The following is a 71384-nucleotide window of genomic DNA, read 5'->3' on the forward strand; positions in this document are numbered from 1 at the left end:
ATTTTCCTGCCTTTTGATTTAGAAAGACCTAAATACTTTTAGATCTAAAGATAGAAGAGGAAGGTTACAACAATAATTTGCAATATGTACTCCTTCAGCTATTAATTCATTTATGCAATGGGCTTTATTTAGTGCCTGCTGTATACCAAGTACTCTGCTAGGTGCTTGAGATTCAAAGATAGGGGCTGAGCTCAGTTTCTCACACCTGTATTCCCAACATTTTGGGAGGCCAATGAGTTTGAGAGCAGCCTGAGTAACATGGACAAACCCTGTGTCTACAAAAAAAAAATAGCCAGGACCAGGCACGGTGGTTCATACCTGTCATCCCAGCATTTTGGGAGGCCAAAGTGGGAAGATCACTTGAGCCCACGAGTTTGAGACCAGCTTGGGCAACATGGAGAGACCCTTGTCTCTACAAAAAATAAAAATAAAAATAAATTAGCCGGGGCTGGGCACGGTGGCTCATGCCTGTAATCCCAGCACGTAGGGAGGCCGAAGTGGGTGGATCACAAGGTCAAGAGATCAAGACCATCTTGGCCAACATGGTGAAACCCCATCTCCACTAAAAATACAAAAATTAGCTGGGCGTGGTGGCGCACACCTGTAGTCACAGCTGTTCAGGAGGCTGAGGCAGGGGAATCGCTTGAACCCAGGAGGTGGAGGTTGCAGTGAGCCAAGATCATGCCACTGCACTCCAGCCTGGTGAGAGAGGGAGACTCCATCTCGATAAATAAATAAATAAATAAATAAGCCAGGCATGGTGGCTCTCACCTGTAGTCCCAGCTTCCTAGGAAGCTGAGGTGGGAGGATGGCTTCAGCCCCAGAAAGTCAAGGCTGCTGTAAGCCGTGATCGTGCCACTGCACTGCACTCCAGCCTGGGCAATACAGCAATACCCTGTCTCAGGAAAAAATAGAGTTCTTGCCTTTAAGGTGTACAGTGCAGTGGGACAAGCAGATTCAACTGGAGAACCACAATTGTGATTGCAGTAATTAATATACAGAATATTACAGGATTACAGAAAAGAGGTACTACCCCTATCCTAGAGGGGATGGAGGAAGGGCATAAAGTATATTAATGACAATCTGTAATTCAGTTGGTTAAACTGAGCATGGGAGAGGGTGTTCAGGGCTTTTCAACTGGATGACTTTGTAATTTGGGATAAAACACCCAATAGCTTGGCCAGATACCGTGTAATTCCAGCACTTTGGAAGGCCGAGGCGAACAGATTACTTGAGGTCAGGAGTTCAAGACCAGCCTGGCCAACATGGTGAAACCCTGTCTCTATCAAAAATACAAAATTACCTGGGCATGGTGGTGCATGCCTGTAGTCCCAGCTACTCAGGAGGCTGAGGCATGAGAATTGCTTGAACCTGGGAGGTGGAGGTTGCAGTGAGCTCAGATCTTGCCACTGCACTCCAGCCTGGGCAACAGAGCGAGACCCTGTCTCAAAAAAACAAAAGCAATAACAATAAAAACCCAGTAACTGTAAAGTAAAATATGTCAACTTGTGACTAAGGATTCACGTGGAAGAAGAAAAGGGTCTAATATCATAAGCGAACATCAAGGTTGTGGGGTTAGAGCTAGAAGATGTAGGTTTTATTTTAAAATTTCTTTCTTTTTTATGTCCTTCCCTGCCTATATCACAGAAAATCAAATATAAGAAATGAAGTGCCTGCAAGTGATGGTTGTTAAACTCTTCTCTCTGACATAGCCTCTGTTAAACTTGGGAATAAATAAAGGTACCATCACCAGACTAGGGGAAGATTAACATTGTTTGAGGTTAACATTTTAAAAAAACAAAACAAGGCCAGGTGCGGTGGCTCACGCCTGTAATCTCAGCACTTTGGGAGGCCGAGGCGGGTGGATTACCTGAGGTTAGGAGTTCAAGACCAGCCTGACCAACATGGTGAAACCCCCATCTCTACTAAAAATAAAAAATTAGGCGTGTTGGCACGTGCCTGTATTCCCAGCTACTCGGGAGGATGAGGCAGGAGAATCGATTGAACTGGGAGGTATAGGTTGCACTGAGCCGAGATCGCGCAATTGCACTCCAGCCTGGGCAACAAGAGCGAAACTCCGTCTCAAACAACAACAACAACAAAAAACAAATTTCACTAGATTTGCAATCACTGCCTTCATATAAGATCAAAATACGAAGAAAAACTCAAGGTTAACTGCACTTGAGGTTTTCTCAATTATGGGATTGAGGGGGTCTATATAATTTTAAACCGGAAAAAAAGTGTAATCTTTACAACCCTGTGGTCCCCTCCACGTTATAGCTGAGAGAATTGAAGCATGGAGGTTTAAAAACTTGCCCAGGATCATACTGCTAGTAAGTAGCAGAGCTGGGATTTGCACCCAAGTCTATTCAATTCCAGTGCCTATTACTCACCGTATCATCCTGTCAAAATAGAATCCTTGTGTGGGTCCACTGCTCTCAAGATGTCCTGTGGCCATAAATGCACCCTGGCAGGAGCAAGCTGGTATAGACAACCAGTAAAGTGGATGGCCGTGCCAGTACAAAGCCAACACTGATCCTGGAAAATACTGAGAGTGCCATATTCAACTAATCATCAAATTTTAATATCATGGATGCCATTGAAAGTATCTTAATCATTCTCATGAATATTTTGTAATATGAGACATTGAGAAGATAAGACAGTATTGAAATATATATCTAGATTTAAATGAAATATAAAATTTGAATGATTAGTAGAGGGAAGCAGATAGTAAATATGTGTGAAAATAACATAAAAGTTCACTTTAGATCTATTCTCTTTAAACACTGCATGTGCAGTATAGCAATTTATATCCTCTTTATTTTTTTTTTTTTTTTTTTTTTTTTTTTTTTTTTTTTTTTTTTTTTTTTGTTGAGACGGAGTCTCGCTCTGCCGCCCAGGCTGGAGTGCAGTGGCCGGATCTCAGCTCACTGCAAGCTCCGCCTCCTGGGTTCACGCCATTCTCCTGCCTCAGCCTCCCGAGTAGCTGGGACCACAGGCGCCCGCCACCTCGCCCGGCTAATTTTTTGTATTTTTAGTAGATACGGGGTTTCACCAGGTTAGCCAGGATGGTCTCGATCTCCTGACCTCGTGATCCGCCCGTCTCGGCCTCCCAAAGTGCTGGGATTACAGGCTTGAGCCACCGCACCCGGCCATCCTCTTTAATATTATAGTCTGTTTCATGTGCGTGTGTGACATACTGTCCATTCACCGAGACTATAATCCCTGAGGCCAATAGCATATTTTCTTTTAAAAAAGAAATCAACATTAAAACAGGAAAGGTTATCTAAGCTTACTCTCAAGTAGTTTAATACATTTGAGGAAATCAATTAGGTTATGGATGCCTATAAGCAATACAGAAAATCAAATGAACACGATGTAGGTGATTTATTCCAACTTTGATCTGTTACATTTGGAGGAATTGGCTGTTGGATTTAGAAGTGTACAAAATACCATTAGAGAGTGAAAAAAAGGGAAGTCTGTTATAACTGAATAGGGGCGTGGTCTGCTCAGGCTAAAAGGAGTAGATAGTAGTTTCATAAAGGACTGATATAACTGTAGAGTCTTCAGAACTGGCCACTACAGCCAGTACATTTTCTCTACAGACGTAAGTATGTCTATTAATACCAGTCAGCTTGGTGAGTTAGAGAAACCATAGCCTGTGGATTTGGGCACATGCACTCTCTGCCTGCATCTAATCCTTCGGGTAACCGTATACCTACAACTCCTGTAATCCTAGAGCAGTTACATGGATGCACTAAGTGGTGTGATGGGAGGGAAAGATATCATCACAAGGATTCGTTTGATTATAACAGTAATCCACACCAAGCCAAATAAAATAGCCAAACAGTTTAGAATGTGGTCTCTAATGAATTTGCTAATTCTACCAGGGCCTCACAAACATTTCCTGCTAGAGTACCCCATATCAAAACGAAGTGGCTGTTCTTTAATTACATGGAATAATTATTTGATTTCCAGGAAGTTAAGACAGTGCTTTGTATTTAAATAAAAAGTTCTAGACATGCTGTGAAACTCGATCAAACCAAGAAAAAGGGTGAAACTGAATGCCTGCTCAGTGACTCAAGATTTCAGCTGCTCAGCGAGCCTGACGTGACGGCTTATGAGCCCAGAAAAGGGGTATTTTAAACCCGGCTGGTTGGATCATGTCACTTTCTTATAGAAACCCTGCCTTTCCACAGACCTAAAGTGTAACGCAATCAGAGACCTTTGAGGGGCTAGAGGCTCGGCGGCTTCCGCCCTCGGCACCAGCGGTGACCCCCGTTTTCAGGGGACAGGATCCCATAGTGTCCCCCTCACTTTTTAAGGGCCATTAAAAGTCTGGGGCCTCTTATCTCAACGGCTTTGGGCGTGAATGTGGGGCAAGGTGGGGGGGGGAGACCTGTGGGTGTCTCTTTTGCCTGAGGAGCTGGAGACACTTGTGGAAAAGTCAGGCCCTTTTCGCTCCGGCGGCCGCTCCGGTGTGGGGCTGGCTTGGGTTAGACACATGCACACATACACCATAGAGCTCTGCTTTCCCGTAGCAGCTGCTGCCTCTGCCTCTGCCTCTCCCGCCTCAGCCTCTTTGCCCGGCATACACACACATTCAGATTTGCGCGCTGTTTCAATCCTTGATGACGTGTCCCCGGAGACAGCCAATAGCAAACGGGCTCTGGTCAGGACAATGGGAGGTATCGGGCCAATGAGCGAGCCCCGTGAGTTGGCGGTAGCCAATAGGAGCCGCGCTGGCTGGAGAGTAATGTTACAGAGCGGAGAGAGTGAGGAGGCTGCGTCTGGCTCCCGCTCTCACAGCCATTGCAGTACATTGAGCTCCATAGAGACAGCGCCGGGGCAAGTAAGAGCCGGACGGGCACTGGGCGACTCTGTGCCTCGCTGAGGGTGAGTCTGGGGCAGCGCCGCGGCGGGGAGAGCGCCTCCGGCAGCTCCCCAGCCCGCACGGCGGCCGGATCCCCGCGGCCGGGAGCCGGCGGGTCAGGATCCACACAAAGGCAAATGAGGGGGGACCGTGGGGGGAACTGCGCACGGAGCGAGCCTCTGCCCGGGCGCCGGGAACGCTGCCCCGCGCCGGAGCCCCGGCCCTCAGGCAGCCTGAGGCGCCGGGAGCCCCGCGCCCCGCGAGTTTCCACCCCCGGCGGCGTCCGCGCTGACTGGCGCAAAAAAAAAATTTTTTTTTTAATTAAAAAATTTTTGAACGTGTTTTGGGCCCTCGGGCCGGGCGTTCGGGCGGGCGGCGTGCGCGGAGCGCGGCCGGGGCGGCGGGGCCGGCGCGGCTCGGCGGCGGGAGGGCAGCGGCGGCGCTTCCCCGGGCTGCATTGGCCGCCGCCGCAGCGAGCCAAGCGCCAGCGGGGAGCGCGGCCGGGCGGGCGGCGGGGCGGGCGGGGCGCCGCGGCGGGCGAGGGCGGCGCGGGGGCCCGGGGGCGGCAGTGCGGGCCCGGCCGGCCTCGGCCCGGGCGCGGCGGCGGCGGCGGCCGGGCGGCGGGGGGAGCGGCGCCGCTGCGCTCGCTGGAACATGGCTGACTCGGGCCCGGCGCTGCTGGCTGGAGAGAAAACAAGGCGGGCGGGCGGGGGAGCTGGGCGCAGCAGTTCCGAGGCAACTTTTTTTTTCCTCTCTCTTTTCACAGCCCCGCGTTCCCCGTGCGGGGGCGGCGGGGCGCGCGGCCCGCGCGGAGGGAGACGGGGAGTGGCGGGCGGGTGGGCCCTCGGGCAGCCCCCACCGCGGCGGGGGGAGGGGAGCGGCGCGGAGGGGAGGGCCCGGCCGCGCGCCCCCCGCCCCTCCCCCGGCCGTAATGGCCGAGTGTGTGCGCCAGAGCGCGGCGCGCACCCCGCCCGCCCGCCGCCGCCGCCGCGCCCGCACCCTCGCACTCACACTCACACACTCACACACACACACACACACAAAGGGAAGGAGCCATATTCTCGCTCGCGCTCGCCCTCGCGGCGGCGGCGGCGGCGGCGGCGCAGGCGGGGAAGACGCGCAGCGGCCATTCCGTGCGCGCCGGCCCCGGCGGCCGCGGGCGGAGCCAGCCCCCATTTCGAGCGGGGCTTCTCCCTGCGCGGAGCCTGACAAAATGGGGGCGGCGGCGGCGCGGGCCTGCGGGGCCTGCCGGGTGCACGTGGCGGCCTCGGGCCTGGGAGCCGGGCCGCGTCGGCCGCGCGGCCACCGGTGAAGTTCTGGGGGCGGGGGCTCGCCCCGCGCGGGAGGCACCCCAACTTTCACGGCTCCGAAAAATACTCCCCGAGTTGGGGGAGGGGGCCACCGAGCCACGAGCAGGAGTGGCTTTTGTCCCTCATCCTTGTTTACTCTGAGAAACTTCAGACCGGACGTGTTTAGTCAGAACAGAAATACATCTCAGGGCCAAACCGATAGGAAACGAGGCTGCCTCGCGGTGGCACCGCCACCCTCCAGCCGGGTTCCGAGCACCGGAGCTGGCTGCAGCTCCCTCTTCGGAGCAAAGTTTTATGCAAAGAGGGTGTTTTTGAAAACTTTCGGTGCACGGTGATTTTTTGTTTTAAAGGTCCTTAATTAGGAAGAGTCGACTCGCTTAGGCCCTTGTTTGTTCCCTACCTAGTAGTGCAAATCCACGAATTGGCAGCATGTTTTCTGACCTTTGGTTTGGTTGGTTTAAAATGGTGTTCTAGATTTTAAAATCGTTTAAGTGACCAGTTACTCATTCAGAGCAGACTCAGGCGGATAGATAGGGAATACTGTATGGGTATATCTTTGTGTCTAGACTTCTTAAGATCGCCCTGAAGGACCGTTTTTGTTTTGTTTTTACTTGGCATAGCCCCTTCAAGGAATTTAATCTCTCGGCCATATTCTTGTCTGATTTCACGGAGGTTGATGTTACTGCTGTGTTAAATAACCAGTATTTGGTTTTCATTCCCTTCCTAAGTACTTTAAGCCCTTATGTGTCATAATTTTATTGCTAACATCAAATAATTTTTTTTTTTTTTAGAAAAATAACTAAACATGGGCAAAGGAGATCCTAAGAAGCCGAGAGGCAAAATGTCATCATATGCATTTTTTGTGCAAACTTGTCGGGAGGAGCATAAGAAGAAGCACCCAGATGCTTCAGTCAACTTCTCAGAGTTTTCTAAGAAGTGCTCAGAGAGGTGGAAGGTAAGGGGGCTTAAAACATGCTAACAAGGTAATTAAAAGACAATTTCCAATTGAGGATGCAAAAAAAAAGTTTAGTTGGCGCTCTCATAGTGTCGCACTATTACATGGCAACAGACATTGGTTTTGAGAATAATTTACTTAAATTTTACAACTTAAACTTACAAATAATTATTTTGTAGACCATGTCTGCTAAAGAGAAAGGAAAATTTGAAGATATGGCAAAGGCCGACAAGGCCCGTTATGAAAGAGAAATGAAAACCTATATCCCTCCCAAAGGGGAGACAAAAAAGAAGTTCAAGGATCCCAATGCACCCAAGAGGCCTCCGTGAGTATCTTGCCTGCTTTTACTTCCCAGACACGTTTTACAATAGAATCTGAGAGAAATTTATTTAGCAAGCTACTTTGTCAGTTTAGGGTGTAAGTGTACAAAGTTTTTTAGCTAATACTTGTTCATACTGGTTATATTTAAATAGTATAAAATTCCTGTTGGGTGGGAGTGTTACCAGAGCATTTGAATTAGACACTTGGTCTCCTTTGCCCAGTGTATCTCCTTTGGTCCTTTTATTTCTTGAAAAATACTATCTCTGAAATAGTGTAATTGTAGAATGTTCATCTGGGGCTCTAGCTAGTATAAACTAAATAGTTGTAAATTAAGCTTTGGTTGTGAAGGATATTAGCATGTTACAGTATTTGCACCCTGTCCAGTGCATCACAGAAATTCACAGGCAGCTTTAAATAGCAGTGCAGTGTACGCTTGATGCTATTTGTTTTCGTGGTCTGTTAACTTAAAATCCTAAATTTAATTTCTTTTTTTTTTTTTTAGTTCGGCCTTCTTCCTGTTCTGCTCTGAGTATCGCCCAAAAATCAAAGGAGAACATCCTGGCCTGTCCATTGGTGATGTTGCGAAGAAACTGGGAGAGATGTGGAATAACACTGCTGCAGATGACAAGCAGCCTTATGAAAAGAAGGCTGCGAAGCTGAAGGAAAAATACGAAAAGGTAAGAAGTGTGGGTTTGCTTGGTAAAATGATGACGAGTATGCCAGATGTTGTATGATTGTACTTAGTTTGAGGCGTAATAAGTTTTTAGTGTAACAGCTGCATTAAGTATGCTGTTGATATAAGTCTTTTCTCATCCTTCAGAGAATACAGAGGACCAAATAAATTGGTTTTTTTTGACTAAATATAATAAGACTCAGACAAAGGCTGTGTACATTTAAGTTGGTTTTGTTATTCCCCAGTATCTTGAAGTTTATGAAAATGTTGATAGTCACTTCAGGTCAAAAATGAGTATTTTCAAATGGCTTGGCATACAGTACAAAAATAAGCTAGACAAAGTAATATAGGCGATGTTTTTCTTAATCATATCCTGAAACATTTATGTTCCTTTCCTTTAGATATTCAAAAAACCACAACATCACTAAGTTAAATTTTAAGTCTGCTGCTCTGTCCAATAAATTAGTAAGATTAAGGAAATCTGTAACTTAAGTAAATTGAAATATTAAATACTTAATTTTCAGCTTCTTTAGTCATTCTGAAAAGTGTTTATTTCTAGATGTTTCTTAACCTCCTAATTGCATGGTTATTGACAAATTACTTTTTTTTCCCTAAGACAACATTTTCTACTAAGGATTAGGGTCTGACAGTGTAAACCTGTAGAGTGCTTTTTTGCATTCAGAAGGTGGCAGTGTCTACCCTTTAATCAAAGTCTCTACATTCTGGTTTTAATAGAGTTAGGATGTGGTACATAATTGCACCTCAATGAGGCATAACTTTGCAAATATTAGACTATGCCATTTTATGAGTTATAGATTGTTACAATCTCGTATTTTTATGTTCGTTTATTGAAGTTCTACTTATTTCTGAAGTTGCAGTGGATCTACAGATACGTGATATTTTGGTATAACTAGAATCTTGATTTCTTTCATAAAGTTCTGCCATGTTCTATTTCTTCCCTTAATGTTTTTTTCTTCCCTACTGTTTTGTCCTCCCTTTGCTTTGGAAGGATATTGCTGCATATCGAGCTAAAGGAAAGCCTGATGCAGCAAAAAAGGGAGTTGTCAAGGCTGAAAAAAGCAAGAAAAAGAAGGAAGAGGAGGAAGATGAGGAAGATGAAGAGGATGAGGAGGAGGAGGAAGATGAAGAAGATGAAGATGAAGAAGAAGATGATGATGATGAATAAGTTGGTTCTAGCGCAGTTTTTTTTTCTTGTCTATAAAGCATTTAACCCCCCTGTACACAACTCACTCCTTTTAAAGAAAAAAATTGAAATGTAAGGCTGTGTAAGATTTGTTTTTAAACTGTACAGTGTCTTTTTTTGTATAGTTAACACACTACCGAATGTGTCTTTAGATAGCCCTGTCCTGGTGGTATTTTCAATAGCCACTAACCTTGCCTGGTACAGTATGGGGGTTGTAAATTGGCATGGAAATTTAAAGCAGGTTCTTGTTGGTGCACAGCACAAATTAGTTATATATGGGGATGGTAGTTTTTTCATCTTCAGTTGTCTCTGATGCAGCTTATACGAAATAATTGTTGTTCTGTTAACTGAATACCACTCTGTAATTGCAAAAAAAAAAAAAAAGTTGCAGCTGTTTTGTTGACATTCTGGATGCTTCTAAGTAAATACAGTTTTTTTATTAGTATTGTTGTCCTTTTCATAGGTCTGAAATTTTTCTTCTTGAGGGGAAGCTAGTCTTTTGCTTTTGCCCATTTTGAATCACATGAATTATTACAGTGTTGATCCTTTCATATAGTTAGCTAATAAAAAGCTTTTGTCTACACACCCTGCATACCGTAATGGGGGTAAAGTTAAGTTGAGATAGTTTTCATCCATAACTGAACATCAAAAGTCTTGATCAGTTAAGAAATTTCACATAGCCCACTTATATTTACAAACTGAAGAGTAATCAGTCTACTCAAAGCATGGGATTATTAGAATCAAACATTTTGAAAGTCTGTCCTTGAAGGACTAATAGAAAAGTATGTTCTAACCTTTACATGAGGACTCTATTCTTTAACTCCCATTACCATGTAATGGCAGTTATATTTTGCAGTTCCCACATTAAAGAAGACCCGAGAATGTATCCCCAAAAGCGTGAGCTTAAAATACAAGACTGCCATATTAAATTTTTTGTTGACATTAGTCTCAGTGAAGACTACGAAAATGCTGGCTATAGATGTCTTTTCCCATTTATCTCAATATGGACTGCTCAGGAAATGAGACTTTCCATTACAAGTATTTTTAATTAATTGGGCCAGCTTTTAAAATGAAGATGCCACATTCAAAATAGGGTATATTTTCCTATATTATGGTTTGCCCCTTTATAAATCCAAGTAGGAGGAAAGAAGACACTTAAACTTTGCATCTCAGTATGAATTATTCAATTTATTTGAATGATTTTTCTTTACAAAAACTCAGTCATTATCTGCTTAGCAGTTTAGGGAACAATTTGGCAATTTTGTGGTTTTCGAGATTATCGTTTTCTTAAAGTGCCAGTATTTTAAAATAGCGTTCTTGTAATTTTACACGCTTTTGTGATGGAGTGCTGTTTTGTTATATAATTTTGACTTGGATTATTTCCATTTGCATTTGTTTATGTAATTTCAGGAAGAATACTGAACATCTGAGTCCTGGATGATACTAATAAACTAATAATTGCAGAGGTTTTAAATATTAGTTAAATGGCTTTCACTTAAGAATTTAAGATTTTGTTACATATTTTTAAATCTTGTTTCTAATAATACCTCTTAGTATCTTTTAAATAAGTATAAGGGATGGCAAAGTTTCCCTTTAAAAATACTCACTTTATGCTTATAAATAGGTTAATGGGCTGATAAAAAGTTTTGTCAAACATTGCAAGTACTCGGTGCTATATATAAATGAGGAAAAACTAGTTTTACTTTCAGAATGATTTAAACAAGATTTTTAAAAAGATACATGCAAGTGAAAAGCAGGGTTAGTGATAGGCTGCAATTGTGTCAACATCAGATTTTTTTGTTAAGAGGAACAAATGACTCAATCTGATTTAAATGGAAGTTTCTACTGTATAGAAATAACCATTGTCAACATTAGTAATTCTGATCAGTTTAAAATGAATTCTGGCTCCAGGAGACTTTGTAACTTTAGTAGGTATGTCATGACAACTACCATTTTTTTGATGTTGAGAACGGGAACAGTTTTTTAAGGTTTATTCTTGACCACAGATCTTAAGAAAATGGACAAAAACCCTCGTCAATCTGAAGATTAGTATACTTTGGTTTGGTGTTCCAACAGTATCCCCTGGAAGTTGGATGTCTAAAACTCAAGTAAATGGAAATAGGAGGCAATTTGGATAATTAAGTGTGAAACCCTGTAACTGAAGATAATTTTTTTTAGAAAGTGTATAGAAACTATTTTAATGCCAAGATAGTTACAGTGCTGTGGGGTTTAAAGACTTTGTTGACATTAAGAAAAGACTAAACAATCTATAATTAATTGGGCCAACTTTTAAAAGGAAGATGCTTTTTAAAACTAATGAACTAAGACGTATAAATCTTAGTTTTTTTGCATTTTAAAGAGGCATATGGCATATTGATTAACGAGTCAAATTTCCTAACTTTGCTGTGCAAAGGTTGAGAGCTATTGCTGATTAGTTATCATTAGTTCTGATGATCGTCCCATCACAGTGTTGTTAATGTTTGCTGTATTTATTAATAATTTTCTTAAAGTGAAATCTGAAAAATGAAATTTGTGTGTCCTGTGTACCCCAGGAGTAATGGTTAAATGATAAAGATAGGAAAAGCGCCCATGTAACACAAAAACTGCCATTCAACAGGTATTTCCCTTACTACCTAAGGAATTGTAACCATTGCTCAGACATTGTAGGATTTAACTGTTGAAAACCACAGGAGAGACAACAGTGGTTTTTGAATGAAATACATGGGTACTACCTTGCTTGACATCACATAGTCCTTGGGGAAAGTTCACATTTAGTTCTGCTTGGTACAATATGCCTCCTGAAAGGGTTCTTGATGAAAGTTCACATTTAAGTCTGCTTGGTACAACACGCCTCCTGAAAGGGTCTGATAGCTTTCAGTACCAGTAAGACACTTGAATATGATGGTAAGGTATCTGCAAATTTGCACACACTGTACACAGCTTAAGTCTTAGAATTAACTTGCTAAAGTGATTAGGCTATTTTATTAGAGAGTGTGATATTTGAATTTCTTTTTCATATTTGTGCTTTGTGTCACTTTCAAATGGCCCTTGAAATGCCTATTAAAACTAGATTAAAGCCAGAAAGTGATTTCATTTGGCTATCCAGCAAAAGATGGAAGGTGGTTCGTTTTTTTGTCCTCTTTTAATATCAAGGCAGTGCTAACACTTGCCATAACTTGGGAAATTCCCTGGGTCTGCGCCACGGTGCTCCCAGATTAATGAGGCAAAATGTTGCTCTGTTCTAGAATTGCTTGTTTCACAATACATCATGAAGGAAATGCCATACAACATGGAATGACAAAAACTAATATGCCACATTCCAGAAAATGTAATGCTCGTCTTCCAGGGGGTTTCAGTCTAAGACAAATAATCTCTACCAGGAAGAAATGCTAGATGACTTTAGGCATGTCGATTGGTTTGGACCTTCTAATTAGTTGAATTTTTACTTATTTTGACATGAGAGATTACATAGAATTTCTATGTTGTCCAGGTTGGTCTCCGAATCTGCTCAAATAATCCTGCCTCAGCTTCTCAAGTAGCTGGGATTACAGGGACACACCACTGTGCCTAGTTTAAATAGTTAAATTTATTGGGCATCCACTGAAAAGGAAGTAGGAATAAAATCTGCAAGTGAGCATGAGCAATGGTGGGCAAGGGTATGCAGACTCTGGAATCCACAAATAGAAAAATCAGTGGAAAGCCAGGCATAGTGGCTTACACTTACAATCCCAGCACTTTGGGAGGCCGAGGTGGGAGGATCACGAGGCCAGGAGTTTGACACTAGCCTGGGCAACATAGTGAGACCTTGTCTACTAAAAATACATAATTTTGTGAATATACTAAATACCATTTTAAAAAGTGGAAAAGGGATTAGAGAGATCCCTGTAAATTATGTACTCACGTTGATTGTTCTCTTTAGTCACATAATTCAGTCACGTGACATTCCACAGTATGGTGCTCCGTAATATATATTTTTTCTTTTTTCGATCTCACTTGTATATGATCCGTAATACTTTTTCTCATTCCCTTACTGATGGACATTTAGATTGTTTCCTATTTTTCGCTGTTTAACAGTACTGCACTGAACATCTGTCCATTTCTCTCAGGCATGTGTGGGTCTTCAGATACCTCAAAAGTAGAACTGCTGAGTCAAAAGACATTTGCATTTAACATTTTGGAAGATGTTGATAAATTGGCCCCCGCCCACAAAAGCTGTATTTATGCTGTGAAACATTTTAACAATGATTTTGCAATTAATCAAGATTTTTACTGGTTTTTCTTTGGCTCTATGACTCAATTTTTAAAAACGAGAAATTAAAATACTGAAATACTGTCATTTGTCCAGAGCTACCTGACCAGAAGAAGAAACACAGGCAGAGTCAACTGAGAGACTCTTAGGACAAGCCACTGCTTTATTTAAACTGCTAAACTATTTCTCAAACTCCCGGCCTCAAACTATCCTCCCTCCCTCCCTCCCTCAGCCCTGTTGCTGAGATTAGAAGCGTGAGCCACAGTGCCCGGCCTAAACTGCTAAACTATTTCTCTCAAGTTACTGCAGTAACTAAATAAGTAATCCACTGTGTGAAAATGAGGAGGTTCTTTCCCATTTTGATAATACTCTTTCCTAAATGGAAGTATGTGATAGTTTTTTGGTTTGTTTTATCCTGGGGAGGGTCTTTTCTATCAAAGATTGTATATCAATCTTACAGAAGCTGCAGCCAACAGTTTTGGAAAAGCAAGTCGTTCAATAAGGTGTAGCGAAAGGCAAAATGTGTGGCCCGGATACTAGCCATTGGGAAACAGGTATTTGGAAAGGCAGAATGGATTCTGAGGATTTGCCTTAAATGGAATAAAGTTCACCAGTTCCTTGCTGGAGATGATACTTTATGGCAAAGGACATACTCTGAATGTGCTTATAAACGAAATTGTATTTATATGCTTAAAGTGAAATTAAGCTTAGGTCTTTAGAATTACATAGAATCTCTCAATAGAGGCTTTACCATATTTTGTTTGTTAGCTTTTGCTTTCTGGGTTTTTTTTCTCTTCACAGGTGTTGACTGTACACTAGTTTTGTTTATTGAGTTTCAGTTAGAGCTTATTTTATAAAGTGATCTGAACATAACCAAGTAAGAGAATAAAAAGCCCTAAAATAAAATAAGGATCTGTTGAGTGTGAGAGAGTGCTCCTAAAGATAAAGAAAAACAAGATGCTCAGTTGCCACAGCCTCAGGTGCCACTGTAATCCGTGGAAGAGATGAAGAGTAAAAACTTGGAGGCTACTCAGAGCAAAGATATTGCAGCTTCCCCACCCCTACACCCCAAGCCCCACTTCCCCAGGCCTCGCTCTGCCATCTGGAATCAGCCTGGCTGGGGTTTGGACACAGGGAATGGGGCTAGGCACACTTAGGCTCAGAAGCAGAGAGGCTGACCAGAGAGCCTCTTTTCAGGGAGGGACAGAATAAGGCATAGCACTAGTGTGGGGTCCTAGCACATTAGAGGCAAAGGGGCTCTAAGGGCTACTGTAGTCTAATCTGTGCATTTTTACAGAGTAGTGGACAGAGGCCCGTAGGGATTCGGAGGCTTGCTCAAGGACAAATGGCAGTATCAAAACACTCTAGCAGTGCCAGGCTCACAGTAGGTGCAAAAAAGATGTGAGCTCTTTCCCCTTCCCTTAAGGACAGCAACAAAGAGGCTAGAAAGCTTCCTCGTTGCCCCTCACTTCCAGGCCTGGGTTCTCCTGCTATGGCTACAATTTTTGCTATGCGGGGATATCCAGTACATTCTGCCATCACTGAGGTTCTTCTCTGGCTTTCTCCTTTGATTTACTTAGACAGAACATTTACCAAACAAAAATGTTCCCAGTCATGTAGAAAGTTGTAGACCATCTGATTCTAAAGGGCTGGTAATCACTGAAATAATAGATGCTGCTTAGGATGGTAGCCTGATCTTCCGGAAGGAGAAGCAAGATGCAATATGCTACACACGACTATAACTTCTGAAAAATCGGTTGCCCTTATTATGAATGAAACTTATAGTATTGAAACAAAATAAATAAGAAAACAAAAATCTATAATTCTACCAGTCAGCAAGACTATTACCATATTATGTGCCCTAAGGCCAGTTTCTACATATAACATGTAATATATATAGATATAGATATATAGAGATATATTTTAAAAATTGAGGTGAGATTCATATAACAAAATTAACCTTTTAAAGTGAACAGTTCAGTGGCATTTAGTACATTCAAAATGTTCTGCGCCCATCACCTCTATCTAGTTCCAACATGATTTCATCACCCAAAAAGCCATCCCTGTACCCATTCTTTTCTTCTCCACTGGCCCTTGGCAACCACCAATCTACATTGTCTCTATGGATTTATCTATTCTAGATATTTCATGTAAATGGAGTCATACAATATGTGACATTTTGTGTCTGGCTTCTTTTACTTCATGTAATATTTTCACAGTTCATTCACATTTATCATGTATCAGTACTTCAATCTTTTTTTTTTTTTGTAAACAGATTCTCACTGTGTCACCCAGGTTGGAGTACAGTGGCACAATCAGAGTTCACTGCAGCCTTGAACTCCTGGGCTCAAATGATCCTCCTACCTCAGCCTCCCCAGTAGCTCAGACTATAAGTGCATGCCACCATGTGTGACTAATTTTTAAATTTTTGGTAAAGATGAGGTCTTTCCATGTTGCCCAGGCTGGTCTCAAATTCCTCCCCTCAAGCCATCCTTCTGCTTCAGCCTCCCAAAGTGCTGGGATTACAGGTGTGAGCCTCCACACCTAGCCATTCATTCCTTTTTTGTTGTTTTGTTTTTTGTTTTTTGAAGACAGTTTCACTCTTGTCACCCAAGCTGGAGTGCAGGGGTGCAATCTCGGCTCACTGCAACCTCCGCCTCCCAGGTTCAAGCGATTCTCCTGTCTCAGCCTCCTGAGTAGCTGGGATTACAGGCACCCACCACCATGCCCGGCTAATTTTCTGTATTTTTAGTAGAGACAGGGGTTCTCCATGTTGGCCAGGCTGGTCTTGAACTCCTGACCTGAGGTGATCCGCCCGCCTCAGCCTCCCAAAGTGCTGGGATTATAGGCCCGAGCCACCGCTCCCGGCCCATTCATTCCTTTTTCAGGTTGAATAATATTCTATTGTGTATATATACCATAATTCCTTATTCATGCATCCAGTGATAAGGTCTTAGGCTGTTTCTACCTTGTGGTTATTGTGAATAGTGCTGCTATGAACATGCGGGTACGTGTATTTGTTTGAGTTCTTATTTTCAATTCTTTGAGTATATATCTAGGAGTGGAATTGTCAGGTCATATAGTAATTTTATGTCTAAATTTTTGAGGAACTGCCAAACTGTTCTCCACAGCTGCACCACTTCACATTCCCACCAATGATGTATGAGGGTTTCAATTTCTCTACAACCTTGCCGGCACTTCCCATTTTCTATTTTTTAAAATTATAGCCATCCTAGTAGGTGTGAAGTGGAATCTCATTGTGGTTTTGACTTGTGTCTCCCTAATGACTGATGATACTGAGTGTCTTTTCATGTGTTTATTGGCCATTTGTATTCTTTGGAGAACTAATTCAAGTTCTTCACCCATATTTAAATTGAGTTGTCTTTTTGTAGTGTTGTGTGCATATACATATACATACATATATATATGTTTTTAAAAATGGTAATAATTTACAAATACTGCATTTGTAAGCTACTTTTTCTACTTCACAGTCTATCTTGAACAAAAGTCTATGTCAGCTGGGCACAGTGGTGCACACCTGTAATCCTAGTACTTTGGGAGGCCAAGGCAGGCGCATCACTTCAGGCCAGGAGTTTGAGACCAGCCTAGCCAACATGGTGAAACCTTGTCTTTACTATAAATATAAAAATTAGCCGGGTATGGTGGCATGCGCCTATAGTCCCAGCTACTCGGGTGACTGAAGCACAAGAATCGCTTGAACCCAGGAGGTGAACAGGAGTTCACCCAGTGAACTGAGATGGTGCCACTACACTTCAGCCTGGGCAACAGAGCAAGACTCTGTCTTTAAAAAAATAAAAAAAAGTCGGCCGGACGCAGTGGCTTACGCCTATAATCCCAACGCTTTGGGAGGCCGAGGTGGGTGGATCACCTGAGGTCAGGAGTTCGAGACCAGCCTGGCCAACATGGTGAAACCCTGTCTCTACTAAAATACAAAAATAAACTGGGCATGGGGGTGGGCGCCTGTAAGCTACTCGGTAGCCTGAGGCAGGAGAAAGCTTGAACCCAGGAGTCGGAGGTTGCAGTGAGCCTAGATCGCACCATTGCACTCTAGTCTGGACGACAAGAGCAAAACTCCATCTCAAAATAAATAAATAAATAAATATAAATATTAAAAAAGTCTATGTCATCATATATTCATATTCTGCTGGGCATTATTTTTAGTGCCTGAATGTAAAATACCATAAATTATTAAATCAATTCCATATTATTAGACATTTAGTTTATAATTTTTTACTGTTACATATAAGGTAAACATGACTACCCTTTCTTTATGCTCACACCTTTGCCCGTAATTATTTCATTAGGCTATAAATATATTCCTCAAAGTGAAATCACTGAATCAAAAGATGAGCCAAATTTGGTGAATTTTACCAAGCCACCTTTAGAAAGTTTTCACCCAAATGTAACAACTTTTTAAAAGGCTATTCAGACAATTTTACATATAAGGGATACAAAATAGGGTCATGGTTTCTAAGATTTTATAAAGGTTCGAGCCTACAACAGTGGGGGGAATTGTGAAAGGAGTAAACCTTCAAAAGCAAGCAGATAAAAAGCCTGAAAAACCTGGAAAACCATTGGATTGAAATGTCCATTCCCCTTTATACTTCTGTTACCTTACTACTTTTCAGGTTGGAGATTAACAGAAAGAGCTTTTATATTCAGGTAATTGCAGAACTGCAAAAAGTGAATGCCTAGATCAATTGGAGTGGGTAGAAAAACTTTGAAAATTTTGCAAGAGCATTAGAGCTTTTTTGCTTTTCACTTCATTGCGTCACTGTACCTTGTAAAAACCTACATAATCTCCAAAGCTTACTAATTAGTAACTATCGGATTTTTTTCTTTAAATAAGATTAAATAACAACATTTTCACATACTGTTTTAAAACCAAGACGTAAATGAAACGTGTATGCCTTGAAAGACATTCTTTTTTTTTTTTTTTTGAGACGGAGTCTCGCTCTGTCGCCCAGGCTGGAGTACAGTGGCCGGATCTCAGCTCACTGCAAGCTCCGCCTCCCGGGTTTACGCCATTCTCCTGCCTCAGCCTCCCGAGTAGCTGGGACTACAGGCGTCCGCCACCTCGCCCGGCTAGTTTTTTGTATTTTTTAGTAGAGACGGGGTTTCACTGTGTTAGCCAGGATGGTCTCGATCTCCTGACCTCGTGATCCGCCCGTCTCGGCCTCCCAAAGTGCTGGGATTACAGGCTTGAGCCACCGCGCCCGGCTGAAAGACATTCTTTCAAGGCATACACGTTTCATTTAACAGTGGCCAGTAGGCCAACATGAAACTGAATTAATTATATATAATTTATCCTCTAGACAACCCCATAGGAATCTTTTTCATACATTGATGAATATTGGATTTTACCCTACACAGGTCACTGAAAAGTAGTGTAAATTTCACGTTTTTTTGTCTTTTTTTTTTTTTTTTTTTAAGATGGAGTCCCGCTCTGTTGCCCAGGCTGGAGAGCAGTGGGACAATCTCAGCTCACTGCACCTAGGTTCAAGCGATTCTCCTGTCTCAGTCTCCTGATTAGCTGGGATTACAGGCACCTGCCACCACTCCCGGCTAATTTTTGTATCTTTTAGTAGAGATGGGGTTTCACCGTCTTGGCCAGGCTGGTCTCAACCTCCTGACCTCAAGTGATCCGTCCTCCTCGGCCTCCCAGAGTGCTGGGATTATGGGCGTGAGCCACCGTGCCTGGCCTCATGTTTCTTTTAAGAACTTAACTTTTAGAAGGCAGCATTGCAAACTTTCATGTCTGAATTTATATATATTGAGCTTCTATAGATAATTACAATGTACCATTAGAAATAATATTGATTTTGGCCAGGCATGGTGGCTCACACCTGTAATCCTAGCACTTGAGGAGGCCGAGGCAGACAGATCACGAGATCAAGAGATCGAGACCGGGCCAGGCGCGGTGGCTCAAGCCTGTAATCCCAGCACTTTGGGAGGCCGAGAGGGGCGGATCACGAGGTCGGGAGATCGAGACCATCCTGGCTAACACGGTGAAACCCCGTCTCTACTAAAAATATAAAAATTAGCCGGGCATGGTGGTAGGCGCCTGTAGTCCCAGCTACTCGGGAGGCTGAGGCAGGAGAATCGCTTGAACATGGCAGGCGGAGGTTGCAGTGAGCCAAGATTACACCACTACACTCCAGCCTGGGCGAACTCTGTCTCAAAAATAAATGAATGAATGAATGAATGAATGAATGAATGAATGAATGAATAAATAAATAAATAAATAAATAAATAAAACTTGGGAGTTTTTAAAAAAACTGTTAAGGTCCTAAAGGTTTTTAAATAACTCTACTTAAGAATCAACTGACCCAGGCCAGGCGAGGTGGCTCATCCATCTCTCTCGTCTCTACTAAAAAATCAAAATGTTGACTTTGGCTGGGCACGGTGACTCACGCCTGTAATCCCAGCACTTTGGGAGGCTGAGGCAGGCAGATCACTTGAGGCCAGGTGTCTGAGACCAGCCTGGCCAACGTGGTGAAACCCTGTCTCTAATACTAAAAATTAGCAGTGCATGGTGGTGCATGCCTGTGATCCCAGCTACTCGGGAGGCTGAGGCAGGAGAACTGCTTGAACCCAGGAGGCAGAGGCTGCAGTGAGCTGGGATCAAGCCACTGCACTCCAGCCTGGGCAACAGAGCAAGATTCTGTCTGAAAAAAAAAAAAAAAGAATCACTGGCCTGGAAAAAAAAAACAGAGATGCCATTTTTTCTTTATTATTTTTTGCTACATCTTCATTTTTAGGCCAAATCTAATTTGTTCTTACCTCTAGGTCTCAGTAGGCTATTAATTCTTAAAATCTTACTAAGAAATCATCAAAATACTTCCATTTATTATGAATATCTCTTTTTTTATGTTATTTATTTATTTTTTTATGAGACAGAGTCTTGCTCTGTCACCCAGGCTGAAGTTCAGTGGCACAATCATGGCTCACTATAGTCTAAATAAACTTCCTGGGTTCAAGCAATCCTCCTATCTCAGCCTCTCAAGTAGGTAAGACTACAGGCATGCACCACCACGCCTGACTAATTTTTTTAAATTATTTTTTGTAGAGACAGAGTCTTGCTATGTTGTCCAGGCTGGTCTTAAATTCCTGACCTTAAGCAATCCTCCCTCCTTGGCCTCCCAAGGCGTAATTCCACCCCCACACCATTTTTTTTCCAGAGATGGGCTGTCCTGCTGCTAAATGAGCTATGTTGTGATCTCACAGCAACAGACTTACAAGGAGTAGCTTCTACTGTCAGATATCCAAAGGAATTCCTAAAATGTATTCTCTACCCAAGGGCCCTGGAACCTGGGTCTCCATAGTTTTTTGTTTGTTTTGTTCCCGTTTTTTTTTTTTTTTTTTTTTTTTTTTCCTGAGATGGAGTTTCACTCTTGTTGCCCAGGCTGGAGTGCAATGGCATGATCTCGGCTCACTGCAACCTCTGCCTCCCAGGTTCAAGTGTTTCTCCTGCCTCAGCCTCCTGAGTAGCTAGAATTACAGGCACCTACCACCACGCCCAGCTAGTTTTTTTTGTATTCTTAGTAGAGACGGGATTTCACCATGTTGGTCAGGCTGGTCTTGAACTCCTGACCTTAGGCGATCCACCCACCTCGGCCTCCCAAAGTGCTGAGATTACAGGCGTGAGCCACTGCGTCCGGCCTCCATAGTTTCTTCTCTCTTTAATTCCAGGAAAGACAGCAGTTAGGTGAGTAATGGAAATTATCAGACGAAAATAATCTTCTTGTCATCTAATCTAGATTCCTTTCTGGGACCCAATTTTAGCTATTATAAAAACCAGAATAAAACCCATCTGCCATCACTTCAGAAAGTGCCAGGGAAAAAGCCTAAGGAAGGCTTTTATTATTTATTTATTTATTTATTTATTTATTTTTCTTTTTTGAGACAAAGTCTCACTCTGTCACCCAGGCTGGAGTGCAATGACTCAGTCATGGCTCACTGTAGCCTCAACCCTCTGAGTTCAAGTGATCCTCCCTCCTCAGCCTCTTGAGTAGCTGGGACTACAGGTGCACACCACCACACCCAGCTAATTTCTGATTTTTTGTAGAGACAGGCTCTCTCCATGTTGCCGGGGCTGGTCTCGAACTCCTGGGATCAAGTGATCCTCCCATCTCAGCCTCCCAAAGGCCTGGGATTACAGGCATGAGCCACTGCACCCGGCCCTAAGGAAGAGTTTTAAACAATAAACTAGCAAGAGGCCCAGTGAGGTGGCTCGCACCTGTAATCAATCCCAGCATTTTGGAAGGCCAAGTTGGGAAGCTTGCTCCAGCCCAGGAGTTCAAGGTTGCAGTGAGCTATGATTGTACCACTGCACTCCAGCTTAGGTGATATAGCAAGACCATGACTCTGAAAGAAAGAAAACAAAAAAGATAATAAATTAATAAGATACATAGTCATGATAAAGCTGTTCAAAATTATGTTTGCAAGCTAAGTTTACATAGGAAAGAAACATTTGTTGCCTGATAGAAAGAAGTCCCTTAATTTTTAAAAAAGAGATTTTAAAAGAAATTTTATTCATCAAAATGTGGCTGCTACAAGAACTATGATATTGTACCATTCGGTATATGGTCCTGTTTACCATATGTATGTGTCCTCTTACTAGCTTAAAACTTGATGGCATGACTTTGCAAGTGCAAAAATGGTAAAACAAAAACAAAACCAGGGCAAATGCTCAGCTGTTTTTTCTTTCAGAGAAACTCCAAGGCATGAAGGAACCCCTCAGGTCACAAGTTTGTCCCCCTCATCTGTAAATTCTGCAATGAGGCAACCAACCCATTTCTCCTTTGCTTTCAAGTAGGCTCTGCTGATCCCCTCTCCTCTGTCACTGCCCATGGCTCAGACTGACTCGATGCTTTCTCAGTGGCCACAGCCAATGAAACTGGGTGCCTGGGCCACCCCGAAGAGTGCGGTAGGAAGCTGGTCAGCTCTGGCCACCTTTAGGGTCTGTGCATATCCCCCAGGCCTGTCCAATGAGGCCAATAGCTATGGCAGCCTTTTTTGTTTTTTTTCTCTCCTGGATTCTTTCTCTTTTAGTCTCCAAAGATCTGTAAGCAATGGTGTTGGATTCCAGTTCCCTATCTCTAGGCACGTTGTCTTCAAACCAAAGGCCTTGTGTAGAAGATTTCTATTTTCCACTTTCTATTAAGACAGCAAGGCGGGGCTGGGTGCAGTGGCTCACACCTGTAATCCCAGCAATTTGGGAGGCTGAGGCAGGCAGATCACCTGAGGTCAGGAGTTTGAGACCAGCCTGACTTACATGGTGAAACCCCATCTCTACTAAAAATACAAAAAATTAGCCGGGCTTGATGGCACATGCCTGTAATCCCAGCTACTCAGGAGGCTGGAGCAGGAGAATCACTTGAACCCGGGAGGCAGAGGTTTCAGTGAGCTGAGAACGTGCCATTACACTCCAGCCCAGGTGACAAAAGCAAAACTCCGTTCCCCGCAACATCTCTGGCATAAAAAATAAAAATAAAAATAAAAATAAATAAATAAATAAAAACAAAGTAGCAGTGAGGGAGTCAAAACACAACTCAAATTGCATAGTTGTTTGTACCTTTGTTCGAGTGATGTGGTGACATTTATTTTTCTAGTAAGACTGTCAGTTCCAGAAGGTTCAGAACTCCTATCATTTGACTGTTGTGTCACCTGTGCAGGTCCTCATACATAAGTGCTTCTTGAGTGAACTCGTTTTCTACTCTGTGACAAATCACAAATTCTAACATGTTGGTTCTAATAGTGAACGGGATACAAGTAATCTCTGAAAACCTAGGTTGGCATACCCTACTGCCCAGTGGCCTAGAGGGATTTGGTATAAAGCTAGCAAGAAATGGTGATATTTCATTACAATTATAGAAGAAAACATTCTGAACTCAGATCTTGGAAAGAACGACACTAATATGCCCAATGAATATAATTTTCACAGTATTTCCAGGTGTGGATGTCTGTATTAGAAATGATTGTCACTTTTGCTGAGCGTGGTGGTGTGTGTCTGTAGTCCTAGCTACTTGGGAGGCTGAGGCAGGAGGACTGCTTGAGCCCATTAGTTCCAGGATGTAGTGCACAATGATTGTGCCTGTGAATAGCCACTGTACTCCATCCTGGGTAACATAGTGAGACCCCGTCTCTAAAAAAAGAAAAGAAATGAAATGACTGTCACTTTTGACAAGCTTTTAAATTTTCAACTCATTTTCTTCTTAAAATATTTAGGTTTAGAGAACACTTGCTTTCAGAGTGAAGTCCTTCAGTTCCATTAACACATAAATTTCATTAACGCCATGAAACCTTCCTTATAAAGGTCTGAATTCTTTATAAATACAACAGACTACATTGGATCTGTCCAAAAGTCAAATGTGTTGAATTGAACTGAGTCTCAAACTTATCTTAACCACGTTATAGGTGAAAATCTTCTAAATGATTATGCTTGTTATACTACTGTAACTTTCCAGTTACCCTATAATTTTACTTTCTTTTTTTTTTTCTTCTTCTTTTTTTCTTTTTGAGATAGAGTTTCACTCTTGTTGCCCAGGCTGAGTGCAATGGCAGTCTCGGCTCACTGCAACCTCCGCCTCCCGAGTTCAAGCGATTCTCCTGCCTCAGCCTCCCGAGTAGCTGGGACTGCAGGTGCCCGTCACCATACCTGGCTAATTTTTGTATTTTTAGTAGGGACGGGGTTTCACCATGTTGGCCAGGCTGGTCTCGAACTCCTGACCTCAGGTGATCCGCCCGCCTCGGCCTCCCAAAGTGCTGGGATTACAGGCATAAGCCACTGCGCCCAGCCCCTAATTTTACTTTCTTTAAATGACATGAGATTACAATAAATAGTGACAAGTGGCAGACATCATCAAAAGAAACAGTGAAGACCATTAATATTTTGTCAGACTCTATGCAATGGGTTGGAAAACACATAAACCCAGGGAGGATGAATTTCCTTACCCTCAAACAGATCCAATTCCTCCCCATAGGTCGAAGACAACATCTCCAAAGGTAAAAGTGAGAAATCCGACAGCGACTTGATTGATGAGTAGGCAGCCTGCTAGTAGGGGACTCCTTCACTCATTTACTTACGAGCTGGGCATTGTACTCCGCCCTGGAGATGCAGAGGTAACAAAGCAGACCCATTGCCTCCCTCACAAAGTTTCTAGGAGCTTAGATTTTCACGGAGAAGACAAAACAATGAACAAGCACACACATACCTAAGCCAGATCATTTCAGGTGCTGCGCAGGCCCACAGAGATAACACAACAGGGTAATGTGACAGGGGTGAGTTCGAGAGGCTGGAAAGGCCTTTCCAAGGAGAGAATAGGACGAAGTTCGTTCCCTTTCAAACTGTCTTCGTCATTCCGCCTGCTGACTCTATTTCGGTTGGCTTGGACGAGGACTGGTGGCTGATTAATGTTCAATGACCCACGGAGGCAGCCCAGGCCGACAGTTCCTCAGGACCCTGCAGGTCAACGTTTCGCAACTTCCCAGGCCTCTCCCTGCTCCAGAACAAGCCTGACTCCGCTCCCAGTTTTTCCGGTAATCTCCTCCTCACCGCTCCGCTGCTGCATTTTACTCACGCCCTCCAGGGAGCCGTCCTAGGCGTCCAGCTCTCAGGATGTGGAGAGCTGCAAATAGCACCGACAGCTGCAGCTGGAGGTAGCCGCCCGGGAAGCCAGCCAGCTGCTGCCACCACAGGGGCCAGGGCCGGCCGCGGGCCTCCGCACGCCCTTGTGAGCAGCTCAGCGGAACCCTCGACGAGGCGGGCCGACTCGCCAGTGCAAATCACGGCTTTTATTTCCTTCTGGGTGCACACGTGGGGAGGGAGGGCGGGTGGGGAAGGAGAGTGTGCGCCCTTCAATGTTTACCACTTCTCTTCAAAACTGCCTGGGAAGTAGGTCGGCACCAATAATCACCTCATTTGCACAAACAGGGACACTGAGGTGAAGGAAGTGACTGCACCGCCTGAACACAGCGGAGTCACAGGGAAGCAGGAATCCATCCAGCCTCTGTGCTCCTGGAGCCTGGCCTTTTCCCTCTGGTTTTCTTAGTCCTTTTACGGTATCTCCGGACCATTTTTTCCCTCCTGTGCTCTCTGCTACGTACACAAGACTCACCTCCTCTGGCCACACTCCTCAACGCGAAAAGATGAGGATTACTTACAGACCCCCACTGGAAACTGGTCTTTAAAGAAGGAAGCCTAGGCCAGGTGTGGTGGCTCACGCCTGTAATCCCAGCACTTTGAGAGGCGGAGGTGGGCGGATCTCCTGCGGTCAGGAATTGGAGACGGGCCTGGCCAACATGGTGAAACCCTGTCTCTACTAAAAATACATAAATTAGCCGCTTGTGGTGGCGCACACCTGTAATCCCAGTTACTCGGGAGGCTGAGGCAAGAGAATCACATGAACTGGTGGGGGCAGTGGTTGCAGTGAGCCGAGATACCGCCCCACTGCACTCCAGCCTGGGGCACAGAGCCAGACTGTCTCGGAGAAAAAAAAAAAAAAAAAAAAAAAAGGCCATGCGCAGTCAGTGGCTCACGCCTGTAATCCCAGCACTTTGGGAGGCTGAGGTGGGCAGATCACCTGAGGTCAGGCGTTCGAGACCAGCCTGGCCAACATGGTGAAACCTGGTCTCTACTAAAAATACAAAAATTAGCTGGGCATGGTGGTGGGCGCCTGTAATGCCAGCTGCTCGGGAGGCTGAGACAAACAGTGAGACTCTGTCTTAAAAAAAGAAAAAAAAGATTCAGACATGAGACTGTGAAACTGACTAGACTCACTATTGCATTGTTTATAGATGTTGCCAGACCGAAAGCCCCAAAGCAGCACAGTACCTTCCTAACACCTGGATTGGGAAATCTAGATTTTAGTAAAATAAATGGTGATACTTACAGAAGAAACGTTGGAGTTAGAGTATGCCAAAAAAAAAAAAAAAAAAAAAAAAAAAAAAAAAAAAAAAAAAAGGAAGCATAGCCTGAAAGGTATTTAAAATGCATCTCCTTGCCCTGCCACACACAGGGGGGCACAGGGATGGGGCCCCGGTCTACGTGCAATCCCAGGCACATCTTCTTCCTTGGGGTTCCTTGGGGTTCAGCCTGGTGTAGAAAGGAGTACTGGACCCGCTCAATGCCCCAGAAACTGGAACCCTGAGCACACACCCTAGGTCGTCTCCCATGGGAAACGGTCTGACGGGGTATGGGATAGAGCGGCCACTGCTTCCTCTGGGCAAGAAGAACTGCTCTCCTGAGGCAGGAGGGCTGAATGAAGAAACTAGACTGCTGAGGTAGGCCCCATTCCTCTCATGGCCAGCCAGGGTCCTGCGGGAGCTTCTCAGGGCAGTTTTAGCTCCTCTCTCAGCTTTTAATGTGAAAAAGAGAGATAAAACCTGATTAAGAAATGAGTGTACAGCAGCAGAGCTGTACACAGGAAACTGGTGCAAATGACCATGACGTTGTACTGTATTTTCATCTTTCTTCTTTTCAGTTTTGCTCTGCAGCAAAAAATTGTAATGTTTATAATTTAAATATTAATAATGTAGCTGGTGGGCCAGATGCAATGGCTCACACCTATCATCTCAGAACCCTGGGAGGCTGAGGTGGGAGGACTGCTTGAGGCTAGGAGTTTGAGACCAACCTGGGCAACAAAGTGAGATCTCCATCTCTACAAAAAATTTTTTTGAAAAATAGCTGGGCATAATGGTGCACGCCTGTAGTCCCAGCTACTCAGGAGGCTGAAGTGGGAGGATCGTTTGAGCTCAGGAGGTCGAGGTTGCAGTGAACCATGATCAGGCCCCTGCACTCCAGCCTGGGCAACAGAGCAAGACTGTCTCGAAACAACAACAAAATAATTCAGCTGGTATTCAGTAATACATGATACTTAAGTGGTCTGCCTTAAAAAAAAAAAAATACAACTTTTTAAACAACCCATACAGGTTGACAGGTCAACACTGAAGACTTTATGAAATAACAAGATTTGCGGTGAATGAGAAGCACAATTATATTCTTCTTCTTTTTCAATTAAATTTGAAACACGCTTCAGCAAATATGTATGTGTCTTCCAGGTGGATGTTGCGTTTCAGGTTTCCTTTCTGTTGCCTACAGTGCTTTAAGTCTGCCAGAAATTCCCTTGAGAGAGAAGGAGACCTTAATGCAGAATATTAAGTCCTCTGCCTATCATATCCATAAAGCCACACCTACCTCTCTCCCAGGGGCGTGAGAAATTGCTTTTGTGTGCTATTTGGAGAGGCGCTGGCATCCAGAAACAAAAGTGAAACAAACCAATGCCCTCAAGAGATAAGATAAAGAAGTACAAAGACCTAAAGAAGCACTGAGTTTTAAGTCACTGGTTTTAAGAAATAATTCAAGTTAAAGCTTTGGAGTCACTGCATTTGTGACGACTCTCACTTGACCACTTGCTAGTATGGGTATCCTTGGGCAAGTACCCAACCTCCTGTGCCTTAATTTCTCCATTTGTCAAATGGGCACAATCATACTGACTTTATAAGTTTTCACTGATGTGTGAGAATTTAATAAAATAATCAATGGAAAATGCCTGCCATTTTGCTTGGCATTTGGTAACAGCTTAATACATTGTTAGCTGTTGCTTTTTTTTTTTGAGATGGGATCTCGCTATGTTGCCCAGGCTGGTCTTGAATTCCTGATCTCAAGGAATTTCTTGAATTCTGAACATTGGAATCATCCAGGGGATTGATGCCTGGGTTCACCCAAGGGATTCTGATGGACTTGGTCTGGGTGTGGCTTGTGCTTTGGAAGTTTTAAAAGCATTCCTGGTGATTCTTAATGCTCAGCTAAGTTTGGAAACTAATGCTTTCTGGTGTTGTCCTAACCAAAAAGGCAAAGCAGATGTTTATAGTTGAGATCAAATTAAGGCAGTATGTATTTTGAGCTAATAATTTGACTTACTTTGCTGCATTAGCCACTCAAATTAGCCAAGCAACTATTTTTTTCACTGAATTTATAAGTTTTGGCTGATTTGACTAATTAAGCAAAAAGTTTGATTCCTTAAAATCATATGGCCACAAGCTCAAGTAAATTAAATTCACTGGGAACCAGCTATGATTGTGGGTATTTTGAACCATTATGATACATTAGGCATGCATTATTTATTTATTTATTTTTATTTTTGAAATGGAGTCTCACTCTATTGCCTAGGCTGGAGTGCAATGGTGTGATCTCAACTTACTACAGCCTCTGCCTCCCAGGTTCAAGTGATTCTCACTGCCCCAGCTTCCTGAGTAGCTGGGATTACAGATGCGCACCACCTTGCCTGGCTAATTTTTCTACTTTTAGTAGAGACGGTGTTTCACCTTATTGGCCAGGTTGATCTCGAACTCCTGACCTCGTGATCCGCCCACCTGGGCCTCCCAAAGTGCTGAGATTACAGGTGTGAGCCACCATGTCCGGTCTTAGGTAATGGATATTCCATTAAAATGCTGATACTTTTAGATGTATTTGATCGGTTCATCCAGTAAAAACTTGATTCTTCAAACTAATACAGCTACAGTCTAAAGGAAATAGAATTTGTTGGACACCAACTAGGCTTTTCAGTGTAATTTAGGATATAAATTACTATAGGAATACACATCATTTAATTCCTGCACATTTGCCAACAAAGTAGATGTTAAATCAAAATGCTATTGTTGGAATGAAACGGATGCTGCCTTGTCCTTTGATCTCATTCTGGGGACTTTTGAAGGTGTGTAGGTTGCTCTTGGATTTGTACACCACTGTTGGTTTATTACTAACCACCTCTTTTAAAAACTAATGAGCCTGTTGGTTAACTTAGTGCTTCAGGTCACACTGATCCATCAGATGAATCACAAGTGAGGTAGCACTCTCAGGCTCTATCAACTTCCTGTCAACATTTTCCATTGGAGGCATGAAATGCTAGATTAGAAAAAGGCCCTGGCCCTTGTTGCCCAGAGTTCTGCATCTGGCCATGGACGTGGGGCATCAGGTGCTACTTTAACTAGTTGAGCAGAGCAAACCTTTCTGCTATGTATCCATAGTTGGACAAAACAGAAACAACCACTTGTCTCCAGACTCTAAAATATAAAATAGTAATCAGGCAATTATATGTGTACGGTTTATTTTCTCCACTGCAGAATAAGTTATTTGTTTATTAAGTATGTATTTATAAGGGGCAAAAAAATGACATCGTTAGAACATGGGGAGCATGCAAAAGTTATTTTAATTTAATTTCCTCTTTTATTTATTTATTTATTTATTTTTGAAACAGAGTCTTTCTGTCACCCAGACTGGAGTGCAGTGGTGTGATCTCAGCTCACTGTAACCTCCGCCTCCTAGGTTCAAGAGATTCTTGTGCCTCAGCCTTCAGCTGGGACTACAGGTGCGTGCCACCGCACATGGCTAATTTTTTTGTATTAGTCAAGAGGCAGAGGTGGGAAGACTGCCTGAGACCGGGAGGTCAAGGATGTAGTGAGCTGAGTTCATACCACTGCACTCTAGCATGGGCAACAGAGCAAGACCCTGTCTCGGGAAAAAAAAAAACTGGGTGCTGTGGCTCATGTCTATAGTCCCAGAACTTTGGGAGGCCAAGGAGGGTTGATCACTTGAGCCCACGAGTTCAAGACCATCCTGAGAAACACGCCAAAACCTCATCTCTACAAAACATAAAAAAAAAATTAGCCAGGCATGGTGGTGTGCCTATAGTCCCAGCTACTCAGGAGGCTTAGGTGGGAGAATCCTTTGAGCCTGAGAGGTCAAGGTTGCAGTGAACTGAGATCGTGACACTGCACTCCAGCCTGGGCAACAGAGTGACACCCTGTCTCAAACAATAAAAAAAAAAAATGGTGCTTTAGGCAGCGTGTTCTGTGGTGTCCCGGCCATTGGAGGTAAAACACTCACTGGGGCTGGGTCAGCGTGGGGCAGACAAAATGGACCATAAGGGCAGGGTCCAAGAAGATTCCACAGGAATCAAGAGGATGATGGTAGTGTCACCAATTCCAGAACAATTGAAAAGATGCAGTGCTCATTTGAGAAAACGGTTCGCATCTTTAGCCTCTGCACATGTGATTTTAGGCTAATTTTCACAAGGCCATCGAGAGACTTGAAAACCTTTAGGTATTTTCATGCATCCTAGGTGAGGATGCTTTATGGGTGGGTAGAGGTGGGTTATCTGTGTGGGTTTTATGCACTCCTCTTTACAGAGAGGTGGTAGCTGAACCAGGCAAGGAGCTTCCTGTCCTTTCTGACATATATTTGCTTAATGATCTCTGCCTGCATCCTGTAGTTTGAAGAGCAACGTACTAGAACCACGTTTCTTCTGACATACTCTGGCTGTATGATGCACACACTTTCCGACAATATCCACATCAGACACCTCTCTTCTGATTCTGGGCTCCCAGATTGTGGCTTTTGCGTTATCCTGTGAATTACCTGAATTGCCAGCTCTGGCTAGGCTGGCTTCTGAGCACAGCTTCCATCACTCAGGCTATTGCTCTGTCCTGGCTCAGTCTGTCTTGTCCATACCACACTGGTTGTCGAACAGTTGATTGGTAAGGTTGCACTTGACTTATGAGAACCAGCTCAAACTGCTTATGACCCTAAAAGAGATTTGCTAAAAGAAGGTGTTACGACAATTAAGAATACATCAACACACACTTAGATTAAATATTTAGATAATGCATGCATTAAGCAAAGCACTGTTTTAGTTTGATGATAAAATCAGGATCAGCTAGTCACCTGATAACATTTCATAGCTGCTTAATTTATCAATGAAACTCACTGACTTCAATTTTCTAACCTTATACTTGTAAGAAAGACATTAATATTAAAGATTATAGTGATATCCAGTAGAGGAGAAGACAGTAATAAATAATTAGCTTCTTTATGCTTCAGTTGCTTTCCTAAATTACTTATGAAACAGCAACAAATGCTACTAGTGCCATTGGGAAAGCTGACATTATCCATTTCTTATTTAACAATGGAGTCATTTAAAAAGGAAAAGAGAGAAAAAGGAGGCTGGGAGTGAGAAACTCATTATTGTATTTAATACAGACCTGGTATCTTTTTTTTGGAGACGGAGTCTCACTCTGTCGCCCAGGCTGGAGTGCAGTGGCGCAATATCGGCTCACTGCAAGTTCTGCTTCCAGGGTTCACACCATTCTCCTGCCCCAGTCTCCCGAGTAGCTGGGACTACAGGCACCCGCTACCATGCCCAGCTAATTTTTTGTATTTTTAGTCAAGATGGGGTTTCACCGTGTTAGCCAGGATGCTCTCAATCTCCTGACCTCGTGATCCACCTGCCTCGGCCTCCCAAAGTGCTGGGATTACAGGCGTGAGCCACCGCGCCCAGCCTTTTTTTTTTTTTTTTTTGAGACAAAGTCTCACTCAGTTGCCCAGGTTGGAGTGCAATGGTGCAATCTCTGCTCACTGCAACCTCTACTTCCCAGGTTCAAGCCATTCTCCTGCCTCAGCCTCCCAAGCAGCTGGGATTACAAGTGCCCACCACCATGCCTGGCTAATTTTTGTATTTTCTTAGAAGAGATGGGGTTTCAGCATGTCGGCCAGACTGGTCTGGAACTCCTGACCTCAGGTGATCTGCCCGCCTTGGCTTCCCAAAGTGCTGGGACTACAGGCGTGTGCCACCGTGCCCGGCCAGATTCTGGTATCTTGAGAGGCTGCATGTTTGGCTGAAGGATATCAAAAGCCACTAAGCAAGAGAATGGCATTTGTTGTCACCAAAGTAAACAATTTTTATTTCTGCTTTCCATATGCAGGCATATGAGTAGAGAAAACGTGGCATATTGTATTTGTACATTTTGGGAAAACATGTAGCCTTATAATCATCATAATACGAAACACATCCCTTATGCTATTAAGTGTTTCATCACTGCTCTGGGAGTTCTGCATTAGCAAAGGAGATGGAAATTATTGGTTCTAAGACATTTCAGCTCCAGTATGAATTCGGATATGGTCCAGATTGAAAGAACCACACCTAAATTGTCTCAGTTACGTGAAAATTTATTTTATAACTGTTTCCAGAGCATGTAGTTCAAATATCACAACTTATCAAATATAAACCTCATTGCCAGGAAATTTTCCTTGAGGCTGACTGAGATTTTTAAAATTTTCTGATCTCTCTAGGGATGGCAATGTCTCCCGTCCTCCATAATCGCCAAGATTTTTTTCTCTCTGTCCAAAAGAGGAAAGTTTTGGTGGAGACAAAATCCGTGTCCCCAGATAAACATGCTCAAATGAATACATTTCTAGAAAGTTCATTAGCAAAAGTTCAGATAAATTGAGAGTATTTTTTAGGAATTGTCATTTCCTTACACTCTGATAACATTTGTGCCTGCTAGATAAAATGTTTACAATAAACTTTGTAAATCTCCATATTTTGAGAAATCATTTGTGGCATTAAGACTGGAAATAGAAGAAATAAATGAAAATAAGAAATCATTGATAATGTCTATGAAGTCCTCAACAGTATGTGCTCAACAAATATTATAGGCTTTAGCATCATAATATTATTTGGGAATATTTGCATTTAATGAAAAATGGTACATATATATTTATAAATGTGAACACATATTTATATACAGCATAGGTATATATAAACAGAAAAGAGTCTGTCTTTCCTAATTGCCAGAAATAATCTTTGCTTGGGAATTAATTCATTGCTGTTTACTATTATTTCTTCTCCTGTACAGAGTTGGAAAGGAGAGCATACCAGTAGAGGTGTGAAATGGCTCATTTATTTGCATTAATTATTAACTTTGAAGCCTCACCAAAATTGTTCTAATCTTAGCATTGAAGCAACTTTGGTCCTTGATGAAATACCTAATCAACGAATTAAAATCACAAAACATGCTAAGAATGCCACTGTTACCATGTAATAATGGAATGTGAGTAGGGACTTCAGACATCATCCGGCGTAATGCCTTCATTTCACAAGTGAGTAACCTGGGGCCCGAACAAGTAAGGGGACATGTCAGATGGGTCATTCCAAAACTGAAATTTTGCCTCCATATCCAGGCTCTGGCCAGCCGTATTATCTGTAAGGCTTTTTACCCTTCTATAAAAACTAAGTCTGGCCGGGTATGGGGGCTCACGTCTGTAGTCTCAGCGCTTTGGGAGGCCGAGGCAGGCAGATCATTGAGGTCAGGAGATTGAGACCAGCCTGGCCAACATGGTGAAACTCTGTCTCTACTAAAAATAGAAAAATTAGCTGGGCGTGGTGGCTCACGCCTGCAATCCCATCTACTCAGGAGGCTGAGGCAAGAGAATTGCTTGAACTCGGGAGGTGGAGGTTGCAGTGAGCCAAGATCATGCCACTGCACTCCAGCCTGGGTGACAGAGCGAGACTCGGTCCTGAGAAAACAAACAAACAACAACAACAAAAACCCAAAAAATACAACAAAACCAAGTCTATCTGATTATGTGAGTCTCTGTGACTCCATTACAGTTGGATTGGCCTCTTTGGCCTCTTAGGGGTGATGGCCTCGAATACTTCTCAAATACAGAGAAAACAAGTTGGTTCTAAAATGATGGAAAAGAACAGGCCCCAACAAGCATCTCTCCTTAACCTCACCTTTTCTGCTCTGCTGTTGTGGATATCCAAAAATATGTGGGGGTTCAGGAATATTACCTCCCTTTAGGATAAAAAAAGTCCATTGTTTTACTTTTGTTTTCTGAGTTTGTTGTTGTTGGTGGTGGTGGTGGTGGTTTTGTTTTTGTTTTTTTCCAAAGACAAGGTCTGTCTCTTTTGCCTAGGCTGGAGTGCAGTGGTGTCATCATAGTTCAATGCAGCCTCAAATTCCTGGGTTCCAGTGATGCTCCTGCCTTAGCCTCCTGAGTAGCTGGGACTATAGGCATGCACCACTAGGCCTCGCTAACTTTTTTTTTTTTTTCCAGTGTTTTTAGAGATGGAGTTTTGCTATGTTGTCCAGGCTGGTCTTGAACTCCTGGCCTCAAGTGGTCCTCCCACCTCAGCCTCCCAAAGTGCTGGGATTACAGGTGTGAGTCACTGCACCTGGCCACCAAGTATATTTTTAGATGAGGTTTTTGAAATAGGTCACAGAATACTCTCATATCTAGGCATAGAATTTTTAGTGATAATTGGTTATTGATGAGTTCAAGAAACCACTTCTCTCTGATTCTCATGTTCCAAATAGGTGGTCCAGTTGTGCAAATTAGCCTGAAACTACATATGCAGAGCCTAAAATGGGGTAAGGGTTGGAGGCTCCTCAAAGGCAGGGTGTGGGTCCCCTTTATAGTTTTCTCTCCAGGGCCAAGTGCAGCTTTTGGTCATTGGAGATGTTCAATGAAGTTTGCTGCACAGCTTAATGAAAAAGTAAACAAATTAAATTTCTAGTTCTCCGAGCTTTTCTTTTTTTTTTTTTTTTAGATGGAGTCTTGCTCTGTCACCCAGGCTAGAGTGCAGTGGCATGATCTCGGCTCACTGCAACCTCCGCCTCCCCAGTTCAAGTGATTCTCCTGCTTCAGCCTCACAAATAGCTGGGACTACAAGTGCCTGCCACCGCGCCCAGCTAATTATTGTATTTTTAGTAGAGACGGGGTTTCACCATCTTGGCCAGGCTGGTCTTGAACTGCTGACCTCGTGATCCACCCGCCTCAGACCCCCAAAGTGGTGGGATTACAGGCATGAGCCACCATGCCTGGCCTCTCCAAGCTTTTCATGGGAATAGAAGAGTATCTTAAACACACAAGCAGGCATTTGTGTTTTCTTTTTTCTTCTTCTTTTTTTTTTTCTTTTGAGATGAGGTCTTGCTCTGTCATCCAGGCTAGGATATAGTGGCATAATCACGGTTCACTGCAGCCTCAACCTCCCAGGCTCAAGTGATCTTCTCACCTCAGCCTCTCAAGCAGTTGGGACCACAGGCATGTGCCACCACAGCTGGCAAACTTTTTTTTGTATTTTTTATAGAGATGAGGGTCTCACTATGTTGCCCAGGCTGGTCTTGACCTCCTACACTCAAGTGATCCATCCACCTTGGCTTCTCAAAGTGCTGGGATTACAGACATTTGTGTTTTATGAAGTTGTGTCTCGCAAACTTGATGGTCTAGTGGCTACTTTGGTGAGTCCGAAAAATCAACCAAACAAAAAAACAGAAAACAAAAAACCCTTTTAAACTTTTCTATCCTTTTCTAATAGTCACTGCATAGCATCTTCCCACGTGTAAAGGTGTATCCTTTGAACTTTAGCAGGTGACGTGGGCATGAGTCTCTGCACCTCATGAATGCCTCAGAATTCTATGTCATTCTGAAATGTTGACCTATTTCTCTTGCTTACTGCTGAGGCCAGTAAACTAACTGTCTTAGCGCCTCACCTCTTGTGGAATATCTCTGGCAAAGCCCGTTTCCAAGTGTCTTGCATTAGTGGAGATGTGTGTTGTATGGTGTCCTCATCAAGAAAAAACACACGTTTGCTTGCTGAAATTTTAGACAATTTCCTTCTAACAAAAGCCCTTGCCTGCCTATCTTTAGAATCCCAGCCTGGGGTGAGCACGGTGGCTCACATCTGTAATCCTAGTGCTTTGGGAGGCTGAGGCAGATGATCACTTGAGGCCGGAAGTTCGAGACCAGCCTGGACAATATAGTGAGACCCTGTCTCCACAAAAAATGTTTAAAATAAATTAGCAGGCATGGTGGCACGTGCCTGTAGTTCCAGCTGCTCTGGAGGCTGAGGCAGAAGGATCGTTTGAACCCAGGAGCTCAAGGTTACAGTGAACTATGATCGTGCCACTGCACTGCACTCCAGCCTGTGCAACAGAGACCCTGTCTGTAAAATAAGTAAATACATAATTAAAAAATTAGAACCCCAGCCTAACTTGTGACTAAATTCGTTCACTAAGTGGTGAGAGATGCTAACATTAAGTGCTGGTCTATATGCTGCTTCATAGATGGCCCTTCTGACAACCATATGTTGTGAAACCATTTGATGCATGTGGCCCACCAGTAGGAAAAGGCATTGTAGTCAGCACTGTCAAGAGATCAGACAGAAGTGTGACATATGTATATTTTAAAGAAGGAGCAACAGTTGGGAATGGACAAAAGACACAGCCAGGGTACCCTCAGAAGCCTGTAATTATACTAGTAACCAAACCTTCCCATAGGAGAGCTCATTTTCAGAGAAGTGAAACTGAATCTGAAGACACGTTTCTGAGACATGAATACTGAGATTGCTTTACCTAGGCATCGGCAATAAAACATCTTTATGTTGATCACATCCTTCCCAGAGACATCAGAAAAGAACATGACTCACCTCACTGGTGTAAAAAGGACACTCTGCGTCCCTTCCATGGTGTTGTTCCGCTTTTGGTTTTGAATTATAGAAAGATGAATATTTTTGTCCCTGAGCCAGGAAGGCTGTGTGCCACGTGTCTTTTACACAGCAGCTACATTTCACAAAAAAGTGTTTTTTACCTGATTTTTCCTGTGGCATTTTAGAAATTTGTTCTGGACTTTCTAACATTCATTTCTTCTGTCCCCAAGGCACCATCACGAGTCAGTGGGAGGAAAAACATTAACTTCACTTAAGCCTGGAGAAAGGTTGAATGGCATGTCCAGAATCACATAGTGACTCAGAATACCGCCTGGGCAGCTTCTTCATCTGTTAGAAGGTTCACTTTTCAAACAGCAAGAGATATTTATTCATTTTGGAAACCTCTTCTACTGTGTTTCTAAATGGTCAACCTCTAGATGAGGGGAGGAAATCACCCAGTTTTCACTAGCTACCAGAAGCCAACACAGTGAACATAAAAGCTGGTAGAAAGATTATTCCCTCAGGATAAATCTATAGTTGGTTATCATCATGCTTGAGAAGTGTTTTTGGAAGTGAGCTCAAGCTTTGGAAATTGATTTCATAGAGCAGGTCTGTGTCCTCATGACCACCCCACCTGCACCCCAACACTGTCCCTGCAAGATGAATGCCTTGGAGGAGCAAGACCAACACCATTGCCCACCTGACGTTTAAAAATTTTCTCATATTTGGGCAAAAGCAGACTTCAAATATCTGGGTTACCACTTTTTCAGTCTTTTCTTAGATGCTTGCATTGTAGAAAAATGTTAGGTAGAGAATTAAGGCAATTTAACAATCACTTTCCACACTCCAGAAGTTTAGGATACCACCTTTAGGCCAGCTCATGTTTTTAATCAACTCATGATAACTATTGGTTCTAAATGAAAAGTTTCCCTTTTTATTGTTTAGCTGTGGCTGAAATTTGCATTTTTCTCTGAATCAATAAAATAATCTTAGAAGTTGGTTGGCATCTTCTCAGATTTCCCTGCTCCTGTTGGGGCACAAAAATTCTTTTTGGTTCTACTTTACCCCTTGCATGTTAAGCAATCCTAGTTCCCTTACCTCTCCTGATCCTTTCCCCTCTCCCTCCAGCTGATGGCTCCTCTCTGATCCTGCTGGGAGGTTCCTGACTACATTCTCCGGGGTAGTTCAGAAATTTACCCTCACCAGTAGCCCTCACTCTCCAAAACAAAAACCAGACAACTCTTTGTTTGGTACTTTATTAAAAATGCTAAAAATAAAATAAAAGAAAGAAAAAAAGAAGCACAAAATGACTCATACACATTCCCCCAGACTAACAGGAGGAGTGACTCACCTTCCCTCCTCAGCTTGTATCACTCATGTCTTATGGATTAGGACATGGAATCATGTGTAGGTTTCTCTGCCACTTTCTAGAGCCAGTTAAATTCTAAGATCCTCAAAAGTTTAGTAGTCATAAACGATTATTAAATACCTGGGCATCAAATATGGTAATGAAATGAAAATATGTCTTCCATGAAGACACTGGCTATGACAATGACCAGAGACGAAAATCCCTAGAATCTTAACATGGTGATTTCTCATTGCTCACCAAGATGTGTGGGTTTCCCTTCACTGATGATACTCACACGAGCTACTCCTACTGCACATGACAAAAAAGAACTCAAGAAGGCAAACTTTCTTTACAAGTTGAAGGTAAAAGAAGCTAGATTGATAATAGTTTCTATAGATTGATTTATCTCTTTGACAAGTTTAAAATATATACTTAAAATATAATTTATCAAATGCTTAATCTGCTGACTCCAGAGCCTGAAGTGCAGGGTGGGGTGGGGGTGGACAGCTGCCCACTACCCCAGCAGAGCAAGACTGCACGGGTGCGGCTCTCCCTCCCACACCCTTCTCTTCAGACACCCAAGGGGTCCCATGCACCCCTGGAATCACACAACTAGTTTCTACAGATTTTAGATATGAGAAATTATAGACACTGGCTTCAGTTATTCAAAAGCAAGAGCTTGGGTTTTTTGATCCTTTAATTAAAGTTCTTGTTCCAAAAAAATGTGTTCAAACACAACCTTTAACAGCTCAATTTCTAAAAATTATTTCATAAAAGGAGGACAGTGAACAATCCTCTATGTATATGTTCTACAGGACAAATCTTATCACCAATTACTAAAGCAGGGAAGTGCAGCTTGTCAAAAAGGCCTTACTGGAGAGGTGGTGGTTGGGTGGAGAAGATGGAGAAGATGAAAATGTCATTAAGGATGAGAGCCTAGACACCACAAAAGATGCAGCACTTCAGAGCAGCCCAGCCAAAATGAGACGTGGCAAAGTTACTTTTTTGTCTGCAATTTGCGTTTGTTTCATTTCCTTTACAATGCCATCTGAATCCCTCCAAGCCACCTCACTTTCTGTTGTCTCCATTTCAGCCTAAAGACACCCCAATTATGGTGTGCATTCCAGGCATTTCAGTCAGTTTTCTTGGGATGGGGTGGAGAGACAGTTTTGCTCTTGTTGCCCAGGCTGGAGTGCAATGGCGATATCTGGGCTCACTGCAGCCTCTTGCCTCCAGGGTTCAAATGATTCTCCTGCCTCAGCCTCCTGAGTAGCTGGGATTACAGGAGCCTGCCACCACACCCGACTCATTTTATTTATTTATCTATTTATATTATTTTTAGTAGAGATGGGGTTTCACCACATTGGCCAGGCTGGTCTCAAACTCCTGACCTCAGGTGATCCACCCACCTCAGCTTCCCAAAGTGATGGGATTACAGGTGTGAGCCACCGAACCCGGCTCGCAGGTATTTCAATCTAAACGTCAGTTCAACAGGAAACATCAAATAAAACAAAAATGGATTTCCCACGACCAATACGAATTCCTGTGGCCACTCTCATCCCATTTCCTATCTACATCCACCAAAAAAAAAAAAGCAATGAATACAGCATACAATCTCTTTTATGTTCTCTAAGTAAACCCTGGGTTCTGGTAGGACCCTGTGTCAACATCCTGCTGTCTGCTTATCCTGTTAGGGCAGCCAGATTTTATGCTTTTAAAACATCAACTAGTCCAATGTATAGTTCCGTCTATTAATGGCCACTTTTTTTTTTTTTTTTTTAGAACATCTTAAATTTTTAATCCTTTCTTTACAGCTTACTTAGACCACTTTTAATTAAGAAAACTGTAGAAAGTCAGTAACTGCTGCAAGCGAACGCCAGGCAGTGGCATGTTAATTTCCAGAGTCCTTCTTTGCGCGGTGTCTGAATGTACTACGGGGGTCTCTGCTCACACTTGCTGGAACCAATCGTGGCAGATTTTAGTCCACAGGTCGCTTTTCCCCATATTTCTTTGTAAACTCTTCAGCATTCTTACAGAATTTTTTACGGTCTTTAGAGTATTCTTCAGCTAGGTCAGCCCGAAGCGGGTGCTCGGGCTGCGGGTCATTCACCAGTGCTATGAGGGACTGGATTACTTGGTCGGTTTTGGTTGCTGGCTTCCAGTTTTCAGCACTAATTACTGGCAGACAGACTTGCCCCTTTTCGTCGATGTTCGGGTGATAGATCTTTGTTTTAAATGTAATCCTCGGTGGTTTGAATGGGTACTCTGCTGGAAAGTTGATTTCGATTCTGAAGGCCCCCTTATTATACGGAGGGTTGTCAGGAACAATAAGCCCTTGCCAAGTCAATAAATTAGCTTCATCAACCTGGATGTTACGGAAGTTTTCCATTCCACATTTGCGGATTTCTTCAAGCTCCTTCATCAGCCTCCTGCTGGCCGCCATCTTGGATTTGGTGCTGCTCCTTTCCCAGAATGCATCGTGGTAACGGCCACTTTTAATGGTTGCATATGTATACACTCAAATAACGTTCTGATGTGGCAGTTTGAACTTACGCTGAGCAAAGCAACTTGCCCACTGGTTGATTAGAGTGATCATCCACAATCCTACACATTATAAAGCTTTTTTTTTTTTTTCTAGAGCCAGAGTCTCGCTCTGTTGCCCCGGCTGGATTGCAGTGGCGCCCTCTCGGCTCACTGCAACCTCTGCCTCCTGGGTTCAAGCCATTCTCTTGCCTGGGCCTCCCAAGTGGCTGGGATTACAGGCACGTGCCACCATGTCCAGCTAACTTTTTTTGTATTTTTAGCAGAGACGAGGTTTCACCATGTTGGCCTGGCTAGTCTTGAACTCCTGACCTCAAGTGATCCGTCTGCGTTGGTCTTCCAAAGTGCTCTACTGCGCCCGGCCTTACACATTATAATTCTACCTGCATATTCACCTGCTGCCTGACTGAAGACTGATATTATATCCAGATCAGATTGCTCACCTTGTATTTCACAGCACAAAGTGAGATCCTTGGTGTTTGAATTTTTTTTCCTGAGGAATTTCTATTAATCCAGTTCATGTTCTCAACAGGAAGTAATTCAGACATGGGAAATGATAAAATGTATCAACTGAGAGCCAAAGAAGATAATGAATAGAGGTCAAATATACTCATGCAAAGGGATAGAAATAATATATTTTGGGGCATTTTCACAAAAAGTTATCACTTTAGAGTACGAATGTAAACTATACTTGTTTACCTGAATTTTCAGATGTAACTCACTTTATAGAATACTTAATATATTGAAACCTATCATTTTAATTATAAAATTGGACTTGAATTTCTGTAGAACAAGTATTACACCCAGAACGACATGAAAACCTCAGTAAGAAGGCAGCAAAACTTATTTAAAAATCACATACTTAAAGGTAAGATTATCTTTTACAATAAATTATTAATGGCACTGCTCAAAATAAGTTATGGAATATGAATGCAAAGTAGTCAAGAGTTATTTTTATATTTGCCATAAGAGCTAAGGAGCTTAAAAAGAAAAGTAGTATTAGAACAACAAAAAATGGGACAGCAGTCACTTGGCTTCAATAAGCCTTCTCTGCAATATTCTGTAAGAAAAGAATATACAAGTTGCATTTTTAAAAGTTACCTTGTTGTGGAAGCTTCTGAATTTTGGAAAGGAATGGTTGATTTTGATCAAAGCCTGGAAGAAACACAGACATTTTGAATCAAAATGTAACAGTATATGCAGAGAGCTCTCTAGCTATAGATAATAAAATCACCACCTAAGCACAGGCTGTGTAGACCAGGACTAGGAAAGAAGTCCATCTGGCAGGAAAATAAGTTAGGATTCAGAGAGCAAATAAGATTGCAGCAGATGTCAGGGTACAGAAAACGATTGAATAAGTAAGAATTCAAAATAGTATGTTTATATGACCTGTCTTCCCCAACTAAAAGCTTCATATGGGCAGGGATTGTAATTTTGTCCATTGCTGTATCCCCAGCTTCTGCGCCAGTGTCTGGCTAATAGAAGGTGCTCCATACATTCCCCCTCCCGACCCCTCACTTTTGTGTAAGCCCTGACTCGCATCCATAGTTTTTTTTTTTTTTTTTTTGAGAAGGAGTTTCACTCTTGTCTCCCAAGCTAGAGTTCAATGGCGTGATCTCAGCTCACTGCAACCTGCACCTCCCAGGTTCAAATGATTCTCCTGCCTCAACCTCCCGAGTAGCTGGGATTATAGGCGCCCACCACCACGCCTGGCTAATTTTTGTATTTTTAGTAGATATGGGGTTTCGCCATGTTGGCCACGCTGTTCTCAAACTCCTGACCTCAGGTGACCCACCAGCCTTGGCTTCCCAAAGTACTGGGATTACAGGCATGAGCCACTGTGCCTGGCCCTTTCTTTCCTTTCCTTTCTTTTCTTTTCTTTCTTTCCTTCTTTCCTTCATTCCTTCCTTTCCTTTTTTTTTTTTTTTTGACAGAGTTTCGTTCTTATCACCCAGGCTGGAGTGCAATGGCGCAATCTTGGCTCACTGCAACATCTGCCTCCTAGGTTCAAGCGATTCTCCTGCCTCGGCCTCTGGAGTAGCTGGGATTCCAGGCACGCCCGGCTAATTTTTGTCATTTTTAGCAGAGACGGGGTTTCACCATGTTGGCCAGGCTGGTCTCAAACTCCTGACCTCAGGTGATCTGCCCACCTTGGCCTCCCAAAGTGTTGGGATTACAGGCGTGAAAACCCTGCCCGGCCCATAAATATTTGGTAAGTGAATAAACATAAGCTGAAGTTTCAGAAGACAGATTTGTCCAAGGAAATTAAGTCCCACAAGTATGTGATGAACACTTAAACAGTACTATGTTAAGTGTCTGCATGTAATGCAAAAGTAACTGTTATCCAAGACTCAGTAATATGGTATGAGAATGCATGGCACTGGGTGGGGAGGAGTGACTGTCTTTGGGAAGAAGGCATTAGAGATGGTATTGAATGGTGAGTGGTAGGAAAGGGAGGGACTGGAGCCCAATGCCAGACCCTGGGCTTTGTATTTCATTCCCAATCTCCCTGAGAACAGGAACCACTTCAAGTGCCTGCCTCACTATATTTCTAGTAGGTGCTCAATAAATATCCATGAACTGATAAGTAGACAATTGGGAGCCAAGCAGTGCATCCAATGGCGCTGCAGGATCAGCATGCTGGCCGGGACCAGCCAGGGAATCAGCCAGGGCCTATCTCTTTGTTCTCTGACTCATCTAATTGAACAACTGTGGCCAATCCAGGATGGGCACTGTCAGAGTGTGGTCTGAGAACTCCTCCCCCAGGATTAAACGTTAAAATGTTAACCCTCAGGCCCCATTGAGACTTCCTGAATCAAAATCCTGAGAGAGAGAACAGAAACTGGAATGTAAAGCAGGTATCCAAGAACTGGGCACTGTGGCTCATGCCTGTAATCCTAGCACTTTGGGAGGCTAAGGTAGGAGGATTGCTTGAGGCCAGGAGTTCAAGACCAGCCTAGGCAACATAGTGAGACCTGGTATCTACAAATTAAAAATTAAAAATTAGGTGAGCATGGTAGCACACACACCTGTAATCCTAGCTACTCAGGAGGCGGGACTGGGAAGATCACTGAGCCCAGGAGGTTGACGCTGCAGTGAGCTATGATTGACTGCACTCCAGAAACTGAAATCCCAAGAGCAAGAGAAACAACTATTTTGGATGGTCACTGTGGGCCAGGTACTGTTCAAGATGCTTTCACATATAGTAATTTTATTGATTTATTTAATTTTAAATTTACTGTAAACTCTTGAGCAGACATACATATAGTAATTTAATATGCAATAATCCACAGAGGTATTTTGATTATAACTATGTTTGAGGAAACAAGCTCAGGGATAGTATATAACTTGCTTTACACTGAATGGCAAGTAACTATTGGGGATCCAAATTCCTGAGCTTAATTTCAGAGACCACACACTCTCCTACATCTCACGGCACCTTAGGGGAATGCGGAATCCAGGAAACCAGGACATCATGTTGTGCCTGCCTTCAGGAAATGTACATTCAGCCTCTGTTTGGTTGAATCTGCCTAAATGAATCTCCAGAAATCGAGATTTGAGGTTTTAACATTACATAATTCTAGATCTTAGAGTGTCAAAGTCATCTATGACTTCAATAATCCTAGTAAGATGTCAAAGCACTGGGTGCAGTGGTTTGTCTGAACCAGGACGAATTTTTAGAAAATTCACATGTGCAGAGTGGACAAGTGCCTTAACAGAGTGAAGGCAGAGGTGGGGGAAGACAGCTGGAGAGGTGCAGACTGTCACCCTCACACCTAACACTGCTGTTGGCTCCTGCCAACAGTCCCACCCAGGGTGGCCGGGTCTTCTCGTGTTTCAGAGAAGCCCAAAGTCCAGCTTTCCATGTGAAACATAACAATTTCAAAATATCCATAACTAGTTCAAAAGTTTAAACTACACCCTGCAGGCCAAACAAACAGGTCTGGAAGACAAGTTCAGGCCCATGGAGCTCCAGCATGCACCCTCTGGTTGGGTGCATCCAAGGTCGTTAAGCTACATAAAGTAACTGGGACATGGTTTAGTGAAAACGGTTTCCATCAGAACCTGTCTGTGCATCTGCTGGCATGAAGGTATATCCCTACCACTATTTCTGGTTTAATTTAGAAAAACATGCATTGCATCATCTTTTGATTTTATGCAAGTGTATCAGATGTGGCCTGAAGGCCAGATTTTTGTAAATTGGGATTGCGTCTTTGTATTACCCTACCTTCCCACCGTAAGGATGCCTAATGCTGGTTTTTGAGTGATCTTTAATGAGCACTGGCCAATTTTCAATGTATGATTCCCTGGCCTTTCAGTTTATTTCATTTTTTTGAGACAAGGTCTGGCTGGAGTGCAGTGGTGCTATCTCGGCTCACTGCAACCTCCACTTCCCAGGCTCAAGCCGTCCTCCCGTCTCAGCCTCCCTAATAGCTGAGACTACAGGTGTGCACCACCATGCCCGGCTAATATTGTAATTTTTTAGAGACGGAGTTTCGCTATGTTACCCAGGCTGCTCTTGAACTCCTGGACTCAAATGATCCCCCTGCCTCAGCCTCCCAAAGTGCTGGGATTACAGACATTGAGCCACCACACCCGGCCCTAGTTTATTTTAAAGGAAGATAGAGTAAACTTTCTGGGGGAAGAACCTCCAGTTTAATAACACTCTGTATTGTATCTCCTTTATTGTAATTGTATTTGGAGATTTTCCACATGCAACTTCTCTGTACTGAAGCCTTAAACCTGCTGTGTTTCAGAGCAGAAGTTATCCACGTCTGTCTGTCTCTCTCTGACACACATGCACAAAAACTAGATACGTGATTTACTATATATGACACGATAAACATTCTAAAACAGTAAGTTTAGAACAACAAATTGAGTTTTGTCATTGCTATTATTTAATGATTTTATCATGTTACTTTACGTAGAATGGCTATGAATAATTAATTAGGTTTTGTTGTTTTTAATATCTCCACAGTCTAAATAATAAACCATTTTCCCAATATTGGCATCGCTTTAGAAGAGATTTTCTTATCTATTTTATGGCAGAGTTAAAAAGGTGCCTCTCCCTGTGTCGTAATTTTTGCAACGTGTGTGCATTTATTACGTGTCATCAAGCGAGGCAATGCTAACCTGGCAAAGCAGAAATCGCCACCAGAGCAAATTAATGCAATGTCACCCGCTGACCGATGTTAAACGCGGCAGAGACGCACAAGCATCCGTGTGAATGGATTAAAAAGGCACTTACAGGGATGACCCGCAAAGATCCTAGTTTCAAGACAACAAAAAGCCTCCAGGAAGTGAAGCCGGCAGGTTCTAATCTCATTTATTTTCATGGCTATGTTTTTTAAATTGTAGTTTTCCACTGTAAAACCAAAGAGCATCAAAGGAGGAGAACAGCCTTTCCCCTCTCCCGGAAGCCTCACGGAGCTGAGTTCCCTGAGCTGCGCGGCCGCCGGTCACGGGGAAGCTGCCCCGCGCGCGGAGCTCCCCGAGCGCCCAGCCCTGCCTGCGGCGCTGCCGCCACCGCAGCCACCACAGCCGCCGCGGCCAGGGAGCTGGGCTGAGCCGAGCCGGGCTGGGCTGAGCTGGGCTGAGCCGAGCTGGGCAGGGCTGGCCGGGACTGGGCTGGGCGGGGATGGGCGGGCCGGGGCGGGGCGAGCGTCCGTAGTTATTTATTTATTTAGCGGCTGCAGGAAAGCTCTGTGGCGCTCGCGAAACCCGAAGACGCCTTCCAGGTAGCCGGGCGCTCCCCCCCGTCCAACAGTTCCCGGGCTTGGGAGAAACTAAGGAACTTGCTTCGCCCGCCCGCCGCTCCCTGGGGCCGCGTGCCCACCCGCGGCGCTCGCCCTCCCCGCTCCTCCCCACTTTCTGCCCCCACCTCCGCCCGCCCCACCTTCCCCTTCCCCCGCTTTCCCCTCTCCCACCTCCTCCTTCCCGCCCCCACCTCCACATTCTCTCCCCTCCCACATCCCCCGTCTCCCACTTCCCCCTCCTTGCCGCCCCACCTCTCCCTGCTCCTCTCCCTCCTCCTCCCCTCCGCTCCTGTGGTTTCCACCACCTCCGCCCTCCCCCACCTGCTCCCCGCTCCCCTCTCCACCCTCTCTTTCCCCACTCCGCTCCCCCGGCGGCGGGCGGCTCCCTGGCTCCGGCGTGTACAGATTTGGGCAGAATGTGGTTCCAAGGCTCTCGGTCAAGAATTCAGAGGAGGAAAGTTTGCTGGCGGCGCCGCGGCTCACACCACTCCCCGCCCCGGTGACTGTCCTCGAGGCCGGGCCGCGCCGCCGGTGCTTCCCTTCCCGGAGCCTTCGCTCTTCCCCGGGAAGGCCCGGCCTTACATGAGGGCCCATGCGCCCGCCCCAGCCCTGGGGGCAGCGCGCTCTGCTCTGCTCAGTTTAACGAAGATTCTGGTCCTGAAACTTAGTACAGATAAAAAGGGCAGCGTTCCGTTTTATTTTAGACAGAAAAATGAGGGCGTAAAAGGGGACTGAGAGGGAGAGGGGCCAGAGAACAAGACAGCAGGTTCGTGTTGGTGGCAGGTGGATGGATAGAAGGTTCCTTGAGAGCGGAATTTCCTATTTGGATGCCTGTGCAGAGGGAGGTGGCTGTAAAGATCGAGTAGCCTTGATAACGCCAAGGTGGCCTGGACAACAGCAGCCCACGGAAGGAAAGGGGGCGGGACTTCTGCTGCCAGAAAGGATGATCACTATCCGCATCCGTAGCGGGACACGCGCCTCAGCGAGGGCGCGTGTAGCGGGGATGTAGGTATGGGTCATGTGCAGGGAGCATAATGCCTGCGTCTCCAGCGGCAGGCCTGGCGTACAGCAGGCACACCATAAACAGCTAACACGTGGGTACTGAGCTAAAACTTTGCCAGCTTGGTTGCATTTAATCCTTAGAACAATTGAGCCCTCCTTACTCCCATTTTACACACAGGGAGACTGAGACCTGGATGGGCTAAGTGACTCGGCCATGACCACACAGCTCTTTGCAGCTGATGAGGACTCAAACCTCAGACTCCAAAACTCATGCTATGGGACAACTTCGTATTTGGGAGGCGTAATACAAAAGGGTTCAGCTTTGGGGCAGAGTGAAGGGACACCGCGTTTGGAGGATAGGCAGGTAGGCTTGCAGCAGGTGGATATGTATGTCCCTACCGCTCTCTCACACTCACATTTCACCATGGACACAGCGGATCTTTACCCCTCAGGACGTTACTGAGGCGGTTCATTAGCCCGAGTTTCTGAAATCCTCTACTTCCTCCACAGTGGGTACTTGAAGAGCTGTTGTCTCTGGTTAACCCAAGTCTCTTTGTGGCTCTTTAGGGAAATTCCCTGTGCCCAAACAAGACTGGTATCCATGTGCAGAGTTACTGGACTCTCCAACGGGATTAAAAACAAATCCCCAAATTCCCATTCTTCTGGGAATTCGTGGGATTCCTGGCCCACACAATATTTTATAAGGGGCCTAACCTGGAGCCTAAGGATGTGGGTGTCCAGGAGTAATGATGATGGGACATTCTTCGTCTAGCGTGAACGTATGTCCCTTTGCTGCTTCTCCCCAGCAACTATGAAACACACCTGATACTGTTAGGCCCCTCCAATAGTTTCTTTTTAAACGGTTTCGAGATCCCACTAAGGATGGTTTTTTTTTTTTTTTTTTTTTTTGCTTCAGTTGCTATTTTTACTACCACTTAACATCTACACACTCATACGAACCCAGAAGACACCCTAATCCTCCCCAAAAGTGAGCAAGATTTGACATCCCAGCCTGCTAAGGAAGTCAGTGGGAAGCCTGGTTCTCAAATCAAATGTCTACACATGTTCCAATAGAGCACAGAGAAATCGGTGTTTAAGAGGCCATGTGGTGGGATAATACCTTAGGGTGCTATCTGATAGTTCATGTATTTCTAAACTAGTGTAGCCGCCATATTGATAATTAAATATCCCGTAGGAGCTCTGGGAGGGTCTCCTTGTGTTATCCCTTCTCCATTTGTTTAAGGGTAAGAACTGAAGCCACCAAAAGGCTTACTATACCACACGACACCCAAGCCTTGTTTTGGGGCATGGGAACAGTGGATCTATGGCTCCTCAGGGTGCCAACCAAGCGAAGAAGGAAGCCAGCTCTACTCAACAGCTCCTACAAAGGAAGGACCACAGGGGAGGGGCTTCGGTGGTTCCAGGCAGCTGCTTCATTCACAACAGAATGACCATTTTCTCCAGCATGGCCAACTATCCCTAGTCTTTTTCTCATGACAGCCTAGAAGGCAGAAGCTAGAGCCAAGGCTGCTGCTAAGGCATTCCTACCCTTACTGGGGCCTAATGTCAGGTTTTCCTTATATTGTGGAGGGGGCCCTGGAGGATAGTTAGAGACTCTCTTCCTGCTGGGCACTCTGAAGAGGAGCAAGAGGATCTGGTGAGCAAAATGAAGCAAAGCTTAGTGCAGTGCCTGGAGCTGACAGCCCAATTCCCTACTGCATGCCGTTGGCTCAGGGCTGTCCCCCCACCTTGGAGCTTCTTGCCACTCACGGGCTACCCTGCACACACTACTTACTGCCCAGACCTGTCTGCTGCCACAGTACCCTATGCCAGAGACCTTTCCTGGCCTCTGCTGGATCCTAGGCCTAGTATCATTCCTAGGGACCCCAGAGGCAAGTCCAGGCTAATGTGTTCTGGGAAAACAATGGACAGTGTACATGTTTGCCTTTTGACATAGATAAATGATACCTGGATCCCAAGTCGGGCTCTGGGGCAGGGGAGCTTCAGGCCTGGCTATGGCAGAACACTGAAGGAGGTACTCTGGGTTTTCACCACCTCTTAAATCATCTGGGAGAGAGAGAGAGAGCCACTTACTTTCACATGCACAAGCTGCCGCTGGCTCTGTCACAAGAAGATGAACTACAAGTAATAAAATCAAGATGAAGTTCTGTGTAAATCTTTCCAGCTTACAAAAATTGTAGAAAGTTGAAGATGAAAGGGATATTAAAGAGCATCTCATTCTACCTCCTCATTTTGCAGCTGTAAGAACCCAGGCCCAGGGAGGGGGACTGGGGAAGCCATCATCACACAGCTGCTCTGTGGCAGGGGTTGTGCTGACTTTCTGTGGCTCTTGCCATTACACCCAGCATCTTTTGACTTTTGAAAACAGTGAAGGAGAAATCAGTCCTCCCAGCATCTTCATCTCCCACGACGTTTATTGTTTCCAGCTGTTAAAAATTGGCCCTTTAAAAATGAGTCACCCTGCCAGTCACAGAGGGTCACCGCGATGGGCAGTGCTGATTTAGAGGGTGGCAGAACAGGGAGGTGATTGGAGGCATAATTACCAGTCTGCTCCCTGGCACCTGGGGATTTCTGTCATTCAAGTCCCTGGGTGTGTGCCCTCAGCAAATACTAACCCACAGAGTCAATTGCTAACTGCAGTCATCTGTGCATTTGCCCTCTGGGGATGGAAAGCCAGAAGAAATGCCATTTCCTAGTCTAGTTGGCCTTGGATGAGAATATATTTTTGCCTAATGGAAGCCTTCGGAGAGTGAATAATGTGTATTTAGGACCTACAATGCTCCCCAGGATGCTGTAAGGGACCTGGTTATAAAGAAAAAAACCTCACGGATAACCATCTTGGCTTTGTCTTTGTCTGAGTTAAGTCCTTTTGGTTGGAAGTAATCAACTTGAGCTGACTTAAGCATTAAGGGACATACAAGAGTACAGCAGTATCTCATGAAGTACAAGGGCAGATGGCCTCAAGGTAGCCCGAGAAGCTGCTAGGAACCTAGGCAGTCCACCTTCTCCAGCTTTCTTCTCTGCTTCATGTCTCTGCAATCTACCTTCTTCTCTGTGAGTAGCTGGGCGGAGGATAATCCCTCAACAACTATCACATCTACATCTTCTCTCCTCAAGAGATTAGCCAAAGGTGAGTGGCTGTTCTCAGTCCAATACCAGATTCCTGGGAGAGGGAATTTGGTTGTCCAGCCTGGGTCAGGTGCACAGCTTGATCCAATCAGGTGTGCTCGGGAGAGGGTTCCCTGAGACAGGCACATCTGGGGACACTCATCCTCATGAACGACCGAATGGACAGTTCTCCAGGAAAGAAGAGAGAAGAGTGGAGGTCAAACATTTCAAATGTGTATTATAGGCAACACATTAGTTACTGATACAGAAAAATGGCAATGTCTAAGTAGGGGGCTTGAGAAACAGTTCAAACACTGTAGAGATTTTGATTATTTGCCTAATTTCCGGGATGATAAATTGTCTATTATGGAGCTGTATCTTTGTTTTGTTTTGTATTTTTTTGAGACAGAGTCTTGCTCTATTGGCAAGGCTGGAGTGCCGTGGTGTGATCTCAGCTCACCGCAACCTCCGCCTCCCAGGTTCAAGCAATTCTCCTGCCTCAGCTTCCTGAGTAGCTGGGATTATAGGCGCCCACCACCACCCCTGGCTAATTTTTGTATTTTTAGTAGAGATGGGGTTTCACCATGTTGGCCACGGTGGTCTGGAACTCCTGACCTCAAGTGATCCGCCCTTCTCAGCCTTCCAAAGTGCCAGGATTACAGGCGTGAGCCACCATGCCCTGCCAGAGCTGAGCTGAATCTTATTTGTGTGTGTGGAGGGGGATGGAGTTTCGCTTTTTCGCCCAGGCTGGAGTGCAATGGCACAATCGTGGCTCATTGCAACCTCCGCCTCCCAGGTCCAAGCGATTCTCCTGCCTCAGCCTCCCCAGTAGCTGGGATTACAGGCATGTGCCACCACGCCTGGGTAATTTTTGTATTTTTAGTAGAGACAAGGTTTCACCATGTTGGCCAGGACATCAAGCGATCCACCCACTTCAGCTTCCCAAAGTGCTGGAATTACAGGCATGAGCCACCGCGCCCAGCCTACTATCTTTTCACGTAGTAGATTTCTTGCAATGTAACCCCTATCCTCTGGGCTTTGTGTAAAAAGTGCATTCAGACAATCTGAGGAGTGTCTTAATTTTTTATGTGACTATCATATATATTTTCATCATGTTGAGGTGTGTTTGCTAGGTGGATATTGAACTTGAAATCAAAGTATAATTTTAAATTTGTGTTGAAATATATGTGTATAAGCATATGTGCACAATTACCTATATTGTTAAACACCCAACCTGCTTTCCAAAGGATTTGAAGCAACGTCTAATAAAAACACAGAAGAAGTATGGCCAAGAGCTGTTAACACCAAAAAAAGTAGTACAGGGCAAGTCGCAAACAGATTGCAGTTGAGCAAAGCTGCAAAGGACTATAATGCCAGGCCTGAAGTGATTGCTAAATGTAGCTCTGAACTTTCTGACATTCAAAGCCAAAAATAGATATATTTTATTATTTAAACAGTGTCTACTCTGAGGTCCTCAAAACGCTTTCAGGGGGTCCACAGATCAAAACCATTTTCATAATAACACCAAGACATTGTTTGCAACTTTCATTGTCATTCTCTCAGGAGTGTACAGTGGAGTTTTCCAGAAGGTACATGCCGTGTTCATCACCACAGATTAAATGCAGAAACAGACATGAGGATCCAGCTGTCTCCTACTAAGCCAGACATTCAGGACATTTAAAAGTGTAAAACAATGCCACTCTTCTCACTAACTTTTTTGTTTTGGAAAATATATCTTTCATAAAATATTAATTATTTTGATATGGGTTTGTTGTTATTTTAAATGAATAAATAATTTTCTGATTTAATTTCTATGACTGTAAATATTGATGGATATATCCTGTATAAGCAAAAAGTCTTTGGGGTTCTCAACTATTTTTAAGAGTGTAAAGGGGTCGTTAGAGAACTGTTCCTCAAGAATATTAGTGTTATTTAAAGAGCTTCTGCACATAAAAAGAAACTATCAACAGAGTAAACAAACTACAGAATGGGAGAAAATATTTGCAAACTGTGCATCTGACAGGGGGCTAATATCCAGACTCTATAAGGAACTTAAAAATTCAATGAGTAAAAAATAATTAACCCCATTAAAAAGTGGGCAAAGGACATGAACAGACACTTCTCAAAAGAAGACATACAAGCAGCCAACAAACACAAAAAAATGCTCAACATCACTAATCATCAGAGAAATGCAAATTAAAACCACAGGGAGATACCATCTCACTGTAGTCAGAATGGCTATTATTAAAAAGTAAAATAAAAAAACCAGATTCTGTTGAGGCTGTAGAGAAAATGTAATGCTTATACATTGTTGATGAGAACGTAAATTAGTCCAGCCACTGTGGAAAGCAGTTTGGAGATTCCTCAGAGAACTTAGAACTACCATTTGACCCAGCAGTCCCATTACTGGGCACATACCCAAAAGAAAACAAATCTTTCCACCAAAAAGACACATGTGCTCGTATGTTCACTGCAGCACTATTCACAATAGCAAAGCCATGGAATCAATCTAGGAGTTCATCAATGATGGACTGGATAAAGGAAATGTGGTACACATACATCATGAAATACTGCCCAGCCATAAAAAAGAACGAAATCATGTCCGTTGCAGCAACATGGATGCAGCTGCAAGCTGTTAGCCCAAGTGAATTAATGCAGGAACAGAAAACCAAATCCTGCATTTTCTCACTTATAAGTGGGGACTAAACATTGAGTACACATGGACATAAAGATGGAAACAACAGACACTGGAGACTACTAGAGGGAGGAGAAAGGGAGGGAGGAGAAAGGGAGGGAGGAGAAAGGGAGGGAGTCAAGGGCTGAAAAACTACCTATTAGGTACCATGCTCACAACCTCGGTAATGGGATTAACTGAATCCCAAACCTCAGCGTCACATAATATACTCATGTAACAAACCCGCGTATGTACCCTCTGAATCTAAAATAAAGGTTGAAATTATTTTTTTAAAAAAGAATATTACTATTATTTAATCATCTGTATCAGTCCATTCTCACAATGCTATATATTAATAAAACTACCCGAGACTGGGTAATTTTTTTTTTTTTTTTGAGACGGAGTCTCGCTCTGCTGCCCAGGCTGGAGTGCAGTGGCCGGATCTCAGCTCACTGCAAGCTCCGCCTCCCGGGTTCACGCCATTCTCCTGCCTTAGCCTCCCGAGTAGCTGGGACTACAGGCGCCCGCCAGGTCGCCCGGCTAGTTTTTTTTTTGTATTTTTAGTAGAGACGGGGTTTCACCATGTTAGCCAGGATGGTCTCGATCTCCTGACCTCGTGATCCGCCCGTCTCGGCCTCCCAAAGTGCTGGGATTACAGGCTTGAGCCACCGCGCCCGGCCAAGACTGGGTAATTTTTAAGGAAAAGAGTTGACTCACAGTTCTGCATGGCTGGGGAGGCCTCGGGAAACTTACAATTATGGTGGAAGGGGAAGCTTGCAAGGCATGTCTTACATAGTATCAGGAGAGAGAGAGAGAGCAAGTCAGGGGGTTGGCAGGAAAGTGCCACACTTTTAAACCATCAGATCTCGGGAGAACTCACTATCACACCATAAAGGAAACTGGACCTGTTACCCAGTCACCTACCAGGTCCCTCACCTGACACATGGGGATTGCAATTCGAGATGAGATTTGGATGGAGACAAGAGCCAAACCATATCATGCATCTGAGATGCTGATTTTGCCCCCATCCCCCAATTTTTTCCAAAAGACATTGATCTACACTTGATCCCCTACAAAACAAAGTATTTTAGGAATAGATGAAGCAGCATTTTTATACACATATATTCATTTATTTCTCATTCTATCTGCTCAAGACGTATTTATTCAGCACCTTTTTTCTGTTTGTTTGTTTTGTTTTGTTTTTTGAAACGGAGTCTCGCTCTGTCACCCACACTGTAGTCCAGAGGCGCAATCTTGGCTCACTGCAACCTCCACCTCCTGGGTTCAAGCAATTCTCTGTCTCAGCCTCCCAAGTAGCTGGGATTACAGGCGCCCACCACCAAGGCTGGTTAATTTTTTTGTGTTTTTAGTGGAGATGGGGTTTCACCATCTTGGCCAGGCTGGTCTTGAACTCCTGACCTTGTGATCCACCAGCCTCGGCCTCCCAAAGTGCTGGGATTTGAGCCATCGCACCTGGCCTATTGAGCACCTTTTTATACATATGCCAGGTGTAGTGCTTGACTCTGGGAATAGGGTGAAGGGCAAGGCACACATGAGCCTTGGCCTCATGAAGATTATGATCTAGCTTGCAAAGGAACAACAGTATGACTTAAAAATAATATAGGGTCAATGTAAAATTAATCCAGATGGAAACTGCTTTTGTTTGTCTTCACATAAACTACCAGTTTTTTAAAAAACCTGCTACCAGTTTTGCTGAGTCTGAAGGTTTAAGGTCAAGGAATTTCTAAGCAGGAGAACATCATGTGCCAGGTATTGAATTTACTGGTGATGTAAGTTACAGCAGCCCTATTCTCTTATTGTGTTTAAAGGTATGGTATGTTTTGAGAAAATTCAGCCTAGGTAAACAAAAATTCATGTGAGAAAGTATTACATTTGTATTAAAAAAATTTTTCATTTTGGAAATATTAGACTTATGGAGGGGGTGATCAATAACTTTATTGATTGAATGATTGAGCAGTTCATTGTATATTTACAACATGATTCAAGGCCGGGTGCGGTGGCTCACGCCTGTAATCCCAGCACTTTGGGAGGCTGAGGTGGGTGGGTCATGAGGTCCGGAGATCAAGACCATTCTGGCTAACATGGTGAAACCCCGTCTCTACTAAAAAATACAAAAAATTGACCGGGCGCGGTGGCTCAAGCCTGTAATCCCAGCACTTTGGGAGGCCAAGACGGGCGGATCACGAGGTCAGAAGATCAAGACTATCCTGGCTAACACGGTGAAACCCCGTCTCTACTAAAAAATACAAAAATCTAGCCGGGCCAGGTGGCGGGCGCCTATAGTCCCAGCTACTTGGGAGGCTGAGGCAGGAGAATGGGGTAAACCCGGGAGGCGGAGCTTGCAGTGAGCTGAGATCAGGCCGCTGCACTCCAGCCTGGGTGACAGAGCGAGACTCCATCTCAAAAAAACAAACAAAAAACATGATTCAGATGATTCCAGTTGACTCAGTTTATCAGTTATATGTATAATACATTTAGAAAAACAAAACTGTATTGCACAGTTGCAGTAGAAAAGAAGGAAGCATGCTTCCAGGGTGACTAGTGTCTGCTGTTAGGCAAGCCCCAGAATAGAAGGAAAAGTCTAGAGTCGGTAAAAGAGCAGCGCCAAAGAAAATATGAACTTCAAAGTTTAAGTGGAACTTAATTTCTTTGACAGCATCGTTGAGCGGAAGGTCAAGGCGGTGCATATAAATTTCAGTAAGGCATTATACAAAAATCTTTTATAGCGTTCTTGTTGATTAGCTAGTGGAGAGATGTAGGGTAGATCATGGTATAATTAGATTGATTTGCAGCTAGCTGGTTGAACAATCATTTCCCAAAAGTCTTGGTAATGGATCCATTTCAACTTTGATGGGGTTCTTTATAGGCTTACCACGGGGCTCTAGCTTAAGCCTCACTCAGTACAATATTGTTGTAAGTCATATGCTGGTGAAATCTGCTGTTGACACACAGATAAGAGGAATAGCTTATACATTAAGATGCTAGGACCAGAGTCCAAAAACATTTGAAAAGACTGGAACAATGTGTCAAGTTTAATAAGATAGAGTTTAATAGGATAGCAGTCCGCATTCTGGCCCCTAAAAACTCTCTAAACAAGTTCATGATGTTTGGAACATGGCATATTTAAACGACATCAGAATGAGGCAAATACATAAACATATCTGAGTCAGGTCCAGTGGCTCATATACATAGTCCAAGCTACTTGGGAGGCTGAGGCAGCAGGCTTGTTTGAGTGCAGCCTGGGCAACATAGTGAGGCCTCACCTCTTAAAAAAAAAAAAAAAAAGGTATCTGTAAGGACTTTGCTATGAGTAGGCCACCACTTGATTTATAGGATGAGGTTTCCTGAAGCTTCTTGATGTCAGTAGGTCTTAGGCCAGGGGACAAGAGGGTGAGGTTATGGAAGAAACCTGCCTAGAACGAATGGTTTAAGAATGCAATATGCGCCCATGTGGTGGCTCACACCTGTAATCCCAGCACTTTGAGAGGCCGAGGCGGGTGGATCACGAGGTCAGGAGATCAAGACCATCCTGGCTAACTTGGTGAAAGCCGTCTCTACTAAAAATACAAAAAATTAGCCGGGCTTGGTGGCGGGCGCCTGTAGTCCCAGCTACTGAGGAGACTGAAGCAGGAGAATCACTTGAACCTAGGAGGTGGAGGTTGCGATGAGCTGAGATTGCACCACCGCACTCCAGCCTGAGTGACAGAGCAAGACTCCATCTCAAAAAAAAAAAGGTGCAATATGCAAAAGAAAACAGCAAACTCAATAAATGACTTTCTAAAATGCAATGGGAGGCCTCAGAATCTATTAACAGAAATATAATGTCCAGAATAAAGGAGGGGATAGTCCTACTTTACTCTGTGCCAGTTAGGCCCCACCTGGAATACTGGAGGCAATTCTGAGTGACTACCTTTTACAGAGACTTTGACCAGCTAAATATATACAGAGAACACAGCAATTAAGATGGAAAGGGTCTTGAAATCATGTCATGTCCTTGCTTTCAAAGTGTGACCCTGCTGGCTACCTCTCAGAGCTCGCTTCCTACCTCTTTCCCCTCACTGTTTCCTCTCCACTGTCTCCATGATGGCCTCGCTGGTATTCCCCTGACATCAAGCATTTATCGTTGCAAGGCCTTTTTTTTTCTCCCCAGATATTGACATGGCTCTTTCCCTCAGTTCAGGAGAGTTTTCCCGAAAGTCAGGTCTTTGTCCAAAGGTTATGTCCTCAGTAGAACCTCTCTTACCTCCCAATCTAAAGAAACAGTTTCATTCCCAGTTTCTCTACCCTGCCTTTCTTTCTGTGTATGTATCACTACGTGACATTACATTATAAATGTACCTATTTAACTGTTTATTTTCTGTCTTCCTCAATAGAATATATGTTCCAGGAGGGCTGTGGCTTTGTTTTCCTCTTCCATCCTTCACTTGGTGAAAGCCGTCTCTACTAAAAATACAAAAAATTAGCCGGGCTTGGTGGCGGGCGCCTGTAGTCCCAGCTACTGAGGAGACTGAAGCAGGAGAATCACTTGAACCTAGGAGGTGTGCCATCCTAGGTACACAATAAACACTTTTTTTCTTTTGAAATAGGGTCTCACTTTGTCACCCAGGTTGGAGTACAGTGGTGTGATCTCACCTCTCTGCAGCCTCGACCTTCTGGGCTCAAGCGATTCTCCCACCTCAGCCCCATAAGTAGGTGGGACTACAGGCATGTGCCACCATGCCCAGCCAATTTGTATTTTTTTGTAGAGACAGGGTTTCACTATGTTGCCCAAGCTAGTCTAGAACTCCTGAGCTCAAGCGGTTTGCCTGCCTCGGCTTCCCAAAGTGCTAGGATTACAGATTACAGGCATGAGCCATGGTGCCCAGTCATCAGCAAGGATTTTATTTATTTATTTATTTATTTATTTATTTATTTATTTATTTAGAGACAGTGTCTTGCTCTGTCACCCAGGCTGGAGTGCAGTGGTATGACCCTGGCTCACTGCAACCTTTGCCTCCCGGGTTCAAGTGATTCTCCTGCCTCAGCCTCCCGAGTAGCTGGGATTACAGGCGTGCACAAGTACGTTCAGCTAATTTTTGTATTTTTCATAGAGGCAGGGTTTCATCATGTTGGCCAGGCTGGTCTCGAACTCCTGACCTCAAGTGATCCACCTGCCTCGGCCTCCCTAAGTGCTGAGATTACAGGCATGAGCCACCATGCCCAGCCACAATAAGCAATTTTTGATGAACTTAAGGAATAAAATGAGTCCATACTGCAAACCTACAAAAGGAAAGCCTCTAAGAGCTACATTCAAACACGTGGAGGAGCTACTTTGTGGAAGAGGTTTTTCCCACATGGCCAGGATAGAATGATGAGTGGGCGCTCAAGGAAAAAAGATTTGAGAATCTCTGGCTCTGTGGGGAAAAAAAAAAAAAAAAAAAAAAAAAAAACATTTCTAAGAGTTGGAAAGGGTAGGTCCCTTGGGGTGTCCCTGCCACTGGTTGTACTTCCATGGATTTGAGAAAACCACTTGTCAGGGATACTGTTTGGTTTCTGAATTAGATGATACTTAACACTTTTTCCTATTCTAAAATTTTATGAGATTTTCACAGGTTAGCCCACCTCTTTCTTATTAAAAAGTAGTTTTAAAATTTGGTCTGCTGAAGTAATTTTCCTATGTGAACACACCTTCAATGTTTTAAATGTGACCATGGATTCAATTGATAGAAAGTATGCTCATTTTCTGAAGCATGGTTTGAACTATGTGAGATTTAGGGGAGGAAGATTTTGGTTTCATGAGAAGTAGGTATCACTCTGAGGGCATCTTAAGAATGATCAGGATGTACCTAATGTTTTTTTTAATCTACATAGCCAGTGTGCTCACCACCCTATTTATAAATAGTCCTAAATGTTGCTTTCTGCGTATCTTTCTAGATAAGACATTGCGTCTGTTCCAAAGAGAATGATTTTAGCACTCAACAGCTGAGAACGGAAATGAATTATCCCATTGTAACTACTAGGGCAACTTAGGTAGTCAGTCATACCTTGGTATGAACAGACAAAAGAATAAACAAGATTCTGCTATGTTTTTTCAATGAGGCGAAAGTCTTTCCTCCCTCCCTCCCTCCCTCCCTCCCTCCCTTCCCTCCCTCCCTCCCTCCCTCCCTCCCTTCCCTCCTTCCTTCCTCCCTCCCTCCCTTCCTTCTTTCTTTTTTTGAGTCGGAGTGTCACCCAGGCTGGAGTTCAGTGGTGCAATCTCAGCTCACTGCAACCTCCGCTTCCCGGGTTCAAGCACTTCTCCTGCCTCAGCCTCCTGAGTAGCTGGGACTACAGGCACACGCCACCACACCTGGCTAATTTTTTGTATTTTAGTAGAAACGGGGTTTCACCGTGTTGCCCAGGCTGGTCAAGAACTCCTGAGCTCAGGCAATCCACCCACCTCGGCCTGCTAAAGTGCTGGGATTACAGGCGTGAGTCACTGCGCCCAGCTCCCCCCCCCCCTTTTTTTTTATTAAGTAGCACTAAATGTTTAATACTAACACAGATGTTAGAGGAAACTGAACAGGGGTCTGGTGTTTTTATAAAGCAAACAGACAAACAAACAAACAAACAAAACAAGTGTTTGTAGAGGACTCTGTGTTTTTGACTTACAGGAAAAGGGACAGAATATCAGTGCAGAAGGACTCCAGGCAGCTTCTAGCTCAGATCTCCAGCACTGACTCACTCCCACAGTCCTCAAGCAGGCCAGGAGCTGTGATACCGCCCGAAAATGTGTCGTGGGAATTTGTGGTTATTTCTCCGGCGATGTGATGAGATTTTTGCTGCCTAAAAACCCCAGAGGTTAGAACCACATGGCTAGTGTTCTGTTAACCTAGTAAGTGAGAAAAGAAAGTCTTTCCCGGAATTCTGAATTTTAAAAACTTATTTCAAAAAGCAAGCAAAAAAGCCCAAACATAATGTTAGCACATTAAAAACAAGCAAACAACAACAGCAACAACAAAAACCCAACAAAAACTGAGCTACATAAAGGTAGACACGGTGCTATCAGCCAGATACTAGAACAGTTTGATGAGAAAGGAAGGAAAGTATGAGGATGTTTGACACCAGTTCCTAGGAACTTCCCAGGACATGAATTTGTAGGGGAATAGGATCAGTGAAGGCAGAGCAGATCCAAGATCACGATTTGGGATGCCTCTATTCGTCCCAAGAGAGAGGACAACTGATGTTCTTCTCGGGGCATGAGCTGGCTTTCCTATGTGACTCTGCATCATCGGGCTTTGGGTCTGATCCCATACCCCAGTGCTATCTGCGGGGCCCGTATCCTGGTTCTTGTGCCCTACAATCGGTGGAGTCAAGACACCTAACAGACCAGGGTCTGCTTGTTCATATGTTTACAGGCTCACTACCCTTGCTGGGCTGCAAGCTCTTTAAGGACAGGAAGGAATTTTGTCCTCCACGGTATTCCCTGCATCTAGCAGAGTCCCAGTCCCAGAGTCAGCGCTCAGTCAAGAGTTTTCAAGTGTTACTATTAAATGAAGTGAAAAGGTCCAAAGAAATGCAAACCCGGCATTACCCCTGTTCTAACGAGAGGCCAAGTGTGCACTCTTGGTATGAGAGAGGATTTCCCGCTCTGGTGTCTTGTATTTTCAAGTACTGAGCACCAGGAGTCACCTTGTCGCCTGATAACTCATTTCTTCGGTGATGTGGGTAGCCAAGGCAGGGTCTGAGTCCTTGGTCACTACTGAAACCCCCTACAGGCCTGGCACCCGGGAGATGATCAGTAGGCATTCGTTGAATAAAATAATAAAAGTGACTACTCCTGGCCTGACTTCTGCCTAGCAGGCTGCCGTCATTACCCAATAAATGGGCCTCTTTCAAAACAGGACACGTTAGGAAATGGAATTTCCCTAAAAGGAAAAGCCAGTAGGGTGGCAGGGCCCTTTCGCTACGCTTTCTGAGAAGGTGAGAAGGAGAAAGACGGGAAAGGGGAGAAAACTTCCCAGGGCGATGGGTCCTGCACTGCCCTTTGATCTTGGGTTTGAGAAGTGACCCGACTCTCCTGGCCATAAAACCCCAGAAACAAGAGCCAGTAGGTTTGGAGGCCGGCAGGGCATTTCCTCCCCACGTGACGAGGTGGCTCCTCTCCACGCCCGCCGCAGCGCGCGCAGCTGCCGGCATTTCAAAGGTGAGGACCTGCAGCCTTGAGGGTGGGCCGCGGTGCGCTCCGGGCGCAGGCGGGCCGGGGGCGGTGCCCGCTCCGGCTCTCGCCGCCCCTCCCCTGCCAGTCTCCTCCTCCTCGCGCCTCCATTTGGTGAACTCACAATAGGTTCCCAAGCCAGGAAAGAGACACCTGCCGGTGGCATGCAGCAATGCGGGGCCCGCAAGCCCGCGCGACACGCAGTCCAGGCCGAGGCCCGCCCGGGAGAACCGAGCAGAGCGGGCCGCGCCGGGACTGCACGCGCTTCTCCTTTGCAAGCCGGTTCTTCATTCAGCTTCCAAGGACACAACATGATCTCATCTTTGAACGCTTTTCCAAACATCTTACAACAGGCATAGGTTCACGTATGGGGGACCCCAAATGTCCCGCCAGCCTGTCCCCCCACGCTGACCGTTCCCGGAGCTGCTGGGCCAAGAGAACACAAGAGCGTTATGTATAACACAAGAGCGTATATATATAACATATGTATATGGCCTGGTGCAGCGGCTCACCCCCGTACTCCCAGTGAACATTTCCCCATCCTCTGCTTTAGGCAATGACCCTATACTAGTGCTTGTGTCTGTGTGTGCGTGTGTGTGCTTGTGCGTGTGAGAGAATGTGTGGACTTGAAAGTGACCAGCTGTATTAGCAGTCACAGTGAGAGAAGCAAGTGTCAGATGAGAACACAGGAGAGGAGAGAGAGAAGAAAAAGGAAGGAAGGAAGGAGGTAAGGAGGGAGGGAGGAGGTAGGGAGGGAGGAGGGGGGAGGAGGGAGGGGGGAGGAGGGAGGAGGGAGGGGGGAGGAGGGAGGAGGGAAGGAAGGAAGGAAGGAAGGAAGGAAAGAAGGAAGGAAAGAAAGAAAAAACGGAAGGAAAGAAAGAAAGAAAAGGGAAGGAAAGAAAGAAAGAAAACGAAATGCAGTAAGAACGCCGTAAGGACAACTTCTATGAGCTGGGACCCTGGGAGCCCAGTTTAGTTGGAAAGGCAGGACTAACCTCATAATTATCATCACTGACTTTCATTGCCCCCGAGTACTAGAAGAAAGAGCTCCATGAAGCCTGGAGAAGTAAAGTCTTCTGGACTTTACAGGCTAACTGGTCTAGGGGTAGTGTCTTCAAAATGGGGTCACCTGGGAGAGAGGAAAGTTTCAAGGATGGCCCAGTTCACTGAGGAAGTAAGTGTGGTGAGAGAAGATCAGACAGACTAGGGGAGGACAAAAATTCCAAAAGCATACAGGGAATTGCCAGTCAGAGAGGGAAGAAAACTAAGATAGTGCAGACTCACTGAGGCACAGAGAAGTGAGATTTCAGAAAGAACCAGTGGAGAGAGCTGGCCTTGGGCAGTGTTTTCCAAACCATTAGAGGGCTGTGAACCAATATGGTTATGAAACCAGCACTTCAAAGCATAATAGAAAATGTCAGAGAGGGCTGGGCACTGTGGCTCATGTCTGTAATCCCAGCACTTTGGAAGGCTGGAGACCAGCCTGGGCAACATAATGGGACTCTGTCTCTTTTTATGTATTTATTTATTTTGAGACATATTCTCACTCTGTTGCCCAGACTGGAGTACAATGGCATGATCTCGGCTCAGTGCAACCTCTGCTGCCCAGGTTCAAGCAATTCTCCTGCCTCTGCCTACTGAGTAGCTGGGATTACAGGCACCTGCCACCGCTAATTTTTGTAGTTTTAGTAGAGACCGGTTTCACCATCTTGCTCAGGCTGGTCTTGAACTCCTGACCTTGTGATCCACCCGCCTCGGCCTCCCAAAGTGCTGGGATTACAGGGGTGAGCCACCGTGCCCAGCCTTCTGTCATATATATATATACACACACACACACACACACATACATACATATGTATATACACACATACATATACACACACACACATATGTGTATATATGGCCAGGTGCGGTGGCTCACCCCTGTAATCCCAGCACTTTGGGAGGCTGAGGCGGGCAGATTGCTTGAGGTCAAGAGTTCGAGATCAGCCTGAGCAACATGGAAAACCCTATCTCTACTAAAATTACAAAAATTAGCTGGACATGGTGGCGTCTGCCTATAGTCCCAGCTACTCAGGAGGCTAAGGTAGGAGAATCACTTGAACCCGGGAGGTGGAGATTGCAGTGAGCCAAGAGTGCACCACTGCACTCCAGCCTGGGTGACAGAGTGAGAACCTGTCAAAAAAAAAAAAAAAAAAAACCAACAACAACAACAAAAGAAAATGCCAGAATGTATCTCACATAGCAAAGGTAGTTTCCAGAAACTTCTGTTTAAGATATATATTTGGGGGGGTGCACAATATCATCTCTGTGACGTTCTTAATTAAAAAATGCATAACCTCAGTCCAATCATGAAAAAGCATACAAACCAAAATGGAAGGACACTTGACAAAACACCTCTTCAAAAGTGTGAAGGTCATGAAAGTCAAGGAAAGGCTGAGAAAAAGTCACAGACTACAGGAGACTAAAGAGACAGGACAGTTGAATGCCATGCAGAGTCCTGAATAGGACCCTGGAACTGAAAAGGGGTATCAGTGGCAAGCCGGTGTCTTCAGCTTGGTTGATAGCACCATACCGATGTTGATTTCCTGATTATGACAATTGTACTACGGTTACATAAGTTGTTAATAGTAGGGGAAGCTGGATGAGGGATATATAAAAATTTCTTGGACTATTGTTGCAACTTTTCTGCAAGGCTAAAATTAGTTCAAAATAAAAAATGTGTTTTTGTATGTGTGAACAACAGTGAGCTCGTGATGTAGAATATGTTTCTCATAATGGGCTGTGGTGGAAAATGTTCACGAGCCACCTCCCTTGGGTGTGGAAGGTGTCCGGATTCGCCAGCCTGGACCCGGCGGTGAGGGTAGCTCCTGGAGCTGAGGTTCCTGGAGGGTTTGTGGGTGTAATGGGGGTGAGTGAGAAGGTGCTGGTGACAGATCATGGTCAGATGTGGTGGTAGCTGGAATTATCATGGTGTCTCTAGGCATTTCAATCCAAGCCACCTATCTGCTGTTTGACAGAGGCTGTAGATTCTAGAAGGGCGAGGAACTCTGACCCCATGAAGTCTGAGGTGGGCATCAGGGATCCTGAAGCTGTCACAGTGCTATTCTGTTATAACCTCAAGCAGCCAGTTGTGGGAAGTTACATGCCAGGAAGAGAGACTTTTGGAGGATTGGTGGTGTTTGATAGTCTAGGGTTGTGTTATTGCTGTGTGTGTGTGTGTGAAGGAGGAGCTAATTTCAGCCCTAAACTATAGTTTCTCTGACTCCCCAAGGCTGTAGGCAGATAAATGTCCCTCTTTCACCAGGAATCTTTCAAGCAACTTGGAGAAATAAAAGGTTTGGTGAGGCAGCTGCTTCTAATACTGCTTTTCTAACCCCTGCTTTGAAAACATATGGAATTAGAACAGCAGTTCTTGACTGGGGGTGACTTTGACCCCCCAGGAGACGTTTGGCAATCTCAGGAGACATTTTCAGTTGTCACACTGGAAGAGAGTGTATGTGTGTGTATGTTACTGGCATCTAGGGGGTAGGGCCAGGGATGCTATAAACATCCCACCACGCACAGGACAGCCCCCTCCACCAGCACAGTGGAAAATTATTCAGCCCAAGATGCCAACAGGACTGAGAATGAGAAACCCTGAGTTAGAGGAGATGAAAAGCCGATGTCTGTTTACAGTCCAGAAAGTTGCCTGGGTGCTTTTCACAAAAGAAAGGGTTTTAAGCTTCATTTCTTGGCTTGATTTCAAGTGGATAATTATAACCTGCCTACCTAAAATTTACGCTTTAATTTTCAGTGGCTATCTTTCTTCAGTTCATGCTTAAACAAGCCAAATGTGGCTGTGTTCTTGACAACAGGGCAATATTCCATGGCTGAGTCGGTTACAGGTCAACAGTGGGTGAAACAATTGGTCTGCAAAGTGATTTGAAGCCTTTGGGGGCTGAAAAGCACTAAAACAAGAAACCTGGGACATTATCACCATTATTAATTATTAGTGATATTACAGCACTTATTCAGCCACTCTCAGGGTTCCCACAGGATTCCCATTAGTGCTAAGGTCAAAATCAGATTCCCGACCTTCAGTCTACCACGGCTTAGAATTAATATGTTAGCTGTTAGAAGCTGGGAGCTGTCACGCTGCATGTCCCTGCTGCTCCAGTGTTTGGGAGAGGCTTTGCACTGGAAACATTGAGCTTCAAAGCAAATCTTCAACCTTCTATTCGTACTCACTGTTCCCATATATAGAACAGAGCAGCACACACTTGTCTATTGCTTCAAGGCAAGAGCAAATTCTGAAGGTATTAAATAGAGTCTTACTTCAACCAAACGAGAGCCCAGAGAAAGCTAAGGGCAAGGTTCTGTCCCTTCCTTTACATTTTAAAAATTTTATTTATTTATTTATTTATTTATTTATTTACTTACTTACTTATTCTTTGAGACGCAGTCTCGCTTTATCTCCCAGGCTGGAGTACAGTGGTGTGATCTCGGCTCACTGCAACCTCCACCTCCCAGGTTCAAGCCATTCTCCTGCCTCAGCCTCCTGAGCAGCTGGGATTACAGGTATGTGCCACCACGCCCGGTTAATTTTCCTATGTTTAGTAGAAATGGGTTTTCACCATGTTGGTTAAGCTGGTCTCGAACTCCTGACCTTGTGATCTGTCCACCTCGTCCTCCCAAAGTGCTGGGATTACAGGCATGAGCCACCGCACCTGGCCTAGATTATAATAATTTGGAGTGGCAGAATTTAAGATCAGGATCCAAGCTGCAAACTCTTAAAACTGCAGGGTTATCGTTTTAGAAGCCACACAGATCAGTTTATGAAACCTGATTTGGCTTTTTTTTTTTTTTTTAAATAAACAGCATGTAAATGTTAAACAAGCCTGGACAGCTACAGACAGGCAACAGGCATAAAAGAAGCAGGCTTAAATTTTTTTTTAAATTTTTGGTGTGTTTGTTCATTTTCCCTAGGATTTCTGTCTTTAGAAAGATAATATCGATTTAATCTTTAGTAACCTGGAGTTTTGGCAAAGTGTGCTTTCTAGAATTTTGAATAGTAATATCTGTCGTTTCTCTGCTTGACACAGCTTTATTTAAATAGCTTTAAAATTGAGACTCCCCTGGCATGACTCTTCCTTTAAAATCCATATAATTTCATAGTACAAGTGCTATCTTACATATATGGACAAGGTGCCACTGACTTTCTTGATTTTTTACTAGTTGATTCGTCTACACCCTCTCACAAGGGCCCTTAAAAACACGCCTTTTGAAGGTGTTAACCAAAGTGAGGGGCAGAAAGTTTAGCCAAGGGACAGAGTTTGTCTTTGCAAAGCAAACTGGTATGTTCCAGACCAAGTCTGAAACCCTGGCTCTCCATGGGAATCATCGCAACAGAGTTAATATTTATTGGCTATTGAGTATGTGCCAATGAGTCCCAAGTTTTCTGTGGAATGACTCATTTCAGCCTTGCCACAACTCCTCTATTTTACAGCCAGTGAAACTGAGGCTGCAAGAGGGTTAGGTGTTTTATTTATCTAAGGTCAGGGAGCAGAAAAGACTGCGGGAATCTGAAACAAGTCATCTGTCTCTAGAGCCCTTGCTCTTGACCTTTTCCCAACAAACATGATCTAAAAAAAAAAAAAAAGCCATTAATCATATTAGCAGGTGATTATTACACAGTTTGATTTTTAAATGGTTCAAACTATTTTCACAACTGTTACCTCTTTCGCTCTGGAGGCATGATGGGAACTGAAATCCTGTAATGTGTCTTTTTGTAAAGATTAGATCTGGAAAAGATACACTCACAAGAAACTACCTTTTCCAGTGCAACGTTAACGGAAGCCCTACTTGAGCAAATCTGGTGCCCCAGGAGATCACCTCTGTTTATTTTCCTTCTCCCCAAGATAAATGTAGGTGGTGAGGTGTTTTGGGGTTTCTTTCAGTACCGCTTTTATTTTTCTACATTTTTCCTGAATATGATGCAATTGATACCCTTTTGAAGTTTAATTATACCTCTGGCGTCGCATTGCATGAAGCATTTTCCTCATGGCTGTGTTTTTGGAATCTAAGTGCATGGCAGTCACAGCATGTTTATCTTGGAGTTGAGACTTGAGAAGCAAGTTCCTCCCTTGAACACGACCTGAGATATATCACTTCCCCATCTGGGATTCCAACCTTAGGTGCATAAGGGAGCAAACGCGTAATTATAAGAGACAATGGGAGTGAGAAGCCATTTTCCATTAATTTAGATGAAAGCCGGTGAGGTGAGGGGCAGCCATCTATCATTTCCAGGGGTTTTAGTACTAGTATCTTCCCCCAACTGCCTCCTGATTCACTGTTCTATAAGTGTGGGGGTCAAGAATGGTTGGCAAATCACCACTTTCAACCGTGTCTATTTGGCTTAAATGCGGCCCTTCTACATCAAGTTGATAATGAACAAGTTGCTAAACAGACACATCTGTGTTTAGGAGACCTGTGGCAACTTGCTGGCATGGCCTAGGGGGCCTTTTGAAATTGGTCCTCAGCCCTCCTTTCTCGCCCGAGCACTGGCCACTCCCTACTTTGCAGCTATACCAGGCAGCCTGCACCTTTTTATTCCAGATGGGGTCACAGGCAAGTCGTGGCTACATTTTGGAATTCCAAGGATTAGTTTCCTACTTCTTCTAGGCTGCAACTTTGAGATTTAGTGGTTCTAGGATGGATGATGTGGTCCTGGGATGATAACCAACTCGTGCAGCCAAACCTTCAAGACACAAAGGAAATTCAATGTCTTCATTTAAGGCAGGAGACATTTTATTTTGCTTCACCCCTCCAAATCTTTCATCCACATGGATCCCTTGTTCTGGGATGCCTTCTTTCACTTCATCTCCTGAATTATAATATTAATATATTCTTCCCTCGATATTCAGTCATCTCCCAGGAGCAGCTTTCCTCACCCACCTTCTGGATGGGATGTCTGTGCCACACCCCATCATACCCTGGGCTTCCCTCCAATACAGCACAGACCACATGGAGGCCTCCCAGCATGGCTTTATCTACCCCTCCCACTAAACTATATTCAATCATTCTGGCTGATAGCAGGGGATCAATATATTTGTTCAATGAATAAATAATTCTTTCTGGTAGAAAAGCCTATTTGGGAAACAAGTCAAGTCATATTACTTGGTGAATATTGAGGACCTGGAACAAGCTGAGCTGGAAATGCTCCGAATCCACGTCTGAAGCCAGCTACCCTGTCGCATGGCCATTATCACTCTCCCGGTTTGTCGTACATTCTTCAAACTCTTCCTATTTCAGTGCTGTGAGCATCTCTATCAGCTCTGGTGGTGTCAAAACGGCCCCCAAGGAGCTCCTAACTCATTAAACTTGGCCATGACTGCAGTGGAGAAAGGTGCTAGTCTCTTGCGTTGAAGAAGTGGGATCATGAGTAGGGCTAGGCCAACTGTGTGGGGTCTTTCATTTGTAGATTTTCTCATGGCTGCCTCTGTGCCCCAACGACATTGTACGCCTGACTTTTTTTTTTTTTTTTTTTTTTAACAAGGGTCTTACTATGTTGCCCAGGCAGTTCTCAAACTCGGGCAGTCAAATGATTCTTCTGTCTCAGCCTCTCAAGTAGCTGGGACTGCAGGCACAGGCCACTGTGCCCAGCTTGCCCGCTTTTTAAAGGGGTGGAGGAATGCTTTTATGCTAGTGGCTGCATGGGATACAGCCATGCTGGGGAGAATTTTCCACTTCGGAGACAGCTCTCTATGCAAGCAAAGGAGATGGTCTCCTTCATATGAGATGAGAACAGAAACTGCTTAAACGATTCCCTCACCACTCTGTGCACTGAAATTCTACCATCAAATCCAAGTATCTGCCTTGAGGGGCTTGCAGGCCTACCATCTATTAACCTCTCCTAACACATTAGCATTCATTAGTTTGTTCAAGGACAGGTCCATTTGCAGTGTGGAGGAAGGCCCCTGAAAGCTCTGTAATTGCGGAGATGAGTAGAAACCCGGGCAGCGGGCGGACCTGAGCTCAGGCCACGATCCTTCTCTTGCCTGGGTTTCGGCCCGTCTTTCTGAGACCTCAGCCAAGCTCTCTAGCTGTGGAGTTTCATCCTCCAGGGTTGGATGTAGAGCACTCATTTTCTTTCTGGGCCTAAATGAAGTGTCAATACTTTAAACTGCCCTCAAAAGCCGGGTAGGTCAGGTGCTATCAGTGACTAATCATGAAGCTGATTTCCTCCAGTCCCTGTGCTCAGCACGCTCAGCACGAGGGCAGCCCTTCCCATTTCCTCCCCTGTCCCCTGCAGGAATGAATCCCTCAGGCCATCACATTCCCAGTGCATTTTCTTTTTATACCTCTGTGTGTCACTTGGGGCTGTCTGCCTTGAATTAGAGTTAGTTGTGTACCTGTGCCTGGCAGCCTCCCCACGACTTGATGATTTGAGCGTGTAAGTGACGAGGCCATCTCTTTTTCACTTTTCTATTCCTCAGAGCACGCTGCTCAGTATTTTACATTTAGGTACTCAGTGTATGGTTTGAATTGAATTGAATGCAACAACTGGGATTTAGATTTGCTGGATGAACCACTACCCTGTGTACCCTCAAAAATATATGAACCTGGGTAAGTTTCACAATTAGGCTGGAGTGGTCATGAACAGTGAGCCCATGAAAAGGGCTACACACAGCCTGAAGTTTTCTAGATAGTCTTGGATCAAAGTAGCCTATCTTGTTCTCTGAATATATGTACACAATTTTTATTTTTTATTTTTTATTTTTGAGATGGACTCTTGCTCTGTGGCACAATCTTGGCTCACTGCAACTTCCACCTCCTGGGTTCAAGTGATTCTTCTGCCTCAGCCTCCCAAATAGCTGGGACTACAGGCGCCCGCCACCATGCCTGGCTAATGTTTGTATTTTTAGTGGAGACAGGGTTTCACCATGTTGGCCAGGATGGTCTCCATCTCTTGACCTCGTGATCTGCCCACCTTGGCCTCCCAAAGCGTTGGGATCACAGGCATGAGCCACCGCATCCAACAAATTTTACACCAGAGGTTTCTAATTTGGGATTTGGAAAGTATAATGGCTGTATCTGTGGCACACCAGTATAACAATAACGACAATAATAATGGTAACCAATAAATATTTGTAAAATGCCAAGCACAGAGTTAAGCAAGCGCTCTTTCCTGTAGCATGACAATTACATGAGGCGCTAGGTAGAGAAGTTAGGTGGTATTTTCATTTGCGGCTTTACCATTCGTATGTTTTGCCTAATGACTTTTTGGACTCTTCATTGCAGGCTCAGCCCGGGTCTGACTTGGTTGAAGCAGGAGACAAGTTTGCTGGGAAGCTGAAGGCGAACTCTCCCACATCTGATCTGCTTTTGGGTTTATAGGTTGATCAGAGTGTTACTCACAGCAACTGTCAGCTGTTAACACAGACAACAATTTGATCGCATCCTAACCACCAGCTTAACTTCTTCCAAGGAGGCCTGTGGTTTTTCCAAATGAGGGTTTTCTTTCTTTTCTAGCAACTCAAAATACCCTGTTTATTTATTTTGTTTTATTTATTTGTATTTTATTTTTACTCTGCATTCAAACTAACAAGTTATGGACCCTGTTTACTTAGAGTTATTTAGTACATGCTTTATGTAAGTGTGAAATATTCTTGGCCAGGCGAGGTGGCTCACGCCTGTAATCCCAGCACTTTGGGAGGCCGAGGTGGGCAGATCACCTGAGGTCAGGAGTTTGAGACCAGCCTGGCCAACATGGTGACACCCCATCTCTACTAAAAATACAAAAAAATTAGCTGGGCATAGTGGCATGCACCTGCAATCCCAGCTACTTGGGAAGCTGAGGCAGGAGAATCACTTGAACCC

At 44.3% G+C, this 71384-nt stretch overlaps 2 protein-coding genes across 4 annotated transcripts; one reads left to right on the plus strand and one right to left on the minus strand.

The window, feature by feature from the left end:
* Positions 1–4726: 4726 nt before the first annotated feature.
* On the plus strand, positions 4727–11860 carry HMGB1 (high mobility group box 1). 2 transcript variants are annotated; one of them, XM_010367083.2, is made up of 5 exons: positions 4727–4896; positions 6975–7138; positions 7318–7463; positions 7962–8136; positions 9142–10815. In XM_010367083.2, the coding sequence occupies exons 2-5, from the start codon at positions 6989–6991 to the stop codon at positions 9316–9318; spliced, it is 648 nt and encodes a 215-aa protein (XP_010365385.2). In that variant the 5' UTR covers positions 4727–4896; positions 6975–6988; the 3' UTR covers positions 9319–10815. The 2 variants fall into 2 exon arrangements, with proteins under 2 accessions (XP_010365385.2, XP_030778320.1); XM_030922460.1 differs by lacking the exon at positions 4727–4896 and adding an exon at positions 5934–6514 and having other exon boundaries at positions 9142–11860.
* Positions 11861–38903: 27043 nt separating this feature from the next.
* Positions 38904–46201, minus strand: UBE2L5 (ubiquitin conjugating enzyme E2 L5). 2 transcript variants are annotated; one of them, XM_030922320.1, is made up of 4 exons: positions 46014–46201; positions 43795–43889; positions 41867–41920; positions 38904–41289 (listed from the first exon to the last, which is right to left on the minus strand). In XM_030922320.1, the coding sequence occupies exon 4, from the start codon at positions 40665–40667 to the stop codon at positions 40203–40205; it is 465 nt and encodes a 154-aa protein (XP_030778180.1). In that variant the 5' UTR covers positions 40668–41289; positions 41867–41920; positions 43795–43889; positions 46014–46201; the 3' UTR covers positions 38904–40202. The 2 variants fall into 2 exon arrangements, with proteins under 2 accessions (XP_030778180.1, XP_010365387.1); XM_010367085.2 differs by lacking the exons at positions 41867–41920; positions 43795–43889; positions 46014–46201 and having other exon boundaries at positions 40171–40544; positions 40641–40667.
* Positions 46202–71384: the final 25183 nt, after the last annotated feature.

The sequence above is a fragment of the Rhinopithecus roxellana genome, chromosome 18 (genome assembly GCF_007565055.1).
Source record: "Rhinopithecus roxellana isolate Shanxi Qingling chromosome 18, ASM756505v1, whole genome shotgun sequence".
In the NCBI taxonomy this organism is placed as follows: Eukaryota; Metazoa; Chordata; class Mammalia; order Primates; family Cercopithecidae; genus Rhinopithecus; species Rhinopithecus roxellana.

Excerpts from the sequence above, each read along its gene's own strand:
- HMGB1 (XM_010367083.2), top strand. The coding sequence starts at position 6,989 with ATGGGCAAAGGAGATCCTAAGAAGCCGAGAGGCAAAATGTCATCATAT. Across the intron at positions 7,464-7,961 it reads AATGCACCCAAGAGGCCTCC|TTCGGCCTTCTTCCTGTTCT; the intron begins GTGAGTATCTTG and ends TTTTTTTTTTAG. Across the intron at positions 8,137-9,141 it reads TGAAGGAAAAATACGAAAAG|GATATTGCTGCATATCGAGC; the intron begins GTAAGAAGTGTG and ends TTGCTTTGGAAG.
- UBE2L5 (XM_030922320.1), bottom strand. The coding sequence starts at position 40,667 with ATGGCGGCCAGCAGGAGGCTGATGAAGGAGCTTGAAGAAATCCGCAAA.